Source organism: Lactuca sativa, chromosome 1 (genome assembly GCF_002870075.4).
Source record: "Lactuca sativa cultivar Salinas chromosome 1, Lsat_Salinas_v11, whole genome shotgun sequence".
Classification (NCBI taxonomy): domain Eukaryota; kingdom Viridiplantae; phylum Streptophyta; class Magnoliopsida; order Asterales; family Asteraceae; genus Lactuca; species Lactuca sativa.
Window position 1 is genome coordinate 10,477,751 of NC_056623.2, and position 50,563 is coordinate 10,528,313.

A 50,563-nucleotide genomic window follows, 5' to 3' on the forward strand; every position below is an offset into this window, starting at 1 on the left:
AGTCACCACAGTCATCCTCATGCAAATATCCCTGATCGGCGCCGCCTTGCGGCTAAGCGCATCGGCCACCACATTGGCCTTCCCTGGGTGGTAAAGGATCTCGCAATCATAATCTTTCACCACGTCCAACCACCGACGTTGCCTCATGTTCAGATTCGGCTGATCCATGGGGTACCTCAAGCTCTTGTGGTCCGTGTGAATGGTACATCGAACCCCATAGAGGTAATGCCGCCAAATCTTGAGGGCGAAAACCACCGCCCCCAACTCCAAATCATGCGTCGGGTAGTTCGCCTCGTGAGGCTTCAGCTGCCTCGAGGCATAAGCAATAGCATGCCCCCTCTGCATCAATACTGCACCTAGGCCTGAGATCGACGCATCACAATATACCACAAAATCCTCTACGCCCTCGGGCAGGGCTAAGATCGGCGCCTCGCACAATCTCTGTCTCAGAATCTCGAACGCTGCCTGCTGCTCAGGCCCCCAACGAAAGACCACGACTTTCCTGGTCAACCGTGTCAGAGGTACGACTATCTTGGAGAAATCCCGAATAAATCTCCGATAGTAGCCTGCCAATCCTAGGAAACTCCGAATCTCGGATGGAGACTTCAGAACCTCCCATCTCATCACGGCCTCCACCTTGGCCGGGTCTACTGAGATCCCGTCCTGGTTGACGAGGTGCCCAAGAAACTGCACCTCGTGCAACCAAAACTCACACTTGCAGAACTTGGCGTACAAGCTCTCCCTTCTCAAGGTCTCCAAAACCTCTCTCAGATGCTCCTCGTGCTCCTCCTACGTCTTGGAATAAACCAAGATGTCATCGATGAAAACTATCACAGACCGATCCAGCATTGGCCTGCACACGCGGTTCATGAGGTCCATGAACGCGACAGGAGCATTGGTGAGCCCAAACGGCATCACCACGAACTCATAATGGCCATAACGCGTCCGAAACGTGGTCTTTTGTACATCCTCCTCCCTGACCCTCATTTGGTGATAACCAGAACGCAAATTGATCTTGGAGAACGAAGATGCTCCCTGCAACTGATCAAAGAGGTCATCAATCCTCAGGAGTGGGTAATGGTTCTTCACCGTTACCTTATTCAGCTCCCGATAATCTATACACATCCGGTGCGACCCGTCCTTCTTCTTTACAAACAGGATCGGGGATCCCCAGGGTGAACTGCTCGGTCGAATAAACTCCTTGTCTAGCAGCTCTTGCAGCTGCGTAGACAACTCTTGCATCTCGGGAGGAGCCAACTGATAGGGTGCCTTGACTATCGGAGCCGCACCAGGAACTAGATCGATCCTGAACTCTACCTGACGCTCCGGAGGTATTCCAGGAAGCTCCTCCGGGAACACATCCGCGTAGTCTCGCACCACTGGAACCTCGCTCACTATCGCCTTACCCGCCTCCCGGGTATCCATAACATACCCGACATACCCCGCGCATCCCTGCTGAAGGTAGCGCCTAGCTCTCACTGCTGAACATACTATAGGTCCACGCTGTGGCCTCTCGCCGTGGATCACCAACTCTCCCCCACTCTAGGTCCTGATCCGCACTAGCTGCTGTGCGCAATCTATCACCGCCCCATTAGGGCTCAACCAATCCATGCCTATAATTACATTGTTCCCCCGCAACGGGATGGGAAGTAAATCCACCAAATAGCGCTCCTCGAAAAGCCTCAGGACATAATCCCTGAATACTGATGACGCTCGCACCGATTGGTCAACGGCAATCTCCACCTCTAAAGGGCAATCCAACATGCCCGAAGACTCAGTAAACCTCTTGCTAAGCGCAAGGGAAACAAATGATCGGGTGGCACCTGAATCGAACAACACCTAAACAGGAATACCGTTCACATGGAACGATCCTAATGCATATATACAGAGCACATATCAATATCATAACATCATAAAAATAAAGTAGAAGGAAAGAATCATACCCGTCACCACATCGGGTGTGGCGCGTGCCTCCTTTGCCGTCAACTGAAACGCCCGGCTTCTCACCACTGGAGCCTCTGCCTTACCCTGTCGGCCATCTGTAATCTGCAGGGTAGCTGGAGCCGGCGCCCTAACCGGCGCTGATGCTGTCAACTGGGGGAAATTGGCCTTCTTGTGGCCCCTCTGGTTGCAGTGGAAACACAACAACTCAGATGTCTGGATAACCGAGACAGGAGTAGTACAATCCCTGCTAAAGTGCCCTGCCTTGTTGCACTTGTAGCAGCCTGCTGATCCCATCCTACATGCTCCCTCATGCGTCCTGCCGCATTTCCCGCAGCGGCCCGGTCCTCCTTTGCCTTTCGTCCTCCCATCTGATCCTTTGGGCTTCTTCCCCGAAGCCCTAACCACCTGCCCCGCCTCTGCCTTCCTCTTCTGAATGTGCTCTAAATCAATCTCCCTTTCCCTCGCCCTGGTAATCATGGACTCTAGGGTCGGGCAAGCTGAAAAGCTAACATGCTCCCGGATGTCAGCCCGTAGCATGTCATGATAATGGGTCCTCCTCATATCCTCATCGCCCGCATACTGGGGCACCAACAATGCCCTCTCCCGGAACTTGGCGGTGATCTCCGCCACAGTCTCCGTCGTCTGCCTCATATCCAAGAACTCCCTGGCCAGCTGCTGAAGCTCGACAGCTTGCGCGAACTCCGCCCTGAACCTGGTCGCAAAGTCTGACCAAGTCATAGCCTCGACAGCCGAGGCTCCCAATGAGTCCCCCACGGACTCCCACCAATCCCTAGCTCGATCTCGTAAACACCATGCTGCGAACCTCACCTTCTACCCCTGAGGGAAGAAGCTAATCATCTGTGCAGACTCAATGTCGGCAATCCATCGCCTGGCAGCTATGGGGTCCTTTGCCCCGTGGAAATCTGGCGCACCACTGCCCCGAAAGTCCTTGAAGGACAGCGTGCGAGATCTCGACTGGCCAGATGCCATGTCGCTCCTGAATGCCCGGAGGCGATCCTCCATCAACTCTAATATCCCTTCCTTGATCGACCTGAAGATGATGGGGGTCGACTCAAGGATGCCTCTGGTGATCTCAGACGCGATGAACTCGCGTAGCCCCTCATCTATTGGCTCGGAACCTGATCCCGAACCTGATCCCTCTCCTGAACTGCCAACTGCTGGCCTCGAACGTAGTACCACCATTCTGAAATACAAAAGAAATAACAATTCTTAGCGATACTGATACCTCTGGAGGAATCACACTTACTACAAGTTCCCTGGTCTTATCTTGGCATTCCTCTATTCGGGTACGGATCCTCTGCTTTTAGTAGTACGGGCCCATACTACCTTCCACATCTATCCGTACCTTCTCCAAGGACTGCCTTGACTCCACCAGGTCCCTTTCACTACCGCTGATCTCTGCTACTCCTATCCTAGGCTTACCTTAGGAAACCTCTGACTCCACCCAACCCAGTCCTCAACTGCTGAAGGCCTCTTGGTGATGCCAATTAGCCATTACCTGAATACAATCACATGTGACGAGGCTCGGATAATCCTTCGAGTGAGGGACTCTTCCCTACCACGGTTAGGACTCAAACAAGAGCTACGCAATAGGGTCAAATCCAACACTCTGAGATTATTCAACCCTGATCACATGTGACTTTATTGTATTCACCTAACAACTAGCTCCCATCACTTCAAAGCCCACAAAGCACAAAGCAAACAACATTTGGACATAAAGGAAACAATCTCAAGTAACTCTGTCATCGTAGAGAGAAACTGAACTAGCATACAATGCTAAACTTGCACTATCAGGCATAACCTAAACATGCCATCCTACTGCTCTCTACTCAATTCTAGCATGCAACTTTTCACACACTGAAGCACATAAAGCAGGCACATAAGGCATCACTCCTAGATCCTTAGTCCTATTCTAGCATGCTGTTCTACTGAAACTGATAAGCATAACATAAGCTTGTATGGGTACTTTGGGGAGTACTTACTTGAGCTTGGTCGGTCGCTCACATCACACAATTCGTTCATTTTTTTAGAACCCTTTACTAGCCTCTTAGAAAACATTTCTTTTTCCAAAATCTTTTAATCCCTCGATTTGAGTTCAAACACCCCCGAAGGTGTGTTCGAATCCCTCAAACCAGGGCTCTGATACCAACTTGTAACATCCCAAAAATACGAGCCAAAAATTTCGTTTTTAAAACATGTACTTAGCAAAACATTTAGAAATAAATCATTCAACAACCATTTCATTTCACAAAAGATGTTGCATGTCAGAAAACATTGTCATAATCATAAAAATGTCAGAGTACAATCTCCCAGGTAGATGTCATAATGCGGAATACAAGCAGGTGTGTGTGTGTGTGTGTGATGTACCGCTACCGCCCCAGCTCCTTCCCCTTCAACGAAGAGGTACCTGAAACCAAAACTGAAAACTGTGAGCACGAAGCTTAGTGAGTTCCCCCATAATACCTCATACCATGCAAGCATATAATGTATAACTAAGAGATTCGGGCCTCGCCCACACTCATGAAGATACGGGCCTTGCCCACACTCCACTTTCCGGGAGATACGGGCCTCGCCCACACTCCACTATCTAGGAGATACGGGCCTCACCCACACTCCACTCTCGGAGAGATACGGGCCTCACCCACACTCAGCCGCTAACCCAATAATATACAAGTATCACACAGACAACGAGTATATACATCTCTATCATACTGGCATATATCATAATCAACTCAACCAAGAGATATGGGCTCGACCCACACTCTAATACTAACATCTCGTCTATACGGGCCGACCTTGGCGCCTTAGACCCGTTACTACTGGAAGGAAACTCACCTCAAAGTCACCGCCGATCTGTGTGGGAACTGACTGTCTGTTGCTACTGCCGCTCCGGGAATCCTCTGGCTATAATTCCCACAAAACCCTTAGTCAAATACTGCTAACCGACTTTAGGGTAAATTGACCATTTACCCTTACAAATCAAGAGTTGAGTCACAGTCAACTGCCAGTTGACCAGACTCGCCGAGTTGGCTTGCCAACTCACCGAGTCCCTTTCCCTTAGTCCGACCATAAATCCGTCTCTACTCGTCGAGTTAGACGTAGACTCGATGAGTTTTCCTTCTATACCCAAGGCCAATAGTCCTTCATCCTACTCGCCGAGTTGTACGAACAACTCGCCGAGTTCATCTTCATCCGATGAACACTTTATGCTATGACTTGCCGAGTTGTATGAACAACTCGTCGAGTCTGTTCTTGATCTAAGAAGGTTGCCTTGAACTCGCCGAGTCATTGCATTGACTCGCCGAGTGACTTCATGAGTGAGTCTAGCTTCCGACCCACTGAGTCACACCCAATGAATCATTACCCCCAACCCGCAAATGCGAAAAGGGGGAAACTCGGGGACTCGCGACTCGACTCGTCGATTCAGATGAACGACTCGCCGAATCGGCCACATGCAAAAACTATACACGCGATTCTACTTGGATCCAGCTCATGCCATTCATAGATCTGGGTTCTTAGGGCAGGATTTTCACGTAAAGTTTCCAACTTTACATGTAGAAATGCATAGAATGGGGATTAAGGGCGAAATAAGGGCTAAAAAGGTAGATCTAGGACATTCAAGCATTTTACTCCCATAAAGGTTATAGATCTGAGCTTCTGGAGCTCAACCATGACTAGATCTAGTGGATAATCAACCTATTACGAATTCTACTTCATGCACAAGCTTGGAAAAAGGTTCAAAAAGAGCTCAAAAGGTGCTCTAATGGGGTTTTAAGCATACAAACAGAATGGAGTAGAGATATACCTCAGAGAACTCTGAAATAGCACCAAGATATCTGGTCTCCTTCTCCTCTCCTTGCTCCACTCTCCTTCTTCTCCCAAAAACTTCAAGGAACCACTCTAATCACTTCAATCTCACAAGAAACGAGTTAGGGTTTGATGTTGGGCGCTTTGAGGGTGAAAGGGGGCGAGCTTGGGCCGCACAAGCTAGCTTAAATAGGGGGCAAACCCTTGGAATTAGTGTTTCATCAAACAACAGTGACTTGTCGAGTCCGGAATATGGACTCGCCGAGTCGCCAACTTAAACACGCTCCGGATCCCGTCTCTACTCAGCGAGTCGGACCTACAACTCGCCGAGTCCAAGGCTAAAAATGAAAAATACAAAGATAAATTTTACGTACCAGAAACCAGGTGCTACATCCGATTTTGAGCATCATTTGCAGTCTACAGAAGGTATAGAGTCTATACATTGTTTGTTCTTTTGATAGATCCCTATTTGTGGAGTTCTAGGGCTTTTCTAAGCCATTTTGGTCACCAACCATGATTGCAAGCATGGTTTGGGGTTGATGTTTCAGATCTGGGTCCTTAGAGGGGTTACAAGGCAGAAAGGAGTGGCTTTTGCACTCAAAGAAGGCCCCATTTATTGTAAGAGTTTGTTTTAGGACCTTTTGAGCTCAAAGTCCCATGCAAGCACGTAAAGGTTGTAACTTTACGTGGTAGATCGATTGTAGAAACATATATCTATCTTTTGATCAAGGGTTGTACATTAGAAATCGAAGATTTAGTGAGAAGATATGGCCGACTCGACGAGTCCATCCTTGGACTCGGCGAGTCCAAGGCTTCTGTCCCATATCAGTTAAGGGTCAAAAGGACCCAGTTAAGTGTGGAAAGGTTTTAGGGAGTCCCGGGGAGTGACCCAACGTTCTGGACTAAGCCATTGTTCTGGAAATTCATGGGACCCGGTGAGTGCATGAGCAGACTCGGCGAGTCCAAGGCAATTTTCTTAAGGATGAAGATGAACCTGACGAGTTGTTCATCAACTCGGCGAGTCGAGGACAGAACTTGTTCATCAGATGAAGGTGAACTCGACGAGTTCTTCATCAACTCGGCGAGTCGGATGAGTCTTCATGTGATGTTCATATGAGGGTGAGAGACTCGGCGAGTTGACGGCCCAACTCGGCGAGTGGGGTCAACTTGAAGTTGACTTTGGCTTGGACTTGATTGGGGGTAGAATAGTCATTTTACCCTAAGAGTAGATGTCAGTTCTGACTAAGTGTTTGTATGGGATTGTAGCCGGAGGATTTCCATAAAAATAAAATATATGGTGGATTTTGTCTGTGGACAAGTAGTTGCACTCACTTTTGATTCTCAATTTACTATAAATTGTTTCATTTCTATAATAAATTGTAAAATTGTAAAATCTAAAAAACTCAATTTATGAAATGAGATTTGGCCCTACCAAGGCATTCTTTTATTTTCATGAATATGAAGTCGTAATTTATATGATCTTTATAAACCTGCAATTTGATCAATATATTAAAACAAAACAATAACATTAAAAAAATAATTAATTTTAAAATATAAGAATTAATTTCGACAATCGGTTTATTAAAGTTAGACATCTAAGATAATTGATTAATAACTTGTGCTTGCAATGCAATCATTTATTACATGTACTCATCCAAATATAAGTTTAAGCAATTTATCGCTCATTAAGTCTTTATTTTGATGTTTGATTGAACAGCGAGCAAGTAAAATTAACAAAACAAAACCAAAGTGTGGAGTTTAGGCAATTACAAGAAAGTGTTGACAATAGGAGACCAACCAAATAATTTTGCTAACGTTCGATCTACTATTAATCCCACTAAAAGTAAAAAGACAAATATCATCCACCATAAGCATGATAGCCTGCCGTTCGCTTTTGAAGACAATGTCATTTTTCGCCTTCCAAATAATCCATAAGGTTGTATACACCAGATTTTGATACGTTCCACTATTAATAATGTACAATCAGTTATGTATTCAAGTACATTTGTAAAGAATCTTAACTTTTCATTTTTCATTTTTATTGATTTCGTTTCTACTAACATAACTCTTATTGATAACTGTTTAGATATAGTAACTATTTGCACAAAAGAACTAATCGCCTCTATAAATTAATTTATGAAAAAACTATACACACATGTCGTTTGGCGTGGGTAGACGGCTAGTGTGTGTGTGTGTATATATATATATATATATATATATATATATATATATATATATATATATATATAGGAAAATTGAATATGTGGCTGTCATGTATAGGGGTGGTCAAAAATATCCGCATCCGAACATCCGATCCGAAAAATCCGAAAATCCAATCCGAAAATACCCGAAAAATCGGATATCCGAAAATTCGGATACTCGAAATTCGGATATCCGGTTTTTCGGATTCGGATACGGATATTAAAATGTGAAAATTTCGGATATTTCGGATATCCTAAATCCGAAATATATAATATAAAAATTATTAAAAATACTTTTAATGCATTGGGTTTTTTCATTTGAAATTCAAAAAGACAAATTATTAACATTTTTACTTGGTACGCAAAGTGAGGATGGTATAAATGTTACCTTTTTTATGTTGATTTTAATAATTTGAGTTTGATTTCTCAAGATCTTCAGGTATCATGAGGTAACTTGCATTTAACCGGACCAAATGAAGTCTTATTATACCTAACAAATGCACGGAAACGTTCTTGTTCTTGGAGGGTTTATTTTCTTTATTTAAAACTAATGAAATTCGGATATCCGGTTTAATATCCGAATCCGTATCCGAAATTTCGGATATCCGAAATTTCGGATATCCGAAATTTCGGATATCCGAAATTTCGGATACGGATTCAGATATCAATAATCAACTATCCGAATTTTCGGATATCCGGTTTTGAATACCCCTAGTCATGTATGTAATATTAGGTATAGAACCATCAAAATTGACTTCATTTTGATTAAAAAAACACAAATTTTTTTCATTGTTAGCTTCTTCCTATTGATTTTGAGCTCATATTATTTCCAATTTCATAATTCTTCCCCTACATCTATGTATTTCGAATGTGTTTTTTTATACTAGACATCTAGTAGGCTTCATAAATTTCTTTGACACCAACCATATGTATATTTGCATTGTTCTTTTTTATGTGTTATGGGAAGAAGTTTATTGAGTTTTTAATGAATAATATCAATCTTTCGCTATATTTTTCTATTTTAAATTTGAATATGAAGATTTATAGGTAGTTGATAATGTATTCTTATACATGGTTTGTGTTGCAAAATAAAAAATTTAAAACCCTATAAAAATATGTATAAAGTCTATCATCTAGCCTAATAGAGAATACAAAAAAGATGGTAGAGAGATTTGATTGTATTTCGTTAAAATTATGTAGTTTTTAATGGTTCAATACCTAATATTAGTTATATAACAAACACATATTCCCTGTACCCTATATATATATATATATATATATATATATATATATATATATATATATATATATATATATATATATATATATAGAGAGAGAGAGAGAGAGAGACTTAGGTTCAAATGTTTTCACTATCTATTGTGTGCATGTATGATTAATTCTGGACCAATCATTTTAGTTATTTTAAGAAAATAATTAATGCATATTAAATGTTGAAGATGTAATTAATATCCATTATATCTTCAACATGTAAGATGCATTAATTACTTACTTAAAATAACTAAAATGATTGGTCCAGAATCAATAATACATGCACACAATAGATAGTGAAAACAAAATAACCTAACCCTATATATATATATATATATATATATATATATATATATATATATATATATATATATATATATATATATATATATATATATATATATATATATATATATATATATATATATTGACTTCATAAATTAAATAAAAACAAAGCATTATTTTTTCGGGATTATATGCCGTTGCACACCCAACAACCACTCAAGGTCGGGCATTTGTATCTATTTGTATTCATAAAATATTTTTGTTGGCCGGCCACCTATTTCAAATAACCCAATAGCGATGAACTAGTTTTATTAACAGCCAATTTCAAATAACCCAATAGCCTATGCCCTCTACTCTACTCCTATTGGCTATAGCCATGCTTACTTAACTAAAGAAGAAAATGGGCTTTAGTCTTCATATCTCGTATAACCCAATACCATGGTCCAAATTTGTAGAACTGTACAAAAAGACCGGTTTTGAACCAGACCCAAAAAAAAGACCGAGACCGAATCGGTCTAAAATGGGACAGGACCGAAAAAAATCCGGTCCATTATTAGACCGAAACGAAAAAAACCGGCCCGAGACCGTCCCGGATTGGTCCGAAAAGACCAGACCGTTCTGAAACCGGTCCTAAAAAAACCAGACCGGCTCGAGACCGGTGTGAGAAAAAAAAACCGGTAACCAAACTTTATAAATATATTATTTTTATGTTAATTATACAGTTTTTAATCACAAACTATCTAATTTATTTCATTTTTTTATTAATTTTAAATTATCATTTTTAATAAATATTAATTTATCATTTTGGTGATAATCTCATATTTATTAATGAATAAAACTCGAAACCAAAATAAAAGAATTGAAGAATACCGAAACCGTACAAAAAAACCCGTAAATCGAACCGAAAAAGGCGCATGGAAAGACCGGGATACAAGACCGAAAAAGATCGAACAGACCGATCCGAAAAAAGACCGGACCGTTCCGAGACCGACCTCAAAAAGACCGGACCATTTCGAGATTGACCCGAGACCGGAAAGGCCAATGTGCAGCTCTACAAATGTGTTTAGGCCTGATCAATAAAATTCTTTTTTTTTTTTTTAATCTAATTTCAAGTTTCTAACATTTCATATCTAAAAATTTACACCCACTCCACATAGCTGTACTTGTTGTCGTGCGCTCCTGTTCGGATTATGTCTACTTACTTCCACCGATATGAGAATCCACATCTGATTATGGAAATCAACAAGTACATTTTTTCAAATATTAAATTGATTCAGTTAGTTGTATATATTTGTATAAATATAACTCCTACATATTGTTTTTTAAATAACTTTCAAGAGCCTACTTACGCTATAAACGTTTCGATTAAAAAACTTTTCATCAATTGTTAGGGTTAAACATTTCTACTATGAAATTTGAAAAATAACAACTAATATATTCCCATACAATATAAATAAAATCCAGAAAGATCATTCATATAATTTTGTCAAATATTATTGATTCGATACAACACTTTGAGTCTAACGCATGCATGGTACAAGATTCAAGGTTAATCACGTGGCTATGACTTAAAAACAACTGTGTCGATCGTCCAACGCTAACACATGCTTGTTTTATTTATATTTTTAAATTTTATATTGAAAAAAAAATAAACATATGTCCATGCTCTCACTATAAATATGTTGCAGCGTTTGGATGAGATCTATACAAGAAACTAATCCCGGAATAAATATGGAGCCGATATTTTATATAATTTTCTCGATAATTGCCATGATATGGATTACCAAAGTTGCCCTAGGGAAAATCAGAAATTTACCACCAAGCCCCTTCCCATGTTTACCCATTGTGGGCCATCTTTACCTGCTGAGAAGCCCGCTCTACCGAGCCTTAGGCAAACTCTCCGCTCGTCATGGTCCGATGGTCATGCTTCGTTTGGGCGCCCGCCGGGTTTTTTTAGTTTCATCACCGGAAGCGGTGGAGGAATGCCTCACCACCAACGACATCACTTTCGCAAATCGTCCTCGTCTGCTTGCCGGAAAACACCTTGGGTTTGACTACACCACCATTAATTGGTCAAGCCATGATGATCACTGGCGCAGCCTCCGTCGCCTGGTCACCCTTGAGCTTTTGTCTTCTTACCGGGTACGGACCCTTAGCGTGATTCGTGCGGAGGAGGTGCACCACCTCGTTAAGAAGGTCATGTACCCGAGAGTAGTAAGGGATGGGACAATGGAGATGAAGTCGATGTTATTTGAGGTGGTGTTGAATTTGATGATGACGATGATATCCGGGAGGAGGTGTGATGATCATGGTGATGCGGTGATGACACGGCGGTTTATGGAGATTGTGCAGGAGTCATTTAAGGTGATGGGGGCGACCAATGTATCGGACTATTTACCCTGGTGGAAGTCGGTGGGAGGGAAACAGTTGGAAAAGAAAATGATGGCGTTAAATGAAAAGTGGCATGTGTTAATGCAAGATTTGATAGAAGAGCAGAGGAGGAAAACCGTGGTGAAGGAATTAGAGAAGAAAAATTTGATTGAAGTTCTACTTATGCTGCAAGAAACAGAACCTGAAAACCACAGTGATGAAGTTATCAAGGGATTATTGCAGGTACAGATTAATATTATTGTTATTTTGAGTCGAACCATTTGTTTTGTGAAGTTTATTTTCTATAACCTTATTAAATATTGTTGTAAATTAGAATTATTGAAAAATTGGAAAACTACAACGTACATTATCAGATCAAGAGGGTTAACCTGCCGGTTGATATTATAAATTCTATTACTTTGACTAAACATATATCATGATGATCAATCATTTGATTCTATATGGTCATGGGAATAAAATAATTAATGATTAGTAGAAACATTTTAATACTACTATTGTTTCGATTATGTACAGCAGTAGCAATTTAGCAAAACAAAATAATTTTATATCAGAATCTACTTAAGATAATATCGTTTTAATAATTGTTAATATTACAATATATATACTGATTTTGTTTTGTGTGTCTATGTGTTAGGTACTAATATCAGCAGGAACCTATACATCGAGTGTAACAATGGAATGGATGTTATCTCTTTTGTTAAACAACCCTGAAACCTTAACGAAAGCACATGCTGAGATTGATAAGTGTGCTGGGGAAGATCGATTAGTCAACGAATCAGACTTATCAAACCTTCCTTATCTACGTTGTATAATCAACGAGACTATGCGTAAATACCCTGCTGCTCCACTCATTTTCCATGAGTCTGGAAAGGATTGTATGGTGGGTGGTTACCACATCCCAAGTAGGACAATGCTACTGATGAACGTGTGGGCGATGCAAAATGACCCAAACAACTGGGAAGACCCTAAAAAGTTTAAGCCAGAGAGATTCGTAGGGTTAGAAGGTTCGGGAAATGCATACAACTATAAGCTAATGCCGTTTGGAGCTGGAAGGAGGAGGTGTCCAGGAGAAAACTTGGGGATGCGTATGATCGGGTTGACGATGGCTACACTTATTCAGTGCTTCGAGTGGGAAAGACCGAGTAACGAGATGATTGACATGACCGAAGGAATAGGATTGATCACACCAAAATCTAAACCCTTGGTTGTTAAGTGTCGGCCCCGTGGAAAGATGGCCAAACTACTATCTCAAATGTGAAGATAACATTAGACCTGCAAAAAGGCGACCTACCCTATCAATCCAATGTGAACGCAATTCAAAATTAAATTGTTGGTTTAATATTTTCAACTTATCCATCTATTTTTAACCTATCAAACCATTTAAAATTAAATTTAAGAGAAAATTACACGGTTGGTCCCTATGGTTTGCTCTTACTTGCACGCTTCGTCCCTGGAAAGAATTTTTAACTCGGACAATCCCTATAACTTTATTTCGTTACCCGCCTAGTCCTTCAGTTAACTTTCCGTCTTATTTGGGGTTAGGAACTACTCACGTGAGTGGCACGCTGGGGGCATTTTTGTCCTTTCAACCCTACAATATATTAGCGCAATTTAGAATACAGACCGATGGTTTTACGATTCCGATCATCGTCAAACCAAAACACACACAAACACACACTTGTCAGACGAATTCCCTTTCTTCTCTCAAACGAAAACCCTAGTCGCTAGCTAAAACTTTGTATGCTTTTCCAAATAATCAACAATGCCGGTTTGGAATTTAAGTGAAGCACGAGGACGGATGATCAGTGAAGCAGAAGTTCGTCTTCAATATGGTAAGTCCGCCTAGTCCCTAATCTCGTTTTTATTTGCATTTGCTTCGTGAAATCCTACAACCCTAATCAAATGTTAATCAAAATTTTTGGGGCATTTCCTTAATAGGTGATCATCCGACCATGTTTTGCATGCTATTAAACCATGGTGGAAAGTTTACTGATTTTCCTGGAAGGAATTATGTAAACGGAAAGAGACATTACGTTGACTTAATAGACATCGAGACTTTCTGTGTTCACGATATTGATGACATGATGGTGAAACTTGGGTATATCGATGAAAATCTACATGTGGAGATGTACTATCATTTTCGAAGGCCACTGTGCGATTTGGATTTTGGCTTGTTTGCTTTAGCTTCAGATGATGATGTAAGGCATTTAGCAAAATATGTTGGCCAGCATAAGCTAATAGAGGTGTATACAGAGCACGGGCAAACGAAATTACACACATACTCGATGTCACCAAACCCATCTAAGGTACGTATAGTTGAGATTGATTGTACCCCAAAAAGATTGTTTTTGGAATGGCATGATACACAAGTTGAGCCTAATGATGTGTTGACATTTGAGCCTAATAGAAACAACCCTCCTGTTTCACCTACTAGAAATGAGCCTTCAATTGACAAGGTGGACATGGTAAGTGATAATGCAAACATCATGGAAACTGAAATTGAACATAGTAGTGATGATAATAGCAGTGGTGATGAGATCAACAGTGGTGATGATAGTGAGAGTCAAGATGGTGACTTTCTTCTAGACGAAGACAATATCATTGATGATGTTGAAGTTGACATGAGAGAATTCCACTTGAATGTTGACCCAGATGTTGAGTGGATTGGAGGTGCTTCTAAAAGAAAGAATCATGTAGTTACAGAAGATGGGAATGAAGCAGACCTTGAAGTTATAGATATGGAACTTTTCTTGTCCGACTCTTCATCGGATGATGGGATCGAAGGAGAAAGAAACAAAAAGATTAAAGCTATTAGAAGGGCGCATGAGAACGAAAATGCTCAAGTCAGTGAGCCTTTCTATTTATATCAGAAATTTAATTCGTCAAAGGAGTTTAAAGATATGGTTAACCAACATGCAATAGATACAAGAAGGGAGTTGGATTTTGAGAAGAATGATAAAAACAGAGTAAGGGTTGTATGCAGGGGAACCATAACAAGCCTAGGTGGTGGGACCGGTCAAGAAGTAGTCAATGAAGAAGGTAAGTGTCCTTGGGTTCTTTTAGCCAGTAAGTGGAAACGCGACAAGGATTGGACAGTTAAAACATATGTTAGTGAACATAAATGTCTTCAAACAAGAAAGGTTAGGGCTTGTGATTACAAGTTTCTTTCAAAGCAAACTCTACAACTGGTGGAAGCAAACCCAAAAATTCCAGTCAAGGCTTTAAGGGAACAACTTCAATGTATCTACAAAGTAGATATTTCTAAGATGAAAGCCTTTAGGGCAAGAGAAGCAGCCTTAAAAATTATCAGGGGTGATTATGCCACTCAGTACAAGATCTTACAAGATTATTTGTTAGAAGTGCAGACTCAAAACCCAGACACCACTATCAAGCTTGATGTCGAAAGTGAACCAAATCCTGATGTTGAGACAAGAACCTTCAGACGCGTGTACGTGTGCCTTGGTGCTTTGAAGCAAGGATTTGCAGCAGGGAAGAGGGATTTTCTTGGGGTAGACGGGGCTTTCATGAAAGGACCTTTCCATGGTCAAATTTTATCTGCTGTGGTACATTTTCTCTTATGTTGTGGTTGAACCATATATTTTGATTTATTTTTTACTTTTATTTATTGGATTGTATTGCACAGGCTTTAGATGGGAATAATGGAATATATCCTTTAGCATATGCTGTGGTTGAAGCTGAGACACTAAACTCTTGGACATGGTTTTTAACTCACTTGGGTGATGACCTAGGGTTGGCTTCAAATTCAAATTTTACATTTATATCAGACAGGCAAAAGGTTATTTTCTTGTGTTTTGAATACTAATATCTAAAGGAAAAGAAATCATTGACATAATGTATCTTTCTTGTAGGGTTTAAGTTCTGCCATCGCAGATTTGTTTCCTTGTGCAGAGCACCGTTATTGTGTTCGCCACATACACGAAAATATGAGGTCACGTTGGAGAGGGGATAAGTTTAAAGAACTGCTTTGGAATTGTTCAACAACATATACTGTGCAAGAGTTTGAAAAAGAAATGGAAGAAGTTATAAAATTAAACCAAGAATGTTATGAGTGGCTTAAACAAATACCACCTCAACATTGGGCACGTTCTCATTTTACAGGTTTGACCATGTTATATATTATAATATATGATAACTATTGTTGTATACTTGTTATGCACCCACTCTGGTCACCTTATTTTAGATAAAGGGTAGTTTGGGGTAATCATCAAATAAAGAGCATCTTGTTGGTACAGGGGCATTATGGGTATTTTATATTATTTAGTTGTTATGACTGATAGTATAAGAGGGTAGTGGGATAGGAATTGAGATATCGATCTTTTCTGTTAACCTGGAATTATTTTCTTTTGCATTCTGTTCTTTACATTGTGTTCTTGTTGTGGTTACTCATTAAATTAAGTGAGTTCATAACAATACTCTAATGTTTGCTAACCAATTATACATGTATTCTATTAATTAATAGGGAGAGCACATTCTGATATTGTGATAAACAACATATGCGAGTGCTTTAATAGCAAAATAATAGACGGACGTGACACACCAATTATCAATTGCTTAGAGTTCATCCGGGAGTACATCATGAAGAGGATTGTGAATGTTGAAAAAGAAATTGACAAAGCAACAGGCCCTTTGACTCCAACAGCTACCAAGCTATTGCAAAAGATCAAAGATCAGGCAGAGGAGTATACAGCATCATTTTGTGGAAATGGGAAGTACCAAGTGAGTGGACCTTGGCAAGATCAGTGTGTAGTGAATGTGAATCAACGAACGTGTTCATGCAAGAAGTGGGAAATAACTGGAATGCCATGCAAACATGCTGTATCTGCAATCTGGGACATGAGGAGAAATAATGGTGCAATTGGTATTCCAGAAACCTTTGTTCATGAATGTTATTGGCTATCAACCTGGAGGAACATGTACTCTTTCAAAGTGGATCCGATAAATGGTAGAAGATTGTGGATTAAGTCACCTTGTCCAACTACTTTGTTGCCTCCAAAACACCATGTCCCAATAGGAAGACCAAAAAAGAAACGAAGGAAGTCAACTACAGAAAAAGAGAATATGATCAAAGGGAATACAGTTTCTAGAGCACAAAAAACTGTTACATGTACCAAATGTAACAACAAAGGACACAATGCCAGGACTTGCAAAGGGCAGTTACCAACTGTTGGGAAGAAGGGAAAAAAGAAGAATGAGAAAGGAAAAGAGAAGGATAAAGGAAAAGAGAATGAGAAAGGAAAACAGAAGAAGAAAGGAAAAGAGAAGGATCCATTGTAAACTCTTTTATCATGTGATGCTCTTATTTTGGTTAAGCTATTATGTAATGTGATGTTTGTATTGTGGTTAAACTATTATGTCATGTGATGTTTGTATTTTGATTAAACTGTATTGTGTTTAGTATCACCAAAACAATTGCAGTTGGTACTTAGACATTTGTTTTTGGTTAAACTCTTATGTAATGCTTTTGTTTTAATGTTATCTAATGGATCAATTATTGGTATGTTTTTGGTCATTTCATTTGGCATGTTTTTGGACATTTCATTTGGCATGTGTTTGGTCATTTCATTTAATGTTATATAATGGATCATTTGGCATGTTTTTTGGTCATTTCATTTGGCATGTTTTTTGGTCATTTCATTTGGCATGTTTTTGGTCATATGTTAAATGAAAAATACCAAAAGATTACAGTTGCATTGCATCTATTAATTGTACCAATGGATACCCTTTCTCTCCCAATTCCAGCAATACAAGATGGTAATAATCCATTGTAATCTTTTATAAGACAACAAAGTGCAACTATTAATTGTACCTAAATATATCATTTCATTAAAATGCAGCAATACAAACATGCTAATATTACCCTTTCATTAGATTATCTTCAACCAAAAACCATTACTGAAATACCTAATACTACAACTTGTAAACAATTATCCCAAAAAACAAAATCCAACTGACAATTAACAACATTTTAAGGTTCCGATTTTGGATTTCAAGTTCTTCATTCTGGATTTCAAGGTCACGATTTTGGATTTGAAGTTCTTCATTATGGATTTCAAGCTCAAGATTTTGGCTTTCAGCCTCATACGTATGCTTTTCTTCATCTACCCACGAAATAAATCCACTTCTTGGTCCCTGAAGTTTTCAATACCCTCGATTAGCACAAACTAGGGTTCATCCTAGAAATTACCAAAAAAATTGATAACTCAATACCTGTAAAGGGCATGCATAAAAAGGCCTACCAGGATTTCTCTTTGTTCCTGCAGTTCGTATGATCCCTACAGCTCCACACTTGCATTTCACCATAATCAATTTTGTGGATCTTCAATCTTCACGAGCAAAAGAAATGGAGTAGAAGAGGAGAACCGGAAGCACCGATTCAGAAAAGAAGGAAGGAGAAGTAGTTTTAAGTCCGTTGTAGGGTTGAAAGGACAAAAATGCCCCCAGCGTGCCACTCACGTGAGTAGTTCCTAACCCCAAATAAGACGGAAAGTTAACTGAAGGACTAGGCGGGTAACGAAATAAAGTTATAGGGATTGTCCGAGTTAAAAATTCTTTCCAGGGACGAAGCGTGCAAGTAAGAGCAAACCATAGGGACCAACCGTGTAATTTTCTCTAAATTTAATTATATGTTTCTTAAATACTATTATTTAATTATCATTATTCACAAATAAAAATAAATTATACTGCTATATAATTTTCAAATAATTAGTTTTGTCATCTAAAAAAATTAACGATGTTTTTTGTTTATCCGTTATGTGTATGTAAAACTTTTTCATGTTAAATGGATTTACTTAATTGGTTGAAATTTAAATGAAATTTGTGAACGATGATTGTAATTTTTCCATGGTGTGAAGTTTTATTTAAGTTTGAAATTAATTTGAATGTAATAATACTTTCTAAGTTATTTACATTTTTAATTTACATATGAGTCAATCCAAATTTAATTAATTTATTTAATTGGTTGGGGTGGAAAATATATAAATAGTTCAATACATAATCACACACATACATATACCACTACAACAATAAGCCTCTACAGAGACGAGGTCTACAAAGGACGACATATGTAGTCTTTATAGATACCCTACAGGGATGACATGACGTTTCCATATAGTTAACAAATATTTTTGACTTTTGGAGCTACAACGGTCTCACAATGTTAAAACGGGAAGGAAACTGGATTAGGCGTGTTTTGGGGAAGGGTATAGGGACGACTTGTCATCCTCATATCTTTCTACAACTTAAATTAAGAGAACAACCTCCTTTGTTTCGTTAACGCACACTCAATCACTCAATCATTAGTCTCTATCTATCTCTCTCACTCTCGATCGGAGATTCTCCCTTCCTTAATCTCAACCATTATCTTCTCCTCTGGCGACTTCCTCACCTCCCACTCCCCGTGCATCTTCTTCTCTCTCCTTGGATTCTCATGCTAGTTGTCGAATACCACCATTAGGCTAATCAATTTCGATTAGTTTCAACGCCGCTGATTTTGACTATCAGCTTCCTTTTTACATCCAATTACGATTACTATTAAATACAAGCCCTACACCGGCTACCATGTTAGTAATTCTCTGTTTGAACCTATAATTGAGGTATATGTTAGCAATTATGTAATTGAAACTGGAATTGGGATATAAGTTAACGATGATGACGACGAAAAACTCAAATTCGATAGAGATATGGTTTTTGCGCAATTCCTGTATGCATACTTGTTTATTATGCTTTTGAATTGCACAATTGTGGTGTGTGTAAGACTGGAGATGCAATGGCAAAGGCTATGTGGCTTATCGCAATTTTATTACAAGGCTGGAGAATCGAATGAAGTTGCAGCCACAGCCACCTAAGTAGTCCTGGAACCAGGTGATTGCCATTTTTACTTGATGTTCACTAAATGGTTATTACTTGCTGACTTACATTTGTGTTCCTAAACATGATCCAAAAATAGATGGCCGTTTCATTATGGGGAGGGTTGACTGCATTGAAGAAGTTGACCTGTGTAGAAGGTAAGAAACCCTAAACCTTAAGCCCTAATTTTGATGAATACAATGTTTTAAAGATATATCATACAAGGTTATCAGGAACCACATATAAGTTTATCCATTTATTCGGATATTCCGAAAGGGCAGTGATGTTAGGTATGTGTAATTTCTTATATTCTACTCTCTGTTTTGAATCTAAGTTAGTAGATTATATTTCTCTTTACCGATTTTTTTTTTCTCAAAAATAAATCAGGGATGAAAATGGGCACCATGAGCATGAATCACAAAACATGATAATTGTATTTTAATGTTTTAAACAAATTTTTTTTTTTCACTACATTTGAAGCTTCAAGGCGAAAAGACTGGACGCAAGGGTCATTTATCTATTGAAAGGTATACTTGTGTTTTTTATTTTATTTAACTGGAACTTTTTCCTATTTTTTGGTTATAAAAATAAGGAAGTTATATATGTTAATATCAAAATGATGTATTAAAATATTGCTATTTTTAGATTTTTGAAGTGGCACCTTCATTGCAAATGGTTAAGGTTCGAAAAAGCAGGAGGAGATACATTAGAATTTCACAAGGTATACAAATATAAATTTCATGAATTCTTTGCGTTCATGTTTGATTTTAATTTTATAAAACTTCTCTTGGGATAAAATGTTGTTAATATGTATATATTTGTTTGTTGAGTATGCAGTTTTACAAGAACCTTTGATGTAGACAATGGAATAATTGGTTGCACCTATTGCAATGGATTCACATCTGGCCTTGGAGGGTAAATCTGGAAAAACTGAAGAAAATGCAAAAAGGCCTGCACCATCAGAAGTAGGATGTAGAATTGAGTCAAGAAGGTAAACCCAATATCAGATTTTGCTGTTTAGTCTTTTCTTTAATGCTACTTATTTTATTACCAAATATCATAACATAATGATTTTTGTTGTTAATTATGATCATGTTGACTTCAGATTTTGACTTTACATTGCATCATCTTCACTGGATAAAACTTTGAGAGTGTGGGATATACCAAAAGGCCTTTGCATTCGAGTAATTTACGGAGTTGCCCATCAGCTATGTATCCGATTTCATCATGTAAGTACACTTACACAATGACATCTATAAGTTTTATTTTGTTTATAATATTACATATATTATAATATTGCATATATTAGTAATTTTTCTTCTGTAAATGCTTATATAAATTTGTAACTTTGACTTGTCTTTTTATATAAAAGCGTTGTAAAAATAATCAAACTAAAATCTGTAATTTAAGCTTCCTTGTAGGAATATAGTGATTGAATGAATATAAATTGATTATCTTTTTTTTTTTCCAATTGCAGGTGAATAATAACTTCCTTTCAGTTGGCAATGCAAACAGATAAATTTTGGTAATAAAAACGTCATTTGCTAATGTGTCTTTTCTAATTTTATTTTTTCTCTGTTATTAATATTTCTAAGAAAAAAATCACAAAAATAAACTAAAAGCCTAAGTGAGGGACTATATACAGTTACTGTATATAGTTACTGTTGTACATTCTACAAAAATAAAAGTTGTCTCATCATCAGTTCTTTTCTTTTTGTCGAATTCTGTTTTATTTTGTACATTTTAGAGTTTCATTTTTTTTTATATAATTATTGTCTCAGGTATTCAATTTTAGCACAGGAAGATTAACAGATAAAATAGTTGTGGATAGCAAGGTCAATTTATTTTTTGTATTTGAGAAAACTAGAAAAGTAAACAAAAAATAGAAGTCGAATGTAAATTTTATACAATATCTATAGAGACGACATTTCGTTGCTATAGGTCTAGCTATGGGGACGACATATCGTCTCTATAGGTCTAGCTGTGGGGGCGACGTGTCGTCTGTATAGGTCCAGCTATAGGATGACAACCACGAACCAACAAAAACGATATTTCGTCTCTAAAAGGTATCTATGGTGACGATATCTATAGCGACGACCCAAGCTATCTATTGCGATGGGGCTATAGCGACAAAGGCTATAGGGGCGACTTGTCGTCACAACCACATATAGAGACGACTTTCTATAACATATAGAGACGACATTTGTCGTCCCTATAGGTCTCGTTTCTTGTAGTGCTAGTTTGCGTTTGCGGTGCCCTAATCAAAAAATAATAAACATATGTCGTCATTTTTAGATACTCACGAGTCACGAACAAAGAACACATCCACTTTGTATGAATGTTTTCATTTTTCAATTTTATTTGGATGTTAATGACTTTATGAATTCATGTTGAAAATCTTTTTATTTTTTTATTTTTTTTATTTTAATTACTTTAATCAATTTATGACTTTATGTTGAAAAAACCTTATTTAGTAAACATGTTATATGGGTTGGGTTCAACCAATAACTTGTGAACCCGTTAACCCATATACTTAAATGGGTTATATGAGTTGAGCTGGGTTAATGTTTCCAACCCACCAACCCGTGACCCGCCAACTCATACATTATATAGGTTGGCTTGAGTTTATGTTTTCTGACCCGCTAACCCGAACTCAACCTGATTGTCAGGCCTACTTAAACCTTTATTTGTTGCATATGTTTGTCATAGCTAACCAATTCCAAACCATAATTTACCTGTATGTAGATTTTTTTGGGTCATTGGTTATGTAAATTATACATATATTGCAATTAGTATCTTAAAAAGGTATTAAACTTTATAGTGATAAATTTATCTTGAAAAAAGATATTGTATTAATATTATTGACTTTGTTTAATTTTAATAATATTTTATGATATAATTTAAAAATAAGTAATTCAGACTTTTTTTAGAATTTACAAGCGGGCTTAGAATAAAAAATGATTTTTATGATGTTTGAATATAGTGTAAAATCACTTAATAAAATTTGAAGTTATATAGAAATTTTTAGAGTTATTTTTGTTTTCTTTTTGAATTGTTTTTTTTTCTTTAAAATTGAAATTAATTATGATATCATCTAGATTGCCGTTGTTAAAGTTAGTCAGACCGGTTTAACCATCACATAAGATGCTAGGTCTTATGTCCGACTAATTTCCAAAATATTAATTTAAATGAGATGTACATGAACATAAACAAATATAAATTTATGTTTTTTTGAAAATGAAAATTTTTAGCTTAAATAAATAACTTTTTAATTTCAACTCAAACATCAATTAACTTCAACATTTAACCTAAAATAAAAAAGTATTGTTAATTTTAACTCATGAAAATAAAAAATATATTCATATTCAAGCCAAAAAAACATACTTCTATTTTTAAAATAAAAAAGAGACATAATTTTATTTTTAACTTAAAGCAATGATGTATTATAATTTTACCATAAAACCAAGGTATTTTATATTTCAAAACAAAATAAGCAATAAAGCTTTACTTGCTAATATTCGTTAATGTATTCATATTGCATCTGTAGCCGCTTCGATGGATTTTGTGGATAATAACATGTCTAGTGAAGAACATATCACTATCGCTTTAAAATTCCTTTTAATCTTGAAAATAAATCGATGTGCAAGATTACAAGACAAACTGGTACTACTCAACTACTTCGGACCAGTGGCGGACGCAGACTATTTTAGTAGGGGTGTCCCTCATATTTCAAGAGGGTGCATCTAATAAAAAAAATTAATTTTTTTTACACTACAAGCCGGAAATTGAGCAGTGGCCCGAGACCTCCAATTCTCCACATAGGTCCGCCACTGATTCGGACTACAAAAGTAATCATATAGGACAAAGCGTTGATGGCTAAAAGACATGCGTTGGAGGCAGTTGACTATACAATTAAAGATATCACTAGGGTGAGGCTCCCATTTGGTGGAAATATAAGGGTTTTGGGAGATGATTTCAGACAAGTGTTGTCGGTCGTGAGACGTGAAACACGAGCACATAATGTGAATTCTAGCATATAAATATCGCCTCTTTGGAACACGAGCACAAACTAAGCATGAAAACTTTATTCACATCCCCGATGATATGGTAATTCCTTTCATTGAAAAAGAAAGTTATAGAATGCTCTGATTAATGCAATCTTTCCATCCTTGGAAATTAATAGATTTAAATCAGATTATATTATTTTGCGTGCAATATTATCTACAAGACATGATAATGTCGATGAGACTAACTATTATTTAATCGGCCGATTCCATGGAGAATAAAGAATTTACTATAGTTTTGATGAAGCCAAAGACGATATAAATAAATTCTATCTTGTGTAATTCTTGAATCTTGAACACGCTCAATGTTGGCGGTGTATAACAAAGTGTTGAACGATTAATAGTACACAATCAATAATATGTTAATGTACAATTTTAAGGAATTCAAACTTTTTATTTTTAATTTTTATTGAATTCGTTTATGCAAGAATAACTCTTATTGATAATTGTTTATATGTATTAAAATATTTCCGTAAAAGAACTAATCACTTCTAGAAACTAATTTCTAAAAAACCAATTCACACTCGTCGCTTGACATGGGTAAACGACCAGTATATATATATATATATATATATATATATATATATATATATATATATATATATATATATATATATATATATATATATATATATATATAATTCCCGTCAGACTGCTTGGGGAAAATAAAAATTCTCCATTAGTTAACTCTAACGGCTGTGGCTATCGAAATAGAGAAACCTTATGAGTGATTTTGTCACTCATCTTCTAGACTAATCAAAGTAACAGTTTACTGTCTTTAATTAATTACCATTTATACTGCTAATAAATAGCTTAAGAGAAGAAAATACTTCATAGTTCATAATGCTTTTGGTTACCTCATCTTATTTAATAAGTATGAAACACTAAAAAAAAAAAAAAAAAAAAAAAAAAAAAGCTTACAAAACAAATAGAAAAGATTACTAAGATAGCCACAAAACAACTAGGTTGCTTAATAATTAAGAAGAATAGATTAAAATGACATACACAATACGTTTCAGTCAGATACCTCCACCTTACCTGTTGCACTCTTAATTTGACTCTTTCATCTAATACATTCTTAGCAATTAAAGTATATCCATTTTTTATGACACTCATTATTGATATCTTCACATCTGAGATAGCAGTTTGGCCATCATTCCACTGGACTGACACTTCGCCACCAAGGGTTTAGCTTTTGGTGCGATCAATCCTACACCCGCGGTCATGTCAATCATCTCGTTGGTCGGTCTTTCCCACTCGAAGCATTAAATAAGTGTAGCCATCGTCAACTCGATTATAAGCATTCCCAAGTTTTCTCCCGGACACCTCCTCCTTCTAGTCCCAAATGGCATTAGCTTATAGTTATACCCATTTCCCGAACCTTTTAACCCTAGGAATCTTTCTAGCTTAAACTTTTCAGGGTCTTTCCAGTTCTTTGGATCATTTTGTATCGCCCACACGTTCATTGTACCACTTGGGATGTGGTAACCTCCCACCATACAATCCTTTCCAGACTCATGTAACAAGAGTGGATCATCAGGGTATATACGCATAGTCTTGTTTATTATACAACGTAGATAATGAAGGTTTGTCAAATCTGATTCATTAACTAGACGATCTTCCCCAACACAATTGTCGATCTCAGTCTGCACTTTCTTTAGAGCTTCAGGATTGTTTAGCAAAAGCGATAACATCCATTCCATTGTTACACTCGATGTATTGCTTCCTGCTGATATTACCATAAAATCAGTAAACTTAGCCATATTATATAATCTAAAAAAAATAATAAATAAATATATAAATACAGAATGCTTGAATTGCATTTTGGAGGTGGAATTGTAATGTTAAAAAGAATAAAAACGATGTATATTATCAGTAAGTAGCTAGACTTTGATATAAAATTATTTTCTTTTGCTAAATTGCTATTAATGTTGTATATATAATAGAAATAATAGTATTAAAACGTTTCTACTCATTTTTGTTGCGTTCCCAAGACCATATAAATCGTGTTTGAAATGCTATATATAATTGGTTCCTTGTCCGTGGACTTATTTTGCATTGACCATAAATAACATTAAAAAATCTAATTTTAATGAGTACCTGCAATAATCCCTTGATAACTTTTTCGCTGTGATTTTCAGGTTCTTTTTGTTGCGACATCAGTAAAAATTCAATCAAAATTTTCTTCAGATCATCGTAGCTACCACCCTCCGCCTCCACCACGGTTTTTCTCCTCTGTTCTTCTATCAAATCTTGCATTAACGCATGCCAATTTTCATTTAACGCCACCATTTCCTTCTCTAAGTGTTTCCCTCCCACCCACTTCCACCATGGCAAATAGTAAGACACATGGGTCGCCCCCATCACAATAAACAACTCCTGGACAAGCTCCATAAACCGCCCAGCCTCTCCCCCTTCAACATCACACCTCCTCCCGGCAATCGTCATCATCACCACATTCAACACCACCTCAAATAACATCGACTTCATCTCCGTCATCCCGTCCCTTACTACTCTCGGGTGCATAACATCTTAACCAGGTGGTGCACCTCTTCTGCACGAATGGCGCTAAGGGTTCGTACCTGGTAAGATGACAAAAGCTCATGGATGACGACACGGCAGAGGCTACGCCAGTTATCATTATGGCTTGACCAATTAATGGTGGTGTAGTCCAACCCAAGGTGTTTTCCGGCAAGCAGACGGGGACGGTTGGCGAAAGTAAGATGACCCACAATTGGTAAACATGGGAAGGGGCTTGATGGTAAATTGATGATTTTCCCTAGGGCAACTTTCTTAATCCATATTACGGCAACGATTGAGAAAATTATAAAAAATATTGGCTCCATATTTATTCAAGGCTTAATTTGTTGTATATTATTCTCGTCCAAATGCTACCACATAACATATTTATAGTGAGAGCATGGACAGAAATTAATGCTTCCACATAGGCATACGCATGATTTACGTTGAAACATCGTACCGGTCTCCATATATAGGCATCAAATCAATATATAACAGGGCCCATATATAATATTGCGTGGTCTTAAAATGAAAACATTTATCTCAAAAAAATCATGTTATTTCTTTTGTAAATCAGTCAAACTTAAGAGTCTCCCCACCTTACGCTCGTGTCAGTGTCACGTTACTTAATCAACAATGATGAGTTTGAATTAGAAGAAATTGTTCATATGATGGGTAGGTACCAAGAGAAAAAGAAAAAGACTTCTTCAAATGCATCAAGATTCAACCAAACATATATGAAATGCATAAAATGGCATCAATAAGCAATACAACTTTAATTAAAGTGAACCATTCGCATTTGAGAAAGACAAATTACCTAAAAAAAACAAGAAAAACATGGGAAGATAAGCAAAAGGCACCCTAGGAAAAGCCAAAGGTGGATGAATGAAAAAAATATATCAATGGAAGTTTTTATACAAAGCACCAACCACCTTTTAAGAGAGAAGCTTCAAATGATTTTAATGTTGAAGGTGAACATTAAGAAAAAAAAAATCCTTGTTAGTCTTGTTTTTGTATCATGTTTTAGTTTCATTTTTTATTTTAACTAGTGTAGGTACCCATACTTTGCATAGGTTAGATGTGAATTATATAGCAAAAGCATACAACATAATTTTATTATAAAAAAATGGAACATGATCGAAGAAAGTAAAATGCGTTTTAGATAAGAACATAACACATAACATTAAAAGCATATCCATCCTGTCCCAACAATTATTTTATGTTTGTCCATCGGCTAGTGAAAAGTCAAGAGTTTTCTTATAATCTGCATAAAAGAATACATTAGCTTTTTCCATTTCCATTTTAATCTATCGAAACATCTACAATGTTAAAAAAAAAGCTAGAAAAGAATAAAAAAAATATTGCAGGTGTAAGAAAGGAAGAAATCCAAACCTCTTCAACAGTGATAATAGCCTTGCTATGCCGCCAAAACCAATAAATCACCAGATTTTGATACTTTTATCCTTCTAAGATATCTCTGTCTTTCAATGCAATATTGCAAAACTCATTTAAAAGAATAGAAACCAATACTTCTTACTATTTAAATTCCAAATTATTTGACAAAGGTACATACCAAATAAAGTTGAATTTATTAAGATTTAAACATCCCTTAAAGTATTGGTTATAATAAAATTAGTTAAGGAATAAAGTAGTTGATTTCATTGGAATAAAAATATTAGTATAGACCATGTTTCACTGCTTATGAAATGAAACCCCTTTCTCTTTGTTAATATATATTATTATAGTTTTTACCTATTAATATTAAGTTAATAATATATTTCTATTACAAATATTAGCACATACATATCAAATATATACAAATCAATATGCTTATGATCAAATTCTTTTACATATAAATCAGGGGTAATTCGGTAAATTGCGTTCTTTACTTTATTATTTGATTCCCATATACATTGCTATTAACTATCAAAAACTTTATATTTTATGAAAATCAAAAAACAACTTAACAACATATTTTTTTCCTTAGTGAGATGTGTAAGAAAGGCATTTACTAGTGATATCTCTTCATAAGCACAACCTAATAAAGTTTGATAGAGTTTTGAAAGCATCATCGATGGGAAAAAAAAACAAAACAAAGTTTTTTTTTTCAATTTCTTGTACACATTAAGTATGTTATTTGCTGATTGTATTTTTTGGAACATTTTTTTCAATTTCAAACACTTTCAAAGCATGAATGGTCATTTTACCTCTCTACCAATAATTTTAATTGATAGTACAGTGAAAAGCCATGGTAGTGCCCAAAAATAGCAGCCTCTGGAGGTCTTATACATAACAATAGCAACCATAAGCTGCAAGCATGAATAATTAAACAATTTGTACTATATATAAAAGATAGAAGATCAATTATTAATCTATTTCTTGAAACTGGAAGATAAAAAAACATACCTTATCAGCCACCAGATCCAAAAATGCATGAAAGGAAGTATCTAAGTTCATCTACAATAAAAATAAAACAAAGATTCATTGGTTTGTAAAATGAAAAGATTTAAAACTGCAACAATCAATATATATTTCTCAACAATTTCAGTCGAATTAACACAGCTAGACACATCTTTTAAAGTTGTAGCTGGGAATTCTGTGTTAGGAAGGTGTTTCATCCGATTTTCCTTCATGATTTTGAAATTTCATTAGCCTTTACAACTACAATGCGTTTAATGTATTGCACAAATTTGAATTTCTACAAATACCTACATGAAAAAGAACTCCCAAAATCCAACAAATTCTTAAATTCAACTTCATTTTGGTTTTGGTTATAGGTTATCTTTCAGTTCAATTGATAGAGATACCTTGCCCAAGCCCCACCAACATGTAGTCGACCCAGATGATGAGTATTCTTCCATTTAGAAAAATCAAAATTAGTAAAAAGTCAAGTTTCCCTAAAAACTCATAGTTGAACAAAATTATTAAGGATTCTTATGTTTCCAATTGAGCGACAAAGATTAAGTCATTCCTAACAACTAACTTGAAATACCACATATTTCATGGGAGAAAGAGTCAATTGTTGGAGTTTTCTTGTTCCTGTAGCTAATCTAACCATGAAATAATCATAGTACAAGGTCAAATCAACCATCGTTGTATCAGAGAACACATAAATGAATATTCATCACAACCAATTTATGACGATTTATATTACACATTTTGAAATGATTCAAATGAGGTATCAGAGAGTGCAGTTCCGAAATTAACTCGATTAGTTCCTACTTTCGGATCACACACACAGAAGCAGACGAATTTTACCGTATGATGGTGCGGTATAACGCTACCATTTGTTGGCTCTGATGGTAGTGGTCAGACGACGTGAGAGAGAGAGAGATAGAGAGAGAGAGAGAGAGAGAGAGAGAGAGAGAGAGAGAGTTACCTGAGAATTGAGAGCAGAAGATCAAGGGTAATATGACGAATCAAATGCCCTATTAGGATTTGGGGAAGAAGGCGTTGTCAACAATCATGCTCTGTATTGCATTCACCCCTATCTGACACCATCGCTCCTCGTATCTTCTTCTGCCATACATAAAAAAAAAAAAACAGTCAGTAATCGAAGAGTCCAGACGAACTTTTAACATCATCTCGGTGGGGAATTTTTTGAAGAAAAAGAAACAGACGCTACAAATTGAACATATGCGTTTTCCCTAATCACTTTTGAATGCTCATGGTTTTCTTCTCCATCCGACTGTTATGTAGAAGAGAGTAGTAGCGGTGGTGGAAAGCGTGTGTACTTGGGTGGTATGCCAACTCGTTAACAGTGGAGCTCTTCTCGATGTTTTGTTAGAAGACGACACGTATCTTTGAGCGGGTAAAACTGGGGTGGAGGCGGTAACCATGGTTGATTAAGTAAACCCGATGAACTGTACCTGGGGTCAGGTACTGTTCCTAACTTTCATTTCCTTAATATATATATATATATATATATATATATATATATATATATATATATATATATATATATATATATATATATATATATATATATATTAATTGGCTTTATGTTTTATTTTTCTTGTTTTATCTTAATAATGTATTGTTTTTCAAATGCTGAATTATTTCTATTTTTAATATTCTTGTGTTTATTAGGAAAAAAACTACTAAGGAGTGAGAGTGAAAGTTGATTATTTGTATTTTTATTAATTTTTTTATTTATTTATCAAAGTATAATCTTTTAATTTTATTTTAAAAAAATAAAATAACGTGAAGTGACTATTTCTTAAGATTTGAGGTGTGAGAGTGAGAATGAAAGGAAAATGGATGGCACCAACGTAGCAAAGTAGAAATGACAGAAGTAGTGTAAGTATTTGTAAAAACTTGACAATCATCTTATATTTCTTCAAAAACAAAAATTAGAGTTAATTCACATCGAATGTAACAACACATGTTTAACGATATTAAAATTTTACACACCGTTCCATCCGGATCATCTGCCAAATCAACTCTGAATTTTAACAAGTTACAATGCAAAACGAAGGACAAATATAATGATTATTATTTTTAGGATTTAATGTAATGTTGTTTCTAATTTTATGTTTATTACGTGATTAATGTAGCTTTTTTATTTTCCATCATGGTAATGTAACTTTTATTTGTTTTATTAATAAACATTTTATTTTTTTAGCAAATTGTTATTAAAATAATGTATTAAAAAAGTTATACAAATGATGTGTACGTACCTAAAAACCTTATGATTATTATATTATTCTCACCACAAGGAAAAAGGCCATTACCGGCGACAAAAGTCGCCGGTAAAAGACCCAAAAGTCGCCGGTACTGATAATAGCGGCGACGCGTCGCCGGTAATAAGTCGCCGCTACTGCCTCGTCGCTATTGATCAGTTTGTCGCCGCTAATGATAATAGTCACCGCTAATGAGTAGTGTCGCCGCTAATAATGTTGTCGCCGGGAATGACATTTGTCGCCGGTAATTTGTTTTCAAATTTTTTTTTTAAATAATGATTTTCGTTGCCGGTGATAATATCGCAGGTAAAAGTGTTGCCGGTGATAATATCGCAGGTAAAAGTGTCGCCGGTAATAACAATATTCGATTAAATATCAAAACCAATAGTGTCGACGCTAATTACAACATCCTATTAAATATCAAACATAATAGTGTCAAACAAACATCCTATTACAAAGAAACATCCAAAATACAATTAAATATCAAAAGTCATACTATCCGAGCAGCAAAACAACAAAATTTTTACAATCTACTAAGTAGCAAAACGAGACAACATATGCAAATAAAACCCATTCTTACATACCCTCATCGCCGTTCCCATCGTTTCCTTAATTATTTTGGGATTGAAAAAACGAATAAAGCTCATCCCTACATGCCGGGTCGGCGAGCATTGCACGAAGATTTTCCAACTACATAATTAATAACAATATATATAAACTTATAAGTTAGATCGTCAAACATAAACAAAAACTATCAAAATACATTGTTATTTTTAAAAGTAAGATAGAAAACCAAAGTACATTGCTATATTTTGCACTTGGGACAAAAACCAAATTACCAAACTTTTTAGCAAATAACCACCACAAAACCAAAACTACCAAATCAACATGCATTTTACGATACTAAAGTAGATTGCTATTTTACCTGTGATGGTTGTGATGGTGGTTGTGATGGTTGCGAAGGCTGTGGAATCGGCGGGAGACCAGAAGGTTTGCGGCCAATGCCTCTAATGTGGCCACGTCGAGATTAAAATGTATATAAGTTTTTTAAAGAATTTTATAATTTTTTTTGTGTTTTTTTTCCAATTATAAGTTAACTATATAACTTATTGGTTAATTAATTTGGAGTTAGCTTGGGTAAAAACTAGAAGTTTTCTAGTTTTTGTATATAAGTTTTTAAACAATTTTATAGTTTTTTTTTTTGTGTTTTTTTTTCAATTTATAAAAATAATGTATTTTTTTTTCATTTATAGCATCCTACTTATAAGAAAACCACATACTTTTACATACGTATTATGTTGTTGTGTTGTTTTTTTTACCGTTGAGATTAAAATGTATATAAGTTTTTTAAAGAATTTTATAATTTTTTTTGTGTTTTTTTTCCAATTATAAGTTAACTATATAACTTATTGGTTAATTAATTTGGAGTTAGCTTGGGTAAAAACTAGAAACTTTCTAGTTTTTGTATATAAGTTTTTAAACAATTTTATAGTTTTTTTTTGTGTTTTTTTTTTCAATTTATAAAAATAATGTATTTTTATTTTTTTTTTCATTTATAGCATCCTACTTATAAGAAAACCACATACTTTTACATACGTATTATGTTGTTGTGTTGTTTTTTTTTACCGTCGAGATTAAAATGTATATAAGTTTTTTAAAGAATTTTATAATTTTTTTTGTGTTTTTTTTCCAATTATAAGTTAACTATATAACTTATTGGTTAATTAATTTGGAGTTAGCTTGGGTAAAAACTAGAAGCTTTCTAGTTTTTGTATATAAGTTTTTAAACAATTTTATAGTTTTTTTTGTGTTTTTTTTTTCAATTTATAAAAATAATGTATTTTTTATTTTTTTTTTCATATATAGCATCCTACTTATAAGAAAACCACATACTTTTACATACGTATTATGTTGTTGTGTTGTTTTTTTTACCGTCGAGATTAAAATGTATATAAGTTTTTTAAAGAATTTTATAATTTTTTTTGTGTTTTTTTTTCCAATTATAAGTTAACTATATAACTTATTGGTTAATTAATTTGGAGTTAGCTTGGGTAAAAACTAGAAGCTTTCTAGTTTTTGTATATAAGTTTTTAAACAATTTTATAGTTTTTTTTTGTGTTTTTTTTTCAATTTATAAAAATAATGTATTTTTTTTCATTTATAGCATCCTACTTATAAGAAAACCACATACTTTTACATACGTATTATGTTGTTGTGTTGTTTTTTTTACCGTCGAGATTAAAATGTATATAAGTTTTTAAAGAATTTTATAATTTTTTTTGTGTTTTTTTTTTCCAATTATAAGTTAACTATATAACTTATTGGTTAATTAATTTGGAGTTAGCTTGGGTAAAAACTAGAAGCTTTCTAGTTTTTGTATATAAGTTTTTAAACAATTTTATAGTTTTTTTTTTGTGTTTTTTTTTTTCAATTTATAAAAATAATGTATTTTTTTTTTCAATTATAGCATCCTACTTATAAGAAAACCACATACTTTTACATAATACATAAGAAGGTGAAATTCACATACTTTTACATACATATACCACATATACACCAAATACAAATACACACAAAATAACATCCTATTTAAACCAAATACACATAATTTCACATATATACATAATAACATCCTATTTATACCAAATACAAAAGTTTCACAATCATATATCACATTTACAACCAACATACATACATTCACATACACACAATAACATTCTACTTATAACAAATACATATAATTTCTACTAATATACCACGTATACATCAAACACACATACATTGGAATATATATACCAAATTCACATATATTCAAACAAATACAAAATATACAATCCAATTTTCACATATGACAATTATCACATAATTTCACATATAAATACAACTTGAAGCTATACAACTAATTGCAATTAAATAACCACAAACAAAAAATTGAATAACTTGCTTCTAATCCAAAACAATACCACCAAAAACAAGAAATTCATACAAAATAAAAATGAAATCATCAAAAAAAACTTACCTTTCTTCAAGAAATGGAGGTACCTAGAAATTGATCCCAAAGCTTTAATCATTTGCTTGGAACAATGCTTCTAATCCAAAACAACACTACCAAAAACAAAGAATATGAGCAATTTATTTTCATTCAATCACTACATAAAGCTACAAATCGAAATTCATACAACATAAAAATGAAATCATTAAAATAAAACTTACCTTTCTTCAACAATGGAGGTAGAAATTGATCCCAAAGCTTTAACCACACCTAGAGACACTTGCTTGGAACAATGAGGGGAGAAATTTGCTTGAAAGAAGCAGATTGAAGAAGAAATCGACGATACCGGTGAAGGAAATTGGAAGCAAACAGAAAGGAATATGAAGAAGGGAGGTTATCTGCGTGCGTTTTTTTTTTTTATCTGTGATGACCAATAGCGGCGACACCTTTAGCGGCGACGCTAGGGGCAATACCGGCGACAATCAGTAATAGCGGCGACAAACTGGAGGGAAGGGTACCGCGTCATTTTTATTAGACTATTAGCGGCGACTTTTTTAACCTTTAGCGGCGACATCTGTGTCGCCGGTATTAGGTTAGACCGGATAACGCACCCCACCCGTTGGATTGTATATCTCATCGAACGGTTCAGATGCAATAGAGGGGGAAAGTGCGGATTCGGGTGACAACCCTTTAGCGGCGACAAGGGGCTTTACCGGCGACTCAACCTAGAGTCGCCGGTAAAGCCCCTTGTCGCCGCTAAAGGTTATATTTCTCGTAGTGTCTCTTTTTGTTTACATTTTTAATAGAGATTTAATAAAAAAAACTGTTGTTATTTTTTATTTTATAAATTATTTAAAATATTTAATGTCATCTAATTATTTTGTTATTATTTTTAGTTTTTTTTTTTAACTTTCATTTTTATGATAAAAAACTATTAATTTTTAATCCTCTCTTTGAATAGCTTATTTAGGGTTGTTGTTCTTTTAATAATTTGTTCATCTACATTTTTTAATGTTGTTGATACACGGATTTAGATAAAATCATATATATATATATATATATATATATATATATATATATATATATATATATATATATATATATATATATATATATATATATATATATATATATATATATATATATATATATATATATATATATATATATATATATATATATATATACCGAATACAACTATATCATTTTATCGGAAATTATTCATGTACATATTTTTTAGACTTTCAAATATCTAATGTTATATTTGAAATAATATATTTGTGGAGTCATTATAGGGCATCGGGTACTCTTCGTTCAATGATACTTTTACGTAATAACAACTATAAACAATCCTAATTGCAATATAAGTGTATTGATGTCTAAGTGGCGGATATGATTGAAATGGTAAGTATGGAATACTATATGTTATGTTTAACCTAAGTAATATAACATTGTATTTGGAAGAAATCATGATACCCATTTTGGCACTTAACCAATATTGATTAGGTGCGGGTATATCTATCCAAAAAAAAATTCAACTAGTTTTATAAGTTAACAAAATATTCACTTCTAAACATGATATTGTATTCTTCTATGGAACTTGCTTAACTCTTGAGTCGAGTTAAAGCTAACTGTGGATTAATCATTTTCATCATTATTGATACAAGCACTTATCACCTTAAAACCACAATTTCCATGAGGTTTCACATCTTGTATTTGCATAATGTAAGGATTAAATAACTTTAGAAATTGTTAATGTATAGAAGTGAATATTTTGATTTATTCTCAAAGTGGAAAATATTGTCTCGCAAGTTCCTTGTGATAGGTTTTATAAGATATAATTCAATGCATGAGATGAAATAACTTAACCCTTAAGTTCACATGTAACCTATTTGAATCTAAGTTTTCTCTATTGATAGTAATAATCTATGAATATCACGAACTGTAAGGTAAGACTACAATAATCAAAATTCATATAGGGTTAGGGTTTACATACCTTTTAATTATTATAGTAATAATCAAATCAAATTCTTTCTTCAAAAACCTTTGAATGCAAGCAACACAATCTTCATGTCTCTAATGGTTTGTATCTGAACCCTAGCAATTAGAAGACTTGAGGAGAGAGGAAAGGGAGAGTGATTTTTTAGCTCTTAGCTTGTGCAAAGGAGTGGATGAAAACAAGGCTCCAAAGGGTCCTATTTATAGCTGATACAAGCAGCCTTGGCAACCCTAATTCGAATATAATATTAATATTTCAAAATAGGTAATTATCAAACTCTTTAATTATCTATAGGGATTATTGTCGAAACCCTAAGAGGCTCCCCTCAAAACTGTCCGCTCCTGGGAAGGTTCCGGAACCTCTCTTGTTCAACGATTGAGTAATTACAGCTTAAGTCCATACACTCTTAATTGATCAAATTAATTCCAATTAATTTTTGATTAATTATTAGTTTAATAATACTATTTATAATTAATATATTAATCTCATAATATATTACCAAATTGTATATTACTATTTATTAATCACATAATAAATCAATAAATCAATCTCTCTCTCCAAAAGTCATTATACTTAATTACTAGTTTTGAGGGCAAGCCAAAAAGACTTTACTTTTAATGTAAGTATATACCAATTAAGTTATTCACTTAGACACCTTAACTCAATAGTCTCCCTGTAACACCCGTGTTTTAGATTTGGTTAAACTTACTTTTATCAAGGACCAAAGATGGAGTTATGGACACAAATACATGCCATGATATGGTGCCAGGAAGCCCACAACATGGCAACGATTAAAAGGAACACATGTTTTTAGTAAGTGTCACAATGTGTTTAACACCCGTTTCAGGTATGAGTCAATTCATTTAAATTTTATAAATTTATTCTTGGGCTACCACGACGTGGACTTATTTTCTTGACCGCATTTTAATTGACTCGTCACGGTGCGGCAATCGATATTGAAGAAACCCTAATCCGTGGGATTTGGTCCCTATTTAAAGGACTTTATGGCTAGGGTTTTAGCCTCCATTACCCTCTCAAGACCTGAAATCGTAACCCTCGCCTCCCTTGTGTGATATTGAGCTTTTTATGGTGTTTGGTTACATTTTGAAGAAAGGAGAAGAAGGTGCTAGCCCAAAGATCAACCAAAAACTCCTCCCTATCTTTAAAATCACTATGCGGACCATTTTTAAGTCCTCAAGTCTCCATTTTGAAGATTCTTTAGTTGTAGATATAGCTTTCTTAGCTTATTTTGGTCCATAAGTGATGTTTGGTTGATATGATGTGATAAAGGTTGCAACTTTATGACTATCCTAAGTCCTAAGAGCAATATATCTTGTGGATCTAGATTTTGGTTGAGATATTTAGCCTTGTATGAGTTTTGGTCACCTTTTTTCTCACTTTGACCTAAAATGAAATCTAGACATACACTGGACATGTATGTCTATAAAGCACCCATCTTTATGATAGATCTTGTATTTGAAACCCTTCTAGAGTTGGTTTGGTTATTGACTTTGAGGAAAAGTGCTTAATGGTTAACCATGTCATGAGTTTTGCTCTTGTTAGACCTTGGTTTGGAGATCTTGTCTTATTGAAGTGTCTTAATGGATAAAGTTGGAAACTTTATCCATTAAGGCGTTGAAAAGGAGTAGATCTAGATTTTTAAGCCTTTAATTTTGAGTTAAAAACATCTTAACTCGATAAAGCTAATCAGACTACTCGTCATGACATACCACTTGGCCGCCACGACGTGACGAGAAAGGATCAGTCGATTGTTTGGTCATTTTATGCCCACGCCGTGGCCAATGAAGACCACGATGTGGAGGCCAACTATGTTTGACTTCGCCTTTGATTTGGGTTGACTTTTGGTCAATGCCTTAGCTTTGGAAGGTATACAAAGAGTTACATTGTATTACTATCTAGGTGTGGTGTTGCACTTGTCTTGATTAGCAGTGAAAACAACAACAGTTGATTATAGTTTGATGGGTGAGTTCCTTCACTGTACTCGTAAGTCGAAGGCACCAATGTCGTTACACCATATTATGTTTGTAGGATGATAGTTGTCTTTGTGACATTTACTACTACGTCTGTATATTCTTGTTACCTTTGTGACTCTTGCTTGTGTATACACACACACATACACACACACACACACACACATATATATATATATATATATATATATATATATATATATATATATATATGGTCCCAGTGGTATGTATTGTTTTGAGGTTTTAGTCCAAACCATGATTTTTTTGGCTTTGTGGTCCTTTTGAACTAGTTTGTATGTGAAAATAGTCCCTCCAAAAATTGAAATGACTATAATACCCTTGGGGTATTAATTTTTCATTGTTATAAAATTTAATATTTATTTATTTATTTTAACAATTAAAAAATAATAGAGGACCCAACTCTCTCTCTCTCTCTCTCTCTCTCTCTTTCTCTCTCTCTTTCTCTCTCTCCTCTCTCTCTCTCTCTCTCTCTCTCTCTCTCTCTCTTTCTCCTAATTGTCTTCTTCCTCAAGAAAACCCACACAATTTCACATATAGATACATATTGTAGTTACACACATACACACACACACACTAAATGATACCTCCGTCCATTACTATCTTTCTTATCTGTTCGACTCCCACCCCCTCCCTTATATTCTCCCTCCCCCTTTCTCTCTCTCTCTCTCTCTAACTCTCACATTCTTTGCTTCCCTATTTTTTTATATCATTTCAACACTGAAAAGCCTCTGAAATATGAGGAATTTACTGGGTTTTTAAGGATCGATATGTTCGGTCTAAAGGCCGATCCATCCGAAGAACGCTTGTAGGTTTTAGGTTTCTAAACTATTTGTCTAAATTTCCAGAAGAAAGTTAAGGAAAACAGCGAAGGAGATTCAAAGAAGTTTTGTGTTTTTCATGGCTGATAGTAACGAAATCAACGCAAATGAATCCAAGGTATTTTTATTTTCTGATCTGTTTTCTTTGCCCCTCGTTCTTTTCTTTATTATTTTCATCCCAAAATAGTTAATTTTAATTTCATGTGTTCAGGTGGCAATTTATAGTTCTGATTCACCTCATGAGTGTGTATGTATGTCTGTTAAGAAAGTAAACGAGAAACAAGGGACTATCCCTGTTTTTACCTATATGTTTTGGTCGGAAAAAAAAAACACATCCGCCTCCCTTCTTAAAATTGAAATGCTAGGTCTAATCGAGGTGAAAAATGAATTGAAAAACTAAGAAATTTGGTTTAAAGAGAGATGAACAAGACTTCTTTAATCAAAGGTATGTGTTCTTATTTGCAGCAAAAAACAAAGTGTAAATAAGGGAGTACTACTTGATTGTGATAATAAAGGTTGATGCTTTTATACCTTCAAGGGTTTATCAGATGAAGTTTTTCCACATCCACAAAGGTTCAATATTTTCAACAATCTATAACACCCACCGGCATATGCAAGCACAGTTTCAGTAAATAAAGAACATCCACTAATGTTGACCATAAATCTTCGTATAGATTGCTTCTTCCATGACTGGTGCTATCCAAAATATGAAATTGGGGCTTATAAACTTCATATTATTGCATTAATGGGTAATACCATGTACCAATTTGAGTGTACGTGTGTATTTTTCTGAGGAAGAAGATGATCGATCAGGTGAAGAAGAAAAATAAAAGGATAGATTTGGGGATGGGTCTTGTAGAGAGAGAGAGAGAGAGAGAGAGAGAGAGAGAGGCGGGTCCTATATTATTTTTTAATTGTTAAAATAAATAAATAAATATTAAATGAAAGAAAAATGAAAAATAAATACCCCAAGGGTATTTAGTCATTTCAATTTTTGGAAGGACTATTTTCACATATAAACTAGTCCAAAAGGACCACAAAGCCAAAAAATTCATGGTTTGGACTAAAACCCTAAAAAATTGAATATCACAAGGACCATTTTTGCAGTTTTGTCTTATATGTTTGTGGGAGTGGTACTGGGGAAGCTCACTAAGTTTTGTGCTTACAGCTTTATGTTTATGATTTCAGGTACTTCTGGTTCGAAAGGGAATGACACGACATGATCGCATCGTATCTACCAACATTCTGCATTTTATGACATGATTTGTCCTATGATAATTATTTTATACATTAACACGTTCTAATAGGATTGAAATGAATGAATGATGTTTCTTTTGGCTTATAAAATGAAATTTTCACTTAGTAATTTTTGGGACGTTACAAGTCGGTATCAGAGTCTTGGTTTGAGGGATTCGGGCACACTCTCAGGTGTGTTTGAACTCAAACTGAGGAATTGGTAATTTTTTACAAGAAAATGGATTTTTCATAAATATATTTTATAAAGAAAATGGTATGATGTGTGCAATCAGCCGAGCTCATGCAAGTATTTTCCAAAATACTCATACATGTTTATATTTCTGTATATGCATATGTATATAGCATGCTAGATTAGGGCTAAGAATCTGCTCATAATTTCATAGTAAGATGCTTGAATCGATGCCTTTGTGTGCTAGTTGTATGAACCCTTAGAACTGCATGCTAGTATGGATTTCAAATGATTAGATAGAGTGGCCTGGTTTAGTAGTGATCTAGTTTAGAACTTAATACTTAAGTGTTGCTTGCTTTGTGTTTATAGGGACTCCACTAGTGTCGACTAATTATTAAGTGAATACATTAAACTACATGTTATGGAGATTAGATAATTCTCGAAGGTTGGATTCAAATCTATTGTGCAACTCTAAGTGCAACTGTTATAGAGGGGGGCCTAGCATTCGAAAATTATATAGTGCTAGTAACATGTAGTTGTAATCGTGAGATGGTGGAAGGCACTGGATGGGAGGCTCTTCAGCAGTTGATGGCAAAAAGTGGGGGTAAAGAAACACTAGGGAAGCTCAGGAAATGTTTTAGTACGTAGGACGCTCTTTATTATAAGTAGGGTAATTGATATTGGGGAAGCGACTAAGAGGATTTAAGACCGTCCTTGGGAGTTAAGGATGTTTAGTTAGAATCCAAACCCAAAAATTAGGGTTTGCACCATGACCACTTACGCCTAGTGTACCTGGGGTTACGCCCAGCGTATCCATGCCGCTTCCAAAAATTACAAAATGTCACTAAGGGATAAAATGTAGTTAATTCTCATATTAAGGGTTAAAAGTGGAAATACCTTAATATCAAGATGTTACAAAAATAACATGTTTTATTAATATATATTTGTTTTTTATATTTATTTAAAAAACAAAAAGAAAATATGATATCGAAAATAGAGGGTGTTATAACAAACATGTTATAACATGTTGTCCGTTTCTTCTAATTGGTGTTATAACGCAGACATGGCATGTGAGGTGACATTTTTTTGGTGCTTTAACATGCTATAACATGTTGCCCATACCCACCGGTCTTAAAGCAAACCATTACAAACACAAGGTCTTTTAAATGTCAACTTATGTTCTCAATGACTTAAATACATGTCGAAATACGTAGTTTAAGTATGGGTACAAAAACTAAAAAGTACATATTTACATAGAGGTGAGTTAGGTACTGAAATGGGATCAAACTCGTACCGAATCCAAAGGTACCAAAACTGATTTGAGAAATTTGTAGGAATGAAATACCAAACCATAAGGTGCTATACAATACCAGTTCAGTTTGGTTCCGATACTGGTACAATGGTACAACCAATCTCTAACTAGTATCGATTTTACAAAGTACAACTTACAAAGCCAAAAGTACATGCGCATTTAAATTAAAAGAACTTAATAAACAACTAAAAGAAAGTTGAAAAAACATAAACCGAAACAATTGTGATGGTTTTATCATAAGTAGCAAAAGTTTTAATGTGTTACGACGTTGGAAAGAAAATTACCAACAAATTAAAAATCAGTACCTCCATTTCGGTTTGGTATCATTTTATTATCTGAGAACCGATGGTACCGGTCCCACAAGTAACAAGAACGAAATGAGTAATAATTAAGGAATAGATCATCGAACCGCTTATGCTTATGCGGTGAGGTTCGGGAAAATCGGTTCAAAGGCTCAACCCTATATTTATATGTATTTATGAGTGAAAATATATATAAATACACCTATATGTATTTATGAATACAACTTAAAGAAAATAAGATCTAAATACTAGCACCTGATTGTTTTGGATCACATAATTCCCATCATACAGTGCTTGGGGAAAAAAGAGAAATTAAATATCCTCCTACATTTTGTTCCTACCAATCCTCCTACCCATTTAAATGATGACATGTGTCTTATTAGTATCCTAAAATATCATTAAATTTCATTAAATAAGCATCAAATGTTACACATCTCACAATTTTATTGGGTGGGAGGATATGTAGGAATAAAAAGTAGGAGGATATTTAATTTCTCGGGAAAAAAAATTCTCCATTAGTTAACTCTAATGGCCGTAATGATTACTATCAAAATAGAGAAACCTTATGGAGATTCTGTCACTCATCTTCTAGACTAATCAATGTAACAATGTACTCTTTTTAATTACCTTTTATACTGCTATTAAATAGCTTATGGGAAGAGAAGAATTCGTAACGTTTTAGGTTGCCACATCATATTTAATATGAAACAATGCTTAAATAGCTTACAAAAGAAACAATAAAGATTAAATTTAAGCTACAAAGATAGCCACAAAACAACTAGATTGCTTAATAATTAAGAAGAATACATTAAATTGACCTAAAAATTTCAACCAGCGCGTACCTTCCACTCTACCTGTTGCACCCTTCGACTCTTTCATATACTACATCCTTAGGCAATTAAAATATATTCTTTTATAATGACACTCATAATTGATATCTTCACATGTGAGATAGCAGTTTGGCCATCACTCCACGGGACTGACATTTCGCCACCAAGGGTTTAGCTTTTGGTGCGATCAATCCTACTCCTGCGGTCATGTCAATCATCTCGTTACTCGGTCTTTCCCACTCGAAGCATTGAATAAGCGTAGCCATTGTCAACCCGATCATACGCATTCCCAAGTTTTCTCCTGGACACCTCCTCCTTCCGGTCCCAAATGGCATTAGCTTATAGGTATACCCATTTCCCGAACCTTTTAACCCTAGAAATCTTTCTGGCTTAAACATTGTAGGGTCTTTCCAGTTCTTTGGATCATTTTGTATCGCCCACACGTTCATCAGTAGCATTGTACCACTTGGGATGTGGTAACCTCCCACCATACAATCCTTTGCAGACTCATGTAACAAGAGTGGAGCAGCAGGGTATATACGCATAGTCTCGTTTATTATACAACGAAGATAAGGAAGGTTGGTCAAATCTGATTCGTTAACTAGACGATCTTCCCCAACACAATTGTCAATCTCAGTCTGCACTTTCTTTAGAGCTTCAGGATTATTTAACAAAAGCGATAACATCCATTCCATTGTTACACTCGATGTATTGCTTCCTGCTGATATTAGTACCTATCACACATGAAAATGATCAGGAAACTTAGCCATATTATATAACTAAAAAAAACCGAATGCTTGAATTTCAATTTCGAAGTGGAATTAGTTATAATATTAACAAGAATTAAAACGATATTATCAGTAGACTATGATATAAAATTATTTTCTTTTGCTAAATTGCTAGTGTATTACTCGAAACAATAGTATTAAAATGTTGCCTCTCATCGTTATTGTGTTCCCAATACCATGTAAGGTATGTTCTAATTTTAATGAGTACCTGCAATAATCCCTTGATAACTTCATCGCTGTGATTTTCAGGTTCTTTTTGTTGCGACATCAGTAGAAATTCAATCAAATTTTTCTTTTCATCGGAGCTACCACCCTCCGCCTCCACCACGGTTTTTCTTCTCTGCTCTTCTATAAAATCTTGCATTAACGCATGCCACTTTTCATTTAATGTCACCATTTCCTTCTCTAAGTGTTTCCCTCCCACCCACTTCCACCATGGCAAATAGTCGGACACATGGGTCGCCCCCATCACAATAAACAACTCCTGGACAAGCTCCATAAACCGCCCAGCCTCTCCCCCTTCAACATCACACCTCCTCCCGGCAATCGTCATCATCACCACATTCAGCACCACCTCAAATAACACCGACTTCATCTCCATCATCCCGTCCCTTACTACTCTAGGGTACATGACATTCTTAACCAGGTGGTGCACCACTTCTGCACGAATGGCGCTAAGGGTTCGTACCTGGCAAGATGACAAAAGCTCATGGCTGACCACGCGGCGGAGGCTACGCCAGTTATCATTATGGCTTGACCAATTAATGGTGGTGTAGTCCAACCCAAGGTGTTTTCCGGCAAGCAGACGGGGACGGTTGGCGAAAGTAAGGTCGTTGGTGGTGAGGCATTCCTCCACCACTTCCGGAGACGAAACTAAGAAAACCCGGCGGGCGCCCAAGCGAAGCATGAGCATCGGACCATGGTGGGCGGAGAGTTTACCTAAGGCTCGGTAGAGCGGCCGGCTTCTCAGCAGGTAAAGATGACCCACGATAGGTAAACATGGGAAGGGGCTCGGTGGTAAATTTCTTATTTTCCCTAGGGCAACTTTCGTAATCCATATCACGAAAATGATTGAGAAAAATATATAAAATATTGGCTCCATATTTATTCAGGTTTTAATTAATTTCTTGTATGTGTCTCATCCCGATGCTACCACATATATTTATAGTGAGATCATGGACAGGAAATGCAACCAGTCTACCACATAGATATAAACACGTGATTTACCTTGAAACTTCGTACCATACATGTCTCAATATATCGACATCTAATCAATATATACATATAACAGGTCCCATGCTGGGTGGACTTAAAAAAAACATTTAACTCAAATAAATCATGTTATTTCATTTGCAAATCAATCGAACTCAAGGGGACGGACAATCCTCATCGTAACAATGCAATGGGGTGAGCTGGCACCATAGGGAGGTAAAGGACCACCACATGGTTGGTGCGAGGAGAACACTATCTCTTTTATTTACTTTCCCTTGCCCTATAGTACTCGCAGCAATTTTTTTTTAAAAAAAAAATTATAAACCATTTTACAGCTCTATAGATACCACTATTTTTAACCTTTAATTCACATCACCTTCTATATTTTCTCTCCTTCATTCGTATTTGCATTAAAATGTATTCCAACAACCCCACACCCTAAAATATGGTTGGAGGAACTCTTTTACTACTAGTTCAAGAACACTATCTAGTGCAAAGTGTCCAAAACAATATTACCATATGTCTATGCGAAACGTAACCCGGAACATGTTCACCATCTTCACGGCTTTCCCCTTTATTATCTACAAACCCAACCCCATCAAGGCCCAAAAGCCAAACCCTCACCAAGCCACAAACACAAAACGCCACCGAGTCGGATGACGACTTCGTATAAGAAAATCAAACTACCCAAATAAATCTTCAAGAACCAACCCCTCCACGACAAAGGAAAAGGAAAGCATCAACCAAACCATGGAATCCAAAGGAAGATTTTGTGTTAGGCAAAATCATGGGTCCACATATCCAAGGATGCGGAGATCGAAAATTCAAAATCAACAAATCATATTTGCCGCATTACATAACTATTTTGCGCTGAAATGGATCTTGGTGATCTCTCAAAAGAAATATTCCTCGAGGTCACGTTCCAGTGATGGTGACTGGAATGCAAATAAGGACCGAAATCAGGCTATCAAAGAAAAATAAAGACAAAAAGATTTTGAAACAAAAGTCAAGAGATACTTTGGCGAAACCGAAATTGGTCAAACTGAGATCGATGTCCCCAAAGTCATCTCATGGGTCATCATCTAACCAAAGATGGATACCTAAAAGGTCAAACACAAAGGACAAAAAGGAATCAAAATCAAATGTCAAATCCCCCATCTATGTCATTAATAAAATTCTTAAACCTTATTATAGATGGGTGCCCAAAGGTCCTGCGACCCAATCACTTCACCATCCTTTAAATTCGTCAAGTACATTATCCGATTCAAAGGATATGGTATGGCAAGAAGTCTAATGTGTAGATAGAAATGGTCAACCTAGTGTCTCTATGGACTCGGTTCCCAAATCTAACTAATTTCGCACATTGTGCAGGAACAACTATAGAGGAATATCATCATACCTTGGTATGTTGATAGCGGCTGTTCCAGACACATGACAGGAGACATCTCTCAACTGCATAACATTGAGAAGTTTAATGGAGGGTATGTTTACTTTGCGGGAGGAGGAGGAAAAACCACTCAGAAGGGTACGGTTACTAATGGAGTTTTGAACTTTGAAAATGTTAATTACGCTTCAGAGTTGAAGCACAGTTTGCTGAGCGTCTCTCAGATCTGTAACAAAGGTTTTTCAACTCATTTCACAAACAAGGAATGTTTAACTTTTGAAGCCTGATATCATCATACCAGAGGATTGGATTTTGGTGAGATCTGAGCATGAAAGGAATGCATACATCATCGACATGAACCACAATGTTCCCGAGCAAGTAACATGTCTATTCTTAAAAGTCTCAAAACACAATGTTATGCTCTGGTATCGTCGTCTCGGTCATGCAAACACTAAGAATAGGGCTGCAGACGAGCCGAGCCGAGCCTGAGCCTGGCCAGGCTCGGCTCGGGCTCGTTCAAGTTATATAAGGCTCGAGCTCGAGCTCAGCTCGATTCGAGCTTCCTTGTACTGAGCTCGGCTCGAGCTCGTAAAGAATTATACAAGATCGGCTTGGGCTCGACTCGTTTTTTATCTGACGTGTCTAAATAAGCTTAAGCTCGGCTCGAGCTCGTTATGAAGCTCGTTTACTAATACCCTAAATCCATAATTCCCCTAATATGTTTTTATTTTAATATATATAAATAAAATTATATTATATTATATAAAGGCTCGTTTAGGCTTGCGAGCCTAATCAAGCTTAATGACATAGGCTTGAGCTCGGGCTCGTTTAATAAACGAGCTTAATATTAAGCTCGAGCTCGGCTCGGGCTCGTTAAAATTGATTTCGAGTCGAGCTTTTAACGACCCGATCTCGAGTAGCTCACGAGTAGCTTGGCTCGTTTGCACCTTTGGCTAAGAACCTCAATCGTCTTGCTAAGAATAACATTGTTCGGGATCTTTGAATAAAGGATTTCATTACTTTTGAAAAATGTGTGGCTTGTGCTCAAGGAAAACATCATCGCAAGCCACACAATCCCAAACTGGTCAACACAATCAACAAAACTCTCCAACTACTTCATATGGATTTGTTTGGTCCCGTGAATGTTCTGAGCATCAATAGAAACTCTTATTGCTTGGTTATAATCAATGATTACTCACGTTTTACATGGGTATTCTTCTTGTCTAATAAGAGAGAAACTGCTGAACTTATCAAAAGGTTTATTGTGCTCATTAAAAATCAGACCAACGAGAAGGTGAAGGGGATTCTAAGTGATAATGGCACCGAATTCAAGAATGTTGTCCTGTATCATTTTTGTGCATACTGCATCAATACAGTGCTGCTCGGAAACCTCAACAAAAGGGTGTAGCGGAGCGGCGAAATCGCACTCTGATTGATGCAAAAGGACCATGCTTTATGACTCTAAATTATCGGTCTTCTTTTGGGCTGAAGCCACTAACACGACATGCTATGTTCAGAACCTTGTTCTAATAAAAAAACAGCAGATGAAGACTCCATATGAAATTCTATATGGTCACAAACCACTACTATCTTTCTTTTCTGTTCGACTCCCACCCCCTCCCTTATATTCTCCCTCCCCCTTTCTCTCTCTCTCTCTCTCTCTCTCTAACTCTCACATTCTTTGCTTCCCTCTTTTTTGATATCATTTCAACACTGAAAAGCCTCTGAAATATGAGGAATTTACTGGGTTTTTTAGGATCGATATGCTCGGTCCAAAGGCCGATCCATCCGAAGAACACTTGTAGGTTTTAGGTTTCTAAACTATTTGTCTAAATTTCCAGAAGAAAGTTAAGGAAAATAGCGAAGGAGATTCAAAGAAGTTGTGTGTTTTTCATGGCTGATAGTAACGAAATCAACGCAAATGAATCCAAGGTATTTTTATTTTCTGATTTGTTTTCTTTGCCCCTCGTTCTTTTCTTTATTATTTTCATCCCAAACTAGTTAATTTTCATTTCATGTGTTCAGGTGGCAATTTATATTTCTGATTCACCTCATGAGTGTGTATGTATGTCTGTTAAGAAAGTAAACGAGAAACAAGGGACTATCCCTGTTTTTACCTATATGTTTTGGTCGGAAAAAAAAAACACATCCGCCTCCCTTCTTAAAATCGAAATGCTAGGTCTAATCGAGGTGAAAAATGAATTGAAAAACTAAGAAATTTGGTTTAAAGAGAGATGAACAAGACTTCTTTAATCAAAGGTATGTGTTCTTATTTGCAGCAAAAAACAAAGTGTAAATAAGGGAGTACTACTTGATTGTGATAATAAAGGTTGATGCTTTTATACCTTCAAGGGTTTATCAGATGAAGTTTTTCCACATCCACAAAGGTTCAATATTTTCAACAATCTATAACACCCACCGGCATATGCAAGCACAGTTTCAGTAAATAAAGAACATCCACTAATGTTGACCATAAATCTTCGTATAGATTGCTTCTTCCATGACTGGTGCTATCCAAAATATGAAATTGGGGCTTATAAACTTCATATTATTGCATTAATGGGTAATACCATGTACCAATTTGAGTGTACGTGTGTATTTTTCTGAGGAAGAAGATGATCGATCAGGTGAAGAAGAAAAATAAAAGGATAGATTTGGGGATGGGTCTTGTAGAGAGAGAGAGAGAGAGAGAGAGAGAGAGAGGCGGGTCCTATATTATTTTTTAATTGTTAAAATAAATAAATAAATATTAAATGAAAGAAAAATGAAAAATAAATACCCCAAGGGTATTTAGTCATTTCAATTTTTGGAAGGACTATTTTCACATATAAACTAGTCCAAAAGGACCACAAAGCCAAAAAATTCATGGTTTGGACTAAAACCCTAAAAAATTGAATATCACAAGGACCATTTTTGCAGTTTTGTCTTATATGTTTGTGGGAGTGGTACTGGGGAAGCTCACTAAGTTTTGTGCTTACAGCTTTATGTTTATGATTTCAGGTACTTCTGGTTCGAAAGGGAATGACACGACATGATCGCATCGTATCTACCAACATTCTGCATTTTATGACATGATTTGTCCTATGATAATTATTTTATACATTAACACGTTCTAATAGGATTGAAATGAATGAATGATGTTTCTTTTGGCTTATAAAATGAAATTTTCACTTAGTAATTTTTGGGACGTTACAAGTCGGTATCAGAGTCTTGGTTTGAGGGATTCGGGCACACTCTCAGGTGTGTTTGAACTCAAACTGAGGAATTGGTAATTTTTTACAAGAAAATGGATTTTTCATAAATATATTTTATAAAGAAAATGGTATGATGTGTGCAATCAGCCGAGCTCATGCAAGTATTTTCCAAAATACTCATACATGTTTATATTTCTGTATATGCATATGTATATAGCATGCTAGATTAGGGCTAAGAATCTGCTCATAATTTCATAGTAAGATGCTTGAATCGATGCCTTTGTGTGCCAGTTGTATGAACCCTTAGAACTGCATGCTAGTATGGATTTCAAATGATTAGATAGAGTGGCCTGGTTTAGTAGTGATCTAGTTTAGAACTTAATACTTAAGTGTTGCTTGCTTTGTGTTTATAGGGACTCCACTAGTGTCGACTAATTATTAAGTGAATACATTAAACTACATGTTATGGAGATTAGATAATTCTCGAAGGTTGGATTCAAATCTATTGTGCAACTCTAAGTGCAACTGTTATAGAGGGGGGCCTAGCATTCGAAAATTATATAGTGCTAGTAACATGTAGTTGTAATCGTGAGATGGTGGAAGGCACTGGATGGGAGGCTCTTCAGCAGTTGATGGCAAAAAGTGGGGGTAAAGAAACACTAGGGAAGCTCAGGAAATGTTTTAGTACGTAGGACGCTCTTTATTATAAGTAGGGTAATTGATATTGGGGAAGCGACTAAGAGGATTTAAGACCGTCCTTGGGAGTTAAGGATGTTTAGTTAGAATCCAAACCCAAAAATTAGGGTTTGCACCATGACCACTTACGCCTAGTGTACCTGGGGTTACGCCCAGCGTATCCATGCCGCTTCCAAAAATTACAAAATGTCACTAAGGGATAAAATGTAGTTAATTCTCATATTAAGGGTTAAAAGTGGAAATACCTTAATATCAAGATGTTACAAAAATAACATGTTTTATTAATATATATTTGTTTTTTATATTTATTTAAAAAACAAAAAGAAAATATGATATCGAAAATAGAGGGTGTTATAACAAACATGTTATAACATGTTGTCCGTTTCTTCTAATTGGTGTTATAACGCAGACATGGCATGTGAGGTGACATTTTTTTGGTGCTTTAACATGCTATAACATGTTGCCCATACCCACCGGTCTTAAAGCAAACCATTACAAACACAAGGTCTTTTAAATGTCAACTTATGTTCTCAATGACTTAAATACAT

The 50,563-nt window shown here is 35.7% G+C and overlaps 4 protein-coding genes, 1 long non-coding RNA gene and 1 pseudogene across 8 annotated transcripts; 4 read left to right on the forward strand and 2 right to left on the reverse strand.

Annotated features, from left to right (window-relative positions):
• The first annotated feature begins 11,245 nt into the window (after window positions 1–11,245).
• LOC111912010 (cytochrome P450 81Q32) lies at window positions 11,246–13,223 on the forward strand. The gene is made up of 2 exons (XM_023907770.3): window positions 11,246–12,140; window positions 12,553–13,223. Exons 1-2 carry the CDS (start codon window positions 11,259–11,261, stop codon window positions 13,174–13,176), a joined length of 1,506 nt encoding a protein of 501 aa, XP_023763538.1. The 5' UTR covers window positions 11,246–11,258; the 3' UTR covers window positions 13,177–13,223.
• Window positions 13,224–13,680: 457 nt separating this feature from the next.
• LOC111911811 (uncharacterized) lies at window positions 13,681–15,986 on the forward strand. Its single transcript, XM_023907561.3, has 3 exons — window positions 13,681–13,750; window positions 13,857–15,714; window positions 15,788–15,986. Exons 1-2 carry the CDS (start codon window positions 13,681–13,683, stop codon window positions 15,506–15,508), a joined length of 1,722 nt encoding a protein of 573 aa, XP_023763329.2. The 3' UTR covers window positions 15,509–15,714; window positions 15,788–15,986.
• LOC128125829 (uncharacterized) lies at window positions 15,863–17,213 on the forward strand. The gene is made up of 2 exons (XM_052765146.1): window positions 15,863–16,037; window positions 16,399–17,213. Exons 1-2 carry the CDS (start codon window positions 15,863–15,865, stop codon window positions 17,211–17,213), a joined length of 990 nt encoding a protein of 329 aa, XP_052621106.1.
• A 1,885-nt stretch (window positions 17,214–19,098) lies between these two features.
• LOC111911794 (uncharacterized) lies at window positions 19,099–22,164 on the forward strand. 4 transcript variants are annotated; one of them, XR_002856972.3, is made up of 7 exons: window positions 19,099–19,799; window positions 19,885–20,311; window positions 20,430–20,505; window positions 20,622–20,775; window positions 20,890–21,013; window positions 21,262–21,309; window positions 21,566–22,164. It is a non-coding gene; the product is annotated as an uncharacterized LOC111911794 (long non-coding RNA). The 4 variants fall into 4 exon arrangements; XR_002856973.3 differs by lacking the exon at window positions 21,566–22,164 and having other exon boundaries at window positions 19,100–19,799; window positions 19,885–20,074; window positions 20,172–20,311; window positions 21,262–21,506; XR_002856974.3 differs by lacking the exon at window positions 21,566–22,164 and having other exon boundaries at window positions 19,100–19,498; window positions 19,693–19,799; window positions 21,262–21,506.
• A 2,502-nt stretch (window positions 22,165–24,666) lies between these two features.
• LOC111911992 (cytochrome P450 81Q32-like) lies at window positions 24,667–26,694 on the reverse strand (annotated as a pseudogene).
• Window positions 26,695–42,602: 15,908 nt separating this feature from the next.
• Window positions 42,603–45,365, reverse strand: LOC128127288 (cytochrome P450 81Q32-like). The gene is made up of 2 exons (XM_052765816.1): window positions 43,738–45,365; window positions 42,603–43,475 (listed from the first exon to the last, which is right to left on the reverse strand). Exons 1-2 carry the CDS (start codon window positions 44,629–44,631, stop codon window positions 42,852–42,854), a joined length of 1,518 nt encoding a protein of 505 aa, XP_052621776.1. The 5' UTR covers window positions 44,632–45,365; the 3' UTR covers window positions 42,603–42,851.
• Window positions 45,366–50,563: the final 5,198 nt, after the last annotated feature.

Coding starts and splice junctions, on each gene's coding strand:
- LOC111912010 (XM_023907770.3), top strand. CDS start 11,259: ATGGAGCCGATATTTTATATAATTTTCTCGATAATTGCCATGATATGG. Junction 12,141..12,552: donor TTATCAAGGGATTATTGCAG/GTACAGATTAAT, acceptor TCTATGTGTTAG/GTACTAATATCAGCAGGAAC.
- LOC111911811 (XM_023907561.3), top strand. CDS start 13,681: ATGCCGGTTTGGAATTTAAGTGAAGCACGAGGACGGATGATCAGTGAA. Junction 13,751..13,856: donor AGAAGTTCGTCTTCAATATG/GTAAGTCCGCCT, acceptor TTTCCTTAATAG/GTGATCATCCGACCATGTTT.
- LOC128125829 (XM_052765146.1), top strand. CDS start 15,863: ATGAGGTCACGTTGGAGAGGGGATAAGTTTAAAGAACTGCTTTGGAAT. Junction 16,038..16,398: donor GGCACGTTCTCATTTTACAG/GTTTGACCATGT, acceptor ATTAATTAATAG/GGAGAGCACATTCTGATATT.
- LOC128127288 (XM_052765816.1), bottom strand. CDS start 44,631: ATGGAGCCAATATTTTATATATTTTTCTCAATCATTTTCGTGATATGG. Junction 43,476..43,737: donor TTATCAAGGGATTATTGCAG/GTACTCATTAAA, acceptor CATGTGTGATAG/GTACTAATATCAGCAGGAAG.